Genomic DNA, 72,089 nt, shown 5'->3' with positions numbered 1-72,089 from the left:
TGTTGATGATATGATGAAAAACTGACTAAACCCAAACATTGGAGAAAATATAATTATATTTTGTAATATCTATTAGGGGGGCACCACAAAGCAGTTATACTTAGGGTACTCAAATGGCTAGCAGTGGCCCTGATCCCAGTATTGGAATCAACTTCTCTCAGAAGGTGACAATGTTTACTTCACACAGGAACAAACAGCAGCAACCTTCTCAAAGAAGCAGTAACATCAAGAGGTGATGGCTGAAGGAGGAAAAGTAGAAGAAAAACACTTGAATAGTTTTGTCCAAATTAAAATCTGATGGCATCTAAGGTAATCTGAGTAAAAGTGAAGTTGCTTATCAGAAGCATTTTCAACTTTAGATGTTAGTTAACACACTAGACATGTTAAAAGACTGTAAAAGAATGTATACCACTGAATACATTTTCCAATAAAGATTTAAGCTTTGAATTGGAGAAATATTTACTTCAGATCCTCGAAGTCTCAAACTATCAGACAAGTTTTACATGACCAAGCAGATGGAAACACTTAGAAGTCAGCAGCTTTGTATGTGGATGGGTGAAAGTAGTTGGCATTAAGACCATTCATGACAAAGCTTGCATTGTTTCTGCAAATACATATAGGTGTTTTTATAACATTGCTGCCCGGCATGTTTGGAGTAAACAACCAACAGCTGTTTCACTCTGCCATGGTAGATGCTACTGCATGAACTTAAATTCACTGAATAAATTAACAAGACTTCAACCAACTGAACGAAAGTGATTAAAACTTTACTACTAACTCTGATATGCTTTGCTGCTATGTTTTGCTCTTGATCCTTGCTAAAGCCTCACTTTAAAGCAGGGGTCGCCAGTTCCAGTCCATCAGAGCTACCAACCTGCAGGTTTTAGTGTTTCCCAGGTACAACACACTTGATTCGAATTGAAAGGGTTTTCCAACAACTTGTTGTCATTATTTGCTCCTGCCTGGTAATGAGACATTAATTTGGATCCGCTGGTTTGTAGCTCTCCAGGACCGGAGTTGGTGACCCCTATTTTAAAACCACTCTTTTCATGTCTTTCCATAAAAATCTTTGCTTCACTCCCTTTTTTCACACCTTCAGAACTAACTTCCATCACTTTCACGATTGGAATGATTCGATCAATCAAAAGTGAATTAAATCTATTTTCCAGTGATTGCAAACATGTTAGCCACACATGTTCTGGTAGACAGGCTGATCATGACTTCATGTTATGAACAGTTTGAACTGTCAGAGGCAGATATGAAGTCATTTGAAACCTAGACACCATTTTAAAAACAATATAGTCATTTTGTTGGTGTTGGATCTTTTCTAAGGCAAAGTTCATTTAACCCCTTAACAGTCACCCCCCAAAATGCCAAATGCACCTGAAAAAGACATACCCAAATTAAAGTAGATGCTGTTCTTGAACCCTTTGGAGTATATTCAAAAGCATGGTCTCTTTATAAAGAAAACACTCTAAAGTTTAACCTGAGCTTTCAAATTTATTGTAACTGTAACCATCATAAAGTTATTGAAGTTGGAACACAAGGAAATTTCTTTTTTTTCCCCCTCGTCTGAATTTCTCTTCTACTTTGTCAACATGCTGCTTATGGAGAGATGGAGATATGGACTGGAAAATCAGATGGAGCTATAGCATGAAGCATTTCCTATGATCAGTTAAAATTTGGTGACAATAGCAGCCACAATTATTATTCTATGAGGGCTTTACTGTAAGTATGTTCATGCGCTCCCCAAAGTGGCCATTTGGAGTCTCCAAATGGCCACTTTGGATATTCCAACTTCAATACACTATAACTCCAGAACACTTCAACATACAGTCATCAATGAGACCTCTAATGAAAGGTGGAATCAAGAGGAATCTTGTTGTATATTCATATTTACTATCAGTATTATTGAAATCCACCAGGTGATGGATAAACACACTAAAACCTTATTTTTTCTAATGTGCAATATAATAAAAGAGTCAGAATAAGTGGCGGGCCGCCGACGGTTAAGGGGTTAATCTTGAGTATTTGGCCAAATATTTCTTTTGATCATGCATAGGCTTTTTAAATAAAAAAAAAAAAAAAAAAAAAAAAAAAAAAAAAAAAATATATATATATATATATATATATATATATATATATATATATATATATATATATATATATATATTATGGGGACTGCCTTGTGCTTTTTGTGAGTCACTTCCTCAGAAATTAACACTATGTGTTTACAAGCCGCAATATTTAAGTGGCCACTAGGGGCAGTGTAAGCCGCAGGTGGAAGCTTTGAGGGTCACAGTGGTAAAAATGATTCAATGCTTTGTTTGGTTCAGGGGTCTTACATACCCGGTATGATACTGCTGCTGTGTTTTTATTTATTTATTTATTTATTTTGCCGTAATCGCAAAATTAAGCAAATGTTTACCTCCTCTGTTGTGGCCATGTTTGTTGTTTTGTTTATGGCCTACAAATCTGCATTTTTGTCCAGTCTGAGTTTTCTAATGTGCCCCGTTAGGAACTCTCTGGTAACAACTGTAGTACACAAGCCAGTATGTGAACAATGATGCCGTTGCCTCTGCAAACATAAGGTTAAAAAGTATTGCTATACTTTTTGTTTCCTTCATCAATTCTGTATGAAAATGTTACATTTCTCAATGCTGTCATTAGTAAACAATGTTGTTTGTTTTGCTCAAGACAGCTACTGATAGCATCAACCTCCATTACAACAGAACAGTTAATACCAAGTCTCTTGAGCTACCAGGATATTCCGGGAGACCCAGGAAATGTCACCCCTTCTTTTGGTTTGGTGTACTTTCACTCTGAACTCACTCAAGTTGGCAAAACTACGTGGACAACTTCATGTAGCTATAACAGCTGTCAACTGGTTTTTCGGATCACTTACGAGAAAATATACTGGCTAACTTTTGTAATTGCTTACTAGAAAATGACAGTGTTCACAGTGTACAGTGTTCACAATATGATGGGGATAATCATATTGTTCTCACGTTTTATTATCTCATCATGTAAGTGTATCTTATTTTCTTTTTTTATCTGTCTATTTGTACAAGATATTAAGGGGATTGTGAGACGTTGCAATAAGAAATCCATGAGCAGACTGGGATCCAGGGATAAACTGAGACTCCTGCCATCAAGGACAGACAGCTCTGGGAAAGTTGAGTTGAAGCTACATTGTTCTGTTTTCAACTGGGTCATTTTCCCTGCAAGGAGTTAAGGATCAGGACATAAAAAGTTATCTCTTATGGGACAGGCAGAGCTTGTACATTCAGCTGTGTGTGTGTATGTGACAGATTACGCATTAACTTTATGCAGTTTTGTCATGATGTTTTATTTATTATGTTTATTTTTTCACTGGATGTGTGTCAAATAAAACATTGCTGTCTGCGGAGCTCCAAGAATGTCAATCTGGATGGTGATGGTACATCTTGGATTTCCCACCTTTGTTTCTTGATGAAGTGAAATCATGAGAGGATCAGCTGAACATCTCTGGCTGATGGTAAGTTTGCCTTTAAAAGAGGTTTTAAAACAGGGAGAGCAGATGTTTGATATTCAAGACAAGTTCTTCAGAGTTTAGGACCTGCCATGCTTGCAGCTAGATCCCCTCATGACTGGGACAATAAAGATCAGCTGCTCAGCAGATCTTTGTGAAGTAATGGAAGGATGAATCAAATTACAGGCAGAGTAAAGCCCTTCTGACATATTAGCTTAAAATTAATCTTGCATCACACAGAGAGTCAGCAGCATCCTGGATCTGCTGCAGGCAAGGAATGGAAGTCTGGAAAACACCAACACAAATGTTGCAGCTGTCCAGATGTCCTGGGGGAAAATTCATGAAGTGCTTTTTCTAAGTCCTTCCATATCTGAAAGGGCTTTGATTTAGTTTATCTGTCTTAACTGCAAGAAGCTCTTCTGCACCTCAGACCTGACATGACTCTCTAACACAAAACCACAGTCCACATGAAATGATCAGCTAGAAACTGCACATATTTAGCACAGTTCATTTTGACACCCTAAAACACCAGAAAGGGTCCCGCTGCCTCACCCCTCATTATTCAACCCTAAAACATCTTTCCACCACCATCCGGCTGAACTTGCAGCCTTGTTTCTATTCTAACCATGCAGAACTCCATCTATCTGGAGCATCTATCTGCATCTATCTATCTGGCATGTAATGCTGAAGGAAAATGAGTCTTCATGTGTTTCTGAGTCCACTGCAAACATTTCACTCTGTGCATTTTGGTTAAAGGTGGCCCACATACAGTTTTATGCACAACTGCACCCAATCACAGGGGGGCTCACATCTGGACTTTGACATACCATTCTGCAGCTTTCTTAGATGCAGGATAGTAGAGACCTCACTGACATATCCCCCCTGCTTCGGCCCTTCCTCCTCTTCTTCTGGTTTGATGCTCCATCAGCAGCAACCTCTGTATCACCAGCAGGGATCTCCGTCTCTTCAGTTTCCTTTAAGGGGACAAATATAAAATGAAGGCAACACAGAAAGAGGAACCAATAGAATCTATATCTGTTTGGGGGTTTTGACATTAAAATGTAAAATTACATTCTGACAGTTTTACTACACAATAATTCACTTAATTGTTTTTATTTAGTATTATAAATATGAATCAGATTTTTATAATTCTTACATTCACCTTGATGGTCTTCATTTCCGTTGTGAGTCTGGCTTTAACTGACTCTTGGGAGACTTCACTGACATATCTCAGTTTGAACCTTGGGTCCAGGGAAGTGGTCACACTGAGCAGCTCTCGTGTTAGTGGGGGAACTATATAATTAATTTAGGTACTCCAATTTTGTCCAATCAGAACCCTTTCCAGCCCACCGCTCTAAAGAGGAAATAAGTGAGGATCTGTTTAATGTAAACCATCATTTGGAATTATTATTTTCATGGAAACTTGTAGAAGAATACGTTGATTCCAAATGATTTAATTGCGAATTATGAAACATCATGTAATCATAGCCATTGCCTTGTCATGAGGAGATGAGGTGTCTGGTTGATCTATCTTGGGAGAGGACCTCCCTGGAGACCTGGGCGATTGGCTGCTTGAGAACTCTGGAAACCATGGCCTGCCTAGATCCCCATCTGGTTGGACGTTCAGTCTTTGAAGATTACTCAGGAAGTTTACCTCAAGGTTCTTCTGTACCTCTCTCAGCTCTTTCATGCTTTCTCAAACTATCAGAAAAGGTGCTGACCAACCTTCTTGCAGACTGCCATCATACGCTCAATCCTGTAATAAATAAACATGTATTATCAGGATTATTATTAGAAGTTTAAGATTAAGATACTTAATCTATAAGATACTATATGATATGTATATATATATATATATATATATATATATATATATATATCATAAATCATATGACTCACATTAATTAGATACAAAGATATTAAGTTATTTCCTTTAAGTAATTCTCTCTTACACACACTACCAAATGTTAATAATCCGGATAATATATGTTTATATTACAGGATTAAGTGTACAATGATTTAATATTATATATATATATATCTATATATATATAATATAATATATATATATATATCCTTTCAGGACCCATTACAGTTTGCATGTCGTAAAGGACTTGGGGTTGAAGATGTCATCATATACCTGCTCCAGAGAGCACACTCTCATCTGGACCATTCAGGCAGCACTCTGAGGGTCATGTTCTTTGATTTCTCAAGTGCTTTTAATACCATTCAGCTTTGTTATGTGAGAAGCTCCATAAATTCCAGGTGGATACCTCCACAACCACCAACAGACCATAGTTTGTGAGACTGAAAGATTGTGTGTCTGAAATGGAGGTCAGCAGCACTGGTGCACCACAAGGGACTGTACTCTCACCATTCCTCTTCACACTGTACACCTCAGACTTCCAGTACAACTCTGAGTCCTGTCATCTGCAGAAATACTCTGATGACTCTGTAGTTGTGGGGTGTATCATTGATGGACAAGAAGTAGAGTACAGAGAACTGGTCAGGAAGTATGTTAAACTGTGCAGTGACAATCATCTTATATTAAATACCAGCAAAACAAAAGAGATACTTGTTGACTTCAGGAAGAACAAGAATAAACGAAGTGCTGCTTCCATCCTGCGAGAGGAGGTGGTGGAGAAATACAAGTTGAGTTTCGCTGGACAACAAACTGGACTTGAAATGCAACCCTAATTACATCTATAAGAAAGGTCAGAGCAAACTCAACATCTTCAGGAAGCTGAGATTGTCTGCACCAAGATGTTGCATATCTTCTATCACGGTGTGTTCAGACCAAACACGCTTTGAGTGTCAAGAGCGTCAGGTTTACATGTAAAGTCTACCACCAGGAACGGTGGAGGAGGAGTGACCTCCTCATCGGGCACTGGGGCTGGTGCGGGAGGAGCAACCACCCCGTCATGCTCAGGGAGCAGAGGAGGAGCGTCCCAGGGCTGGGACGCAGGCGGTGTGGACCAGGGCTGGGACGCAGGCAGCGACACTGGAGACATGAGCCATGGAGCTGGCGGCAACACCCATGACGTGGGCTGTGGAGCTGGTGGCTTGATAGCCAGTCTGCTTCCCCAGAACTGTGACAGGACCTCCCTCTCCACCAGCTCAGGAACTGGTCCAGGCCCAAGCAAAATACCCACCAGTTCACCACATGTCATGGTCTCTGGGTGTTTCTGCTTATGGCGCCTGGAGGGTCTTTTCCTCCTCTCTTGCTGGGTCCTGGGTGCTGGGTCATTATGTCATGGTGGCAGTGGGAATGTGGACCCAAATGCAGGAGTCGGGAAGCCAGGATGCAGAAATCAGACGTGATTTTAATTCCACTAACAAAAACAAGGGTAAAACTAACAAACTAAACCAGCAACTCAAGACAAAAACTGAGGGGTATAAATACACAGAACACAACGAGACACGGGTGAAACTAATCAGAAAATCAAACCAGGTGAAACTAATGAACAGGAACCTAAACAAGAACAGAGAACTAAACATAGAAAACTACAAACCAAAACAGGAAACCAGAACTAAGGAGAAACACAAAATAACACATCATGACAGCTGTGTTTGTTTTTTGTCATTTCTGTGCTATAAAACTATTAATCTATAGATCAATTTATGGATCTACATGTAAGTATCAGCCATGTTTTTGTCCTATATTTGCATGACAAACTGACGGCAAGTCATTAAAGTGGAACTATTATGTGTATTTCAGGCAAATTTAATTTTATTTCTGAGCCCAGAAGGGCTGGGATTGATTGAGTTATTGTCACAAATCGCTTTATTTACTTCAGACCGACCCTCTCCGTAGGCTGTCAGATCAGCCTGCGGACAAAACGGGTGGATTGAGACTCTTCCGCATTAAGCCCCGCCTCCCGCAACTGCACTACATCGGGAGCGCGCACCGCAACTGCTTTCGCCGTCATTGTAACATCTCATAAACAGAAGGACTAGGCTAATATAAACTCAATAATAAAAAAAAAATACAATGTGAACACATACCATACAGCCCTACACGTTGGAACCTGAATCAGACCCTGAAAACGAAGTGGAAAACAGCAACCCACAGCAACGAATGCAGCAGGACGTCTCTTTTTGGTAAACTCACCAGCCATCGTTGGAAATAAACTTTATCCGACGTTTTCCACCCGCCTGATGTATTTGTACATGCCCTTGTTAACCAGTAGAATGTAACCAATCACCGAACCATATCCCCCGGGAGTTCACATAGATTTCGAAGTAGAAAAAACTAAAACGACGCGTTTTTCGACGCCATGGAAACCGAACGGAGAGAGTGCTGGAGCTCAAACACAAACTCAAACATGCGTTTAGGTGATAAAAGACAGTGTCGTTCACATGTCTGATGAGGATTCAACACTCTAACACTGTAGAAAGCTCAGAAAACTCAAAATACCATAATAAGACCCCTTTAAGGGCGTACCACCACTTATTTTGTTCCACTTAAAGCACTGCCTTACTCTTACCTTATATTTACAGGTAAGCCTAATATGGATGACTCCAGGTTTCTACACACGCACCACGAACCAGTAAATCAATACAATAAACTCTGTCTACTCATTTTACCACTCGTCTTACCAGATCAAAACATTCATTGATTTACCAAACCGCTTAATCCAATGCAGGGTCGCGGGGAAGTAGAGCCTATCCCAGCTGTCTTTCAGGCCAAGGCAGGGTACACCCTGGACAGCTCGCCAGTCCATCGCAGCAGATTAAAACATTTTAAACCAATTTAAGAAATTCCCCAAACGTTTGCTGCCATTAATCCATAACACACAGCACAGTTACAACATCTAATTGTGACAATGTTAGATGTGGTATTGGTTGGAAAGTGTTAGATGTGGTATTTTGTTGTTCTGTGTTAGATGTGGTGTATTGGTGATCGAGGTAGTATTTTTGTGGTGTATCAGTGTTACATGTGATAATTGTTGTGGTGTATTAATGATGGATGTAGTATTTTTGTGGTGGATACGTGTTTGATATGGTATTTGTTGTACTGTGTTGTGGAGTTTGTTGTGTTGTATCAGTTTTAGATGTGGTATTTGTTGTGGTGTATAGGAGCTAGATGTGGTATTTTTTTGTACCGTTATGTGGGGTATTTTTTGTGTTGTATCAGTGTTAGGTGTGGTGTTTGTTGTGGTTTCTAAATGTTATATGTGGTATTTTGTTGTGGTGTGTGATCTTCAGATGTGGGTTTTTTTTTGTAGTGATGTATTAAGTGTATTTTGGTGTGCTGCATCAGTGTTATATGTGGTGTTTGTTGTGGTGTAATTGTGTTTGATGTGCTGTTTGTTGTAGTGTGTTAGAGGTGTAATTTGTTGTGGTTTATTTCTGTTAGATGCGGTATTAGTTGTAGTGCATTAGATGCGCTGTTTGTTGTGGTGTATGAGAGTTAGATGTGGTTTTTGTTGTGGTTTATGAATATTATATGTGGTATTTTGTTGTGGTGTATGAGTGTTAGATGTGGTTTTTTGTAGTGATGTATTAAGTGTATTTTGGTGTGCTGTATCAGTGTTATATGTGGTGTTTGTTGTGGTGTAATTGTGTTTGATGTGCTGTTTGTTGTAGTATGTTAGAGGTGTAATTTGTTGTGGTTTATTTCTGTTAGATGCGGTATTAGTTGTAGTGCATTAGATGCGCTGTTTGTTGTGGTGTATTTGGTGTTTGATGTGCTGTTTGTTATTATATGTTAGAGGTGTAATTTGTTGTGGTTTATTTCTTTTAGATGCGGTTTTAGTTGTAGTGCATTAGATGCGCTGTTTGTTGTGGTGTATTTCTGATAGAGCTGGTATTAGTTGTGGTAAGTTTGTAATTTACCCTCAGCAGCCCTGCGGTTTGTATCTTGGTGGGAGATTTTTATTGAGGTTTCACTGTGGTGCAACTTTGGTTTTACCCCATTTACCCGTAAAAAGTTTCATGAACCAGTTCTTTGTCTTTCCTCCTTCGCTTTTCTTCTGGTCCTGTTGAGTTTTACCTGTGCATGACAAGTTTTGTTGTAAATCTTTCACTTCCGTTCTCAAACCCAGTTTTTCTTGCTTAATTTCATGCAAGTTGACGAGATTAGTTTTGTGAATTTGTTGCTGTCCTTTTAACTTCTCACTTTGGTTATGCATGAGTTTAAGTAAACCTTGATTCTCTTTGTACTGGTCTGTGATCGCTTTCTGCAACTTTTTCCTCTCACTTTTCTCCTGTTGCAATGCTGTCCTCATATCGCTGTACTCCAAGCTGATGGAGTCTAATTTGATTTTTAGCTTGGCATTGGAGTTTTCCAGAGAAGACACCTTTTGCTGCAGGCGTTCATTCTCTCTCACCTCGTAGTTGTGCTTATTTGCTTGAAACTCTCTCAGATATTCATTGGTCGCATCAAGGTCTTTTTGCAGACGTTCAACTTTCTCTCTCAGGCTGTTCCGTTCCTGAAAATATCTGTTCTTGTCGTTTATTATATTTGGGAAATCTTTCACTTCCTGTCTTAAAGACAGGTTTTCTTGCTGAAGCACCTTGTTCTGCTCAAGAATAGCTTTCTGATTCATTAGCTCTCTCAGTAATTTCTCAGTGTGCACTCGCATGGCTTCTTGCGTAATCTTAAATCTACGAGTCTGTTCTGTGAGCTGTACTTGCAGTTTTCTGTTCTGATTTTGTTCATCATAAAGGATGTCCTTGATCTTGTCATTATCTAAGGTTACAGTCTTCAAGCCTATCCTTAGTATGGAGTTGGAGCTTTCCAGAGAGGAAACCTTATGGCGAAGGTGTTCATTCTCTTTCACCTGGTGGACTGAAACAATTTCCTTTGAGATTATTTTGCCATCCACTTCAATTGCTTTTGGCTCCATCAGAGTTTTGTTGGCCACATCAAGTTCTCTTTGCAGGGCCTCATTTTTGTTTCTAAGGTTGTTGATTTCTCTCTCCTGCTCATCTGTCTTCTTCACCATCAGGTGTTGAGCGCTCTTTAACTCATATTGTAAATTCAGGTTTTTCTGTTGAACTTCCATGAATCTGCCCCTCAGCTCCCTCAGATCTTGTAGCTCGATCAACTTCTCAAGTTGGTTTTGAAGGACCTTCCTTAAATGGTTGTTGGTTATGTCCATCTCTACTAGTTCTATTTCCAGTTGATCCCTATCAGTTTCTGCCTTAGTTAATAACTCCATTATGTTTTCTTGGGTTTGATCAGCACCCGTGGTCTCCATGTCTTGTGAATCACCTAATTCCTTCTTTGAAGGCAGATTTAGTTGTACAGCTCTCAGATCCTTCCGTTTCGCCAACTCCATTTTAATGTCTCCCTTTAAAAGGTCATTTTTACAGGTCAACTCATCAATCTTTTGCTCTAATTTTATCTTCTGCATTTCAGCTTGCTTTAGCTCTTTCATGATGTGGATGTTTTCTGATTGTAGAGTTTTTATGTCCATTTCCTGGTTCGTCTTTAAATAAGGAATGTTTTCGATGTATTTGTCTAGCTCCTCATTCTGCTGGTAAAATGAAACCTTTTGTCGTGTTGCTGGGCTGCAGCCTGGATCTGCACAAAGCAAAATGTTCTTTAATTGTCTTCTTTTAATCAGGTTTTCATTTTTCAATTTATTATCCTGTGAAAATTGATTACCAGACAGTGGCTTCACAGCTTGATTGTCAAGTTCCACACCTTGCTTGCTTACTTGTCTGTTGAAAGCTTTTACTTGAACTTCTGACTTTCTCTGCTGGTAGGAGGAAACATTTTCATTGCCCTCCTGACTCACCATGAATTTTGCCAGCCTTTCGTCAACTACCCTAAGATCACTTTGCAAACATGTAATTACCATTTGCAGGCTGCTGTTCTCTTCTTTTAACAAACTGGCCTGGTTTTCGACATCTTTCAGCTTTTCTTTTAATGACAAAGTTTCTTTCTGAACAGATCCATTGTCAGTTCCCACGTTTTCAGACTCCAGCGCTTGTATAATCTCCCTTAAATGATCATTTGTCTGGTGCAGCTTACTGAACTGTTGCTGTAAATCGACCTTCTCAATTTCTGCCTGTTTCATTTTGTCTTTCATCTGGCTGTTGTGTAATTTTAAACTCTTCAATTCTCCCTCCAAGGTCTCGTTGTGCTTTTGCAGGGAATTTATCTGTTTCTTAAGAGTTTCATTCTCTGCAGTCAGTCCTGGATTTCCTTCTTGTTTTTTCTCTTTTGTGCATTGTTCCAATGCTTCGGGAAGAGTTTGAACAACTTTCCTAAGTTGGTTGTTTTCTTTCATAATGCCGTTATCGATGTTGTCTGTGTTTTTCATCTTTTCACAGAGTGCCTCGTACTCTTTCTTGAGTGTTTGGAAATCACTTGCAGACATTTCTGGATGCTCTGTCAAAATTATAAAATAAGATAAAAAATTCTTTAAACTAATTATCCTTTCTTGGCTGTTCAGTATTCAATACTAAACTAAACTGACCAGCTAAAAATGCTTTATATATGGAGTTCTACTCTGTGATGTCACAGTGCTTTGATACGTCACCCACTATTTGATGTCATGGCAACTTGAATCACAGGGCGAAGCTTTGAGTAAACGCGCTTTGTGATACGTCACATACTATTCGATGTCATGGCAACGTGAATCACAAGGCAACGCTTTGAGGAACTACACTAGTAAACACTACATTTCCCATGAGCACTTTCGTCATGATGTATCTTACAGCCATTGGCTTGCGTGCTTACCGCAGCGTAGTTAGATTGTTTACGTCCGACCGGCTGCCTGAATAGATTGCTGCTGAAAGAGGAGCCAAATTTAAACCAGTTAAGTGACTGATCAAAAGAAAAACACAAATATTGGTTTGACTGAGGGAAGAAAAAGGCCGGTTACATGAAAAAGTACGAAGTGGTCGTGCAGTCCGCCGTTTGTGCGGTGTTCAGGTGAATTATTCATTACAGACTGATAGATTTAGCAACCAGAGTTAATTCATTGCATAGTCTGTGTAACTTTATAAGTTAACAAAATGTGTCAGTGGTTTCTTAGATTTATACACATCAAATGAGACTAATTTATTTTCTACACCATATTATTTAGGCTGCTGATTTTCTATTGTGCTGTTTTGAATGTGAAGAAATTGCGTTTAAAGATGCAGACTCAGCTTTGCTAATGCTTGTTGAAAGGCGCCGTGAACATAGTCTAGCAAGATGTAACCTGTTTATCCTCACTCCCAATGAGTCAACAGCCTGACGAATGGTCACAGTCCCTTGGCGTCAGATACCGACTCATTAGGTACCCGTTTTTCGTCATTTTGTGACGAGGTGGGTAACCCCATAGGCTTGCATGGAACTCCCACAACGTCTAGTGTTGACGCCACAGGGAAGTGGGGGACACTAACGCTGTCTTTGTTGTCATGGTAACGTGACGTTTATTTGTCGCGCCTTTAGCCCCATGCAATAATACCTGACCTTAAAAACGAAAAAATATTCATTTGATTCAATGGGGAGAAAATAACTATCGTCTGGTCCCAGTTATTCTCTACCCTGGATTCCAGATATGTTGGTCATGGGTTTATATGATTTTTTTTCTTGTAATGACTTGTAAAAACTACCTCGCAAGTTGCCTTTGTATGAGCAGAATGAGTAAAAACTACAGTCGCGTATGTGACGTCACACACACTGGTTCCCCGTTTCTCCTTCCAGATCAGCAATCTATCGGCTTAACTCGACATGCCCTGACTTAAAATAGTTTTTATCTCTGTTGATGCTTCTTTCCTGCTCTTGACAAAAGGCAGTATAATGTCGGAGTGAAATCGCCGTGCCTGCTGGTATGCGGTAGTCCACCAAGCGGCTTCGGCCAAAACCTGAAATAATCACAGTTTCTAGTTTTTTTTTTTTTTGTTTTTTTTTAACTTTTTGTAAGCATGGAAAAATTCCATTTAAATCCATAGCCAATATATCTGGAATCCAGGGTCGAGATTTGCTTTGACCAGAAGATATTTTTTTTTCTCCACTGATTCCTATACATATTCCGGTTATTTCCAGGTCCCATGGGGCGTAAGGGCGTGACTGCAGCTCTCCATATCTTCTTTGATGGGATTATGTGAGACGATTGCAATTATACTATTATCATTCAACACAGACAAACCAGGAGAGAAATTTGTTTAAATGAGCAAATAGTTATTCAGTTCGTTTACATTTTATGACAATAAAATTATTATTATTATTATTATCATTATTATTATCATCATTATTATTATTATTATTATTATTTTCATTTGAGAAAGCAGTTATACCGGAAGCGTCGAGACGTTGACATGGTAATAAAACCGAGCGGTCTCTATGTAAGCCTATGCTTTTTCTTCTTCCATCTTCTAATAGCCAAAAACAGAGGCCCTCCTGAATGAATTACCAAAACGTACGTCCATTTATTCCAACTCTCCACCATAGACATCATATATACGTATCTATGATGTCTATGCTCTCCACAACAACGTTAAAAGTCTCCATGGGGACCCGAAGCCACGCCCATCTACTTCCACCCATCTATTTGTGACACTTCTCTTTTCGCTCCAAAATTCTGTGAAGGTAGTTTAGGTTGTGTCATGACGTCTGATACGTGTTTTATTTAATGTGATCAATTACGTGCATGGTTTAAATGTTATGCTGAAGATTAAATTCCCAGTAGTAATTCATCATCGGTCAGCACGAGAGAGAGTTTTGATTTTAACCTTACTGGCTCGTGCGCACCATTGAACATAAGCGAACACAATTCAATGTAATATCTAAGGAATTGTATGGTTGAGCATTTGCAGATGTCTTAATTATTATTTAAAACATGTGAGAAATGATTGGCGTGGGGTCCTTTAGATGTTGACATTTCACTTGTTACTAGATCAGTTTGAATGGTAAATGTTAGTGGTGGTTAACTCTGTTCATTATTAAGTTGTCAAGCAAGGTATTGTCTTTAAATCATTTGTCCACCTATGAGTAGGCTATTTAATACATTTTCAGTATTATAGTCTAATTATATAGAGACCCGAGTGGTTTAAGTACTACTTAAATCATACTTAATGGCGCTTATAGTGACAAAAGTCCGCCAGAAAGATGAAAACCGCCAAGATAATACAAAAGCTCTTTATTTCCGGTCTTCTTCAAAATAAAAGTATGGGGTAAAAGTATCCAACATCACTCTAGGCCCAACCCCACTACTCCCTGAACTTGAGGAGGCTCCTTTGTTTCCTGTCTATTATTTCTGGACAAACTGATCAATTCCAGCATGTCTGAACTAAGTAACTAGCGAAACACACCAAGATTAATCATTTTGTCCAATAATGAAGGACATCAAAGAAAGTAGCCTGCTTAAGTTCAGGAAGTAGTGTAGCTGTGCATAAAGTGCATGGTGTCACAGAGGTGGACAGATCAATAACTTTGGCTGAACAACCTCAGACATTTTAACTTTCTCCCAGGAGACAGAAAATGTTTTTAAAGTTTTTTTTTTTATTTTAGAATTTTTTTTTTTTTATCAACCTTAAGCAGTTAGGATGAAACTTGAATTTCTCTGTTTTAAACCATAGATATTGAATTACCCTCTGAGTTGAACTTTCCTTTGGAATTGATAAAGTATTTTTCATTTAATTCATTTCACTTAATAAACATAATGTAGGTAGGGATAAATAATGAAGATAATGGATGACAATGTAAGTAAGTTTCTCAACTCATTAGTTTTCTCTTAACAGGTGTTTCAGATCAACCATAAACTTTGTTTCACCAAAACCAACAACACAAAGGCACTTTTAAGAGCCACTCTGTCTTGTTAACACGTCTTTGCTGTTTAATGTAAGTGTACTTGTCAGTCTGTTTTGTTCTGTTACCCCTGTGTGTGTGTGTGTGTTTGTGTGTGTCTGTGAGAGAGAAAGAGGGGGGAGAGAGAGAGAGAGGTTGCCTGCATTTTGTCTCATCTGTCCATCTCTTTGTGAGTCCTTCTGTTTCTGATCAGTTGTCACCATGAGTGATTCAGAACTGATGAGCCTGGATCACCTGGTTGATCAGTATGAGCTCAGTCATCACCTCCACAATCTTGGAGACTTACTTGGTGAGGTGGAGGAGGGGGTGGCAGCAGCACCACCACCTGAACCAAAGGTGAGGTGGAAAAAGAGAGACAAGGATGGAAATGTGCTCTCTCAGAGGCCAAGAGCAAGGAGGAATCAGTCAAATCAGGGTCAGTATTTTTTAATCAGGATTTTTTGATGATCTGATTTTATTTGATTTGTTTATTCAGTCATATTATTCCAGAAATCAACAGTCAATACAAGAAACTTATTTTGTCTATCCTTTAACACAAAAGCGAGTGCTCCTCTCCAGACTCTCTCTATCTAAACATTACATGCTGAGCTTGTGCCATTTCAGGCTGATAACCAGGCTACAAATTTGCCTTGGGATGTTTAAAAAATGTTAATGTCATATATTCAGAATATTTTTTTTCTGATACAGCTGGTCACCGTTGCAAGACTGATCCTCCCCTCAGTACTTCTGACACCACCTGTGAGGCGGACTTTGCTCCAGACACTGTTGGTATGTATTTCATTGTCTCTCCAATAGCCCATAGTACAATGTTTGTTCATACTAATATATGTACTGTGTATCTGACACTGAGTGATCATTTAAATTTCATGTTTATATGTTTATATCATATAAATTTGCCAGAATACTTGACATTTCAGTTTTCTTTTCACTGTCACAGCCACTCCTTACGTTATTTGTATTGTAAAAGAAAAAGTATTGTTTTGAGTATTCCATACTATTTTAACAGAAAGTTTTCTACAAGATCTTCAGAACTCACTGAATGATGAGCAGGAAGTATCAACATCACCTCTTTACTCCTCCTCCAACTGGAGCACACGAAAAAGTGTCTTGTCAGAGAGCTGGAGGGCAGAGAGACCCCGTCTTGTGAACGCCATCATTTCACAAGAGTATGTGGCCGCACACATCTGCCAACAGTGTGGGAGCAATCCAGCAGCTGTCCGTTGTGGTGACTGTCGACCACAGCCCTTCCTCTGTGCTAAATGTGATGTTGGTGTGCACACCAGACACACCCTTCACAATAGAGATGCAACGATCGCTGGATTCTTTCAGCCATTGCCTCCAACAGCGATTGTTGTGGATAAGGCTCTGTCCCGTTGTGGTAAGTTGTGGCTTGTGGCAGTATGTATTTCTCATTTTCTCACTGGTTAAGCTCCAGTCAATTAAATCAATAGTCAATGAGTTTGACTATTTAAACAGTTGCTCTCTAAAACTTAATCTTGAATTTATATGGAGTATCCATATCAGTCAGCTCTTTTAGCAACTCTTGAGTACTTTTTTCAGTGATGTACTTCATGGCCATTCAGCTTTTTCCAAAATGTTATTTTCCGTTAGAAAGCTTTAATATCTTAAAAGTGGTTCCAGAAATCTTTGTCTCATTGCAATGTTATATTTCCCATGAAAGTTGTTATCCTTTTCAGAGCGGCTTGTACCTTTGGAGATGCCTGTCAAAATTTGCGGTTGTCCACCAGGGTCACTGAGGGTCAAACCAGGAAAGGCTGTTGCTGTGGTCACAATGAATGGTGATGATGTTAAGAACTTTGATTTTGTCCCATTTGATAAGAAGCTAAAAAAAACATCTATCCCTACATGTTTTGTGTCTGTTTTAATTCAATTCAATTTTATTTATGTAGCATCAAATCACGGCAATGCCATCTCAAGACGCTTTACAGACAGAGAAGAAAACATAATGAAGGCCAATTCATAACAGCCTATATAAGGAAACCACAGATTGAGTTGAGTCCAACTCAATTTCCCATCCTGAGCAAGCACACTGGCAACAGTGGGAAGGAAAAAACTCCCTTTTAACAGGAAGGAAACCTCCGGCAGAACCCGGCTCAGGACAGGCAGCCATCTGCCTCTGCTGTGTGGGGGGAAGAGGACAGAAAGACAACAGACAACAGGAACTGCTACTCCCGGCCAGGGAGACATACATGTTAATGATGCAACACTGTTAGGGGTGGGGTGGGGGGGGGGGGGGGGGGGGATAAAAGCATAACTAAGGGATGCTAACCATCCCTAGCTATAGGACTTATCAAAAAGATAAGTCTTCAGCCTAGTCTTAAAGGTGGGGAGGGTGTCTGCTTCCCTAACACTAACTGGGAGCTTCTTCCATAAGAGAGGGGCCTGATAACCAAAGGCTCTGCTGGACAGTTTTACTGTCCAGCATCCTTAGGTTCTTTGACAGGCACTGTATAAATAAATTAAAGTTATGCTTAAAATTTACTATTATGAAATCAACGAGACTGTTGAGAAATATAAGCTAAGTTTTACTTAACAGTGGATGTGTTTTTCGTTTTTCTAGGACGATATGATCTCAGTATGCCTGAATTGGGTTGTGATGCATGCCAAGCCACTTGGACTGCTGGACTGGACAACCTTATTAAAAACAACTACTGGCCGGCTACTCTTCACTTTGTCACAATATACTCAACAGACGTCTTTTATTCATTTGAAGACATGAAGATGGCAGCCCCAGGATTGTCCTGCCAGGCATTTTTAAGAATGCTGGATCGACGAACTGTCCGCTTTGGCCGTGTGAGCATTAAAGTTATTTATTCAACAGCATTATTTATCTGTTTATATTATTGGTAGAAACACTGTTTTGCTGATTATTAGAGGATGTTTTCCTTGTTTTGAAATAGACAGGGAAGGTCTCAGCAGACAGCTTCCAAAAAACATATTTTGAGTGGGAAGCTGTCCGATATGAAGTGGACAACATCTGCGAAGAGGAGCTCTTCACCTGTCCTGCATGCTCCCCAAATATGCTTGCGGTATCAGTGGATGGAAACCGCAAGCATTACCGTTTTAGGAACGCAGCAAGGTACTCCAAAATGTGTATAATTCATTTGTGTTTGTGGTAATAGGAAAACATAACTTTAATTTTCACCAAGTAACCTTAAACTATATTGTAAATTGGTGTGTATCCCTTTGTTATCTAGATCTAAGGAACAAGCCATCTTTGAAGGCGTCTTCATAGCTAAGGATGAAGATGTGACTAATTTTGTGGACTACATTCACAAAACAACCAAGCATGTAAGACTGCAGACTGTAATTATATGTATTGGACCACCATAAACCTCAACTGAAAAGTCTGTTTAGCTGAATCTGTAGACCATTTGCATCAACCATTTTCCATGCTGTAGGTCTCTGGAAAGGGTGTTTGTGGAGGGGAATGGTCAGCAGCCAGAGAGACTTCCTCAAAATCCTCCAGCAAGATAGATGAGGAAGGACTAGAGCTTGCAGTGTGTCGGCATGGCGTGCTGCTCTGTGCTTTAAATATGTACAGGGGAGAAATTTTTGCCTATCCCCTCTTCCTGCAAGAAAAGCTGGCAAGTAGAAAAGTCACCTGTTTTTGTATGGATGTGACTTGCAAATATTGGACCTACCTCCAAAGAGTAACAAAAAGCTGTCCAGAGTTCCAGCACCTTCTAAACATGAAGCCATTCCTTTCGGTATTTCATGCCAAAGCACATGATTTCAAGTAAATAAATATTACCTTTATCTGAACACCTGCATATGAATGTCAACCGCTTCTCTAAATCATTTTCTTTTTTTTAACCAGGTGAAGTGGAGTGGGGGCATATCAGGAGGGAGCTGGTTCAACACTCGGGGAGGAGGTGGAACAATGTAATGCCTTCCTATCCAGGATTGCAGTGACCACCAAACATATGTCAAAAGCAGGTGAGATGACACATATTGCACTAGTTGGATCATTAAGCATAAAAAGTAAGATTGATAATGGTAACATTATATTTTTTGTGCTTACAGGACGCACAGACATGCTGACTCTCATGGCCATGCGCTGGAATCAGCAGAAGTTTGAGAATTTGGCCGACTCACTTAGCCACCGGTATCAGAAGGTAATGACATCAGTGATATTTCTTTAGATGTTTGCAATATTTGAAGCTGTGCAATGAATATTTCTTATTGTCTGTTTATTGTAGACCACAAAAGCACTGCACAACCAGTTGCAGAACCTTGAGTCCATGAAAGTCCAGTTGGCAGTGACAGAGAGCCAATTGGATGACTGGGTCAGGGACGTAAAGGAGTGGGCAGAAGGTTAGGAAATGATTACTCGTAATGCATTTATTAATGGGTACATACATTCTACTCCTCTGAATTCAAAACACCCCTGGCCTTAAAGTTCAGGCCACAGTGCACATGCAGAAGTTAATTTTGTATTGTGAAATAAATTTTCTATTGATAAATAAGTTGTTGATTATTTCACTAATACAGTGTAGTTGGAAATCATTCACAGCAATTCTGTCCCCATATGAATGTTATTTTAATGTGGTTTGTTTCTTTATTGTTGATATTCTTGACAGCAGGAGTGCTGGAGAGTGCAGCGTGTATTTTTTATTGTCCTTTACCTTATCATCAAGGTTTTTAAGAAATGCTCAAAATTTAGATGGAATTGTAACGATATAACAAGTTAAGGTAAAGGAAATCCATCTATTTCTCCTTCGCTGCAGCTACAACAAGCACCCATGATGCTGATGCCTTGGCTAACAGAATTGAGATGTTGGTTGCAAGTATCCGGCGGCGGTCTCAGCGTCTTTACAAAGATACTGACAGCAACAAAAGTCGTGCCAGGATCCGACGCAAGATCAGGGAGGAGAAGGGGATGCTTACTTCTGTTGTGGAGAAATACAACAGAATGGTTCAAAGCAAAGACACTGTCTGCTTAGAAACCATTCTGTCAGGAGAGACAGTTTGGCCATGGCAGCTACCACACAGTGGTATGTATACTAAAATACTACATGTTACTTCATTTTACAAATATGGCACAGAATAATTCTTAATACACAACAGTGACTCAAGTCTGTTATCTTTGTATTCCAGACACTGTTGACCTAAGGACAAAGAGACGGGCCTTTGACCTCATCATGGCAGTCAAGAGACTTCAGGAAGAGAAGACCATTCTAGTGAAGGAGATGGGCCATCACTGGCAATCTCTGTCAAATCGTGCCAACACCCTGAAAAAGCTGTCCTGCCTGCTTTCTGGTGATGCAATGAAAGGTATTTATTCAAATAATATATTACGTAAACATACACAACATTTATGACCGTGGATAAAGTTACCAAAACAAGATTTATCTTACTGTACTTTTAAGAATCTCTGTGGAGCCTGAATGAAGAGGGCATGAAAGGCCTGGGGAGCATCATCCTCAGGAAGCAGCAGAAGATCAGAGAGAGGAGGATGTGTGCAAGAGACTGCTACCTTCAAGTTCTGGCGGGTGCTGAGGACATCAAATTTCTAAAAGATGCCACATCTGAGGATTATGACAGTGACTCCGAAATATCAGATGTTGAACTATAATAGATAAATTTCACTCTTGTGGACATTGTTGTTAAATAATTGCTGTTAAATGGTGTTTTTCATCCCTCAGACATCACATATGACCAAAGCATCTGTGGAAGAGCACATGGCCAGTTTACACTACTTTATATAGTCTTTGATAGTTAAATGTGATATTTCTCCTTCAGTTGTATATTTCAAAGAATACATGAATAATCGTCTTCTTTAAAATATAATCTTCCTCAATCAGGCCCATTGAACCATGTCATGTCAACCATGTCAATAAAGCACTCCAATGTTGTGTCTGTGCATTCAATCTAGTACTATGATGGCCATATTTCAAGGGAATGACGACTATGTTATGAATCTTGACTCCACAGCTCACAACCCAACAATTTAATAACTTGACCAATAATGTAATAAAATATCCCCGAATGATTTTGTAATAGAATGATTACTGAGTGTGTTTTTTCACAAAGTAACTGATTTTTTGGTAAACTGTTGAGGAAAGAGACAGCCTAATGAAGAAATACTTGAGATCTACAGCAATGTTCACTTTTGATGAACAAAAACAATTAAGAGCATGCACGCAGCGCACGCAGCACAGAGTGAAACCTGCATTACCTAAAAGAAAGTAGTGCTGATCAGGATGCCATATAGTGAAGATGTAATTTGGGGCTACAGAGACATATCGTACATATTCATTCAAAGTTGTCCCCTTTCCATCCTACCTAGACAGACTTTTGAGACTTTGTTCTCCATTCCTAATCAAAAATCACCTTGAGACAGCTTCTTCTTCTATGGTAACTTCTCTGAAACTATTGTCCCAAGTAGATATATATATATATATATATATATAGAGAGAGAGAGAGAGAGAGAGAGAGAGAGAGATAGAAGCTGAGCTGCAAGCAATGAAGAACTTGGTACACCAGTTTCAAACTGATAATCAGCACCTGTGACAAGAATGGACTGCAGCAGCTCAAGCCTCTACATCCTGCTGACAACGGCAGAATGTGGCAAGGTACACAACAGAGGGCCTGGGTGGGATTCAGTCCCCAGACTCCCGGGTGGGAGTCATGCGTCCCAACCAGTCAGCCAAAGGGATATCCCCCTGGCCAAGTAGCCATGGAGCATGATCAATCAGAGGCATAGTGACAGTACGTCACTGTCACATCAACATTTGTGAAACCAAACAAACACAGAATGTCACAGCACAGGAGAGCAACCTCTAGAGAACAAGACTCTGCAGTTCACCTGCACCTCAAAGAAAAGGGACCATCTTTTGTTTACTCCCATGTTCACATTTGAGACAGGGGGGAGAGGAGGTTTGAAAGAGGAGTAAAGGAAGCCTCTATGTCAAGTCAGAAAAACCCTCTATAAACAGAGGTGGACTCAGACATCATCTTTCTACCACTTACAATTCTCAGGAAGTTTCACTCGGTCATATGAGTCCAGTAAGAACATCCATCCATCCATCCATCTTCTGCCGCTTATCCGGGGTCGGGTCGCGGGGGCAGCAGCCTAAGCAGGGAAGCCCAGACTTCCCTCTCCCCAGCCACATTTGCCAACTCTGCGGGGGGGATCCCGAGGCGTTCCCAGGCCAGCCGAGAGATGTAATCCCTCCAGCGTGTCCTGGGTCTTCCCCGGGGTCTCCTCCCAGAGGGACGTGCCTGGAACACGCGTCCAGGAGGCATCCTGACCAGATGCCCGAGCCACCTCAACTGGTTCCTCTCGATGCGAAGGAGCAGTAAGAACAATGGGTCTTTAACCCTGCCCTGCACATTGCGGTCTGTAGCCTCATCTCAGCCGGTTGTTAGACTCACCTGGCACTGGCAGCCAGATCAACACAGGTAAGTCTCAAGACATTTAGAACCAAACACTGAGGCCCTTTACCACACATTAAGCAGATGAAGAACTGATAAACCTTGGATGAGCAAAGAAACAATTTTCTAACCATAACCTATAATCCACAAACTGTGGGCTTTCCTCCAAGCCTTTTGCTATGCCATAGGTTGTCAACAGTATTATAATCTCAGAAGGTGACTGCTTTGACAACTCTTTCTACTGATAAAAACAACAACAAATAAACAAAAAACATACATTTTCTATAGTAGGCTTTCAAAGTGCTCTCTGAAACTATAACTGGGCTGACTTGTGCCCCTGAAATAAAAAAAAAAAATCAATGCTTTGTCATAGAGATGAACCACATATGTTGTTGGCAAGCTCTTGGCCTGGAGAGTGACACATGTCTGTATGAAGGGTCTATGTGGCTCCTGCTTGGAAACTTTGACCTTGGAACCTTGACTTTGGTGCATGTTTGAATGGTCATAATTCAGCAACAAAAGGGGTAAACAGGAGAGCAACTATTATAGAAACCTCAAGACCTCAGCTATGATGCAAATTCAGTAAACAGAAGGGAGCGCTGCCACATATGTAAAAACTAATTTTTCAAACAATTTGAAATCAAATATTGATACTCTAATTAAACAATTGGGTTCATTTGATAATTATATATGAATAATTATATTCATGTATCCAATATAATATCCATTATGTTCCTCTGTGAACTGTATACATATACATATATATATATATATATATATATATATATATATATATATATATATATTGTTAGTATAATATATATATATATATATATATATATATATATATATATATATATATATATATATATATATACCTTGCGATGGACTGGCGAGCTGTCCAGGGTGTACCCTGCCTGTCGCCCAATGCCGGCTGGGATAGGCTCCAGCTTCCCCGCGACCCTGAATTGGAATAAGCGGTTCAGAAAATGAATGAATGAATATATATATATATATATATATATATATATATATATATATATATATATATATATTTATATATACACATATTTACAACTTCTTATTTTATGAAAAAACCCACTATGTATTAAAAACTAAAAACTACAAATCCCTACGGCTCCGTCGTGCGGCTCGATCCAAATAAGTGGGATAGTTGTAGTTCTTTTGTTTAGCAAACGAGGGGTACATAATCATATATCTCATACATATATGAAATATGTAGTACAGCCGAAGTATTATTTACACCACATATATATGATAGATGTGAAAATAAAGCAAATGTAATGTTTCATTTCGGATATTTTAGCTGCTGTCTACTTTTGCGTATTCTGTAAATGGACTTTTGTGTTGTTCGTTTTTCTGGTTTTCAAAATAAAATAACTTTAGCTGTCAGAATGGAGTGATACATAACTATAACAGAGAACGTTTACACTTTCCTATCGTATTGTTGAGTTATCTTCATTTTGTGTGTGTGTGTGTGTGTGTGTGTGCGCGCGCGCACGCGTATATGCATGCGTGCGTGTGTTCGTGTTAAAGGTGGCATTAAAAGAAAACTGACAGGTCAGTAATTTTGGGTTTGGGTTATATAAAGATGTATATTGAAGAATGTATTGTCTACTTATAATCAAAGTTATTTTGTTATGCATTTTAGCAATAACATTGTTTATACTTGTGCCATTTACACTGAAGGATAAATGGCACACTACAACACGTGACAGGATTCGTGTAATACACACTCCTTTGCGTCTCCATTAGGTAAGTCGGAAGGTAGATAATTAAATAACATGTAACCTGCATACAGAAAAAAGCTAAATCTTTATCCCAAACAGATCTTGTCAGGCCAAGGAATTCTTAATTATGAACACCTTCAGAAACACAGCAAGAAATATAGCAAGTTTGTGGGATATAAACATGATTAACATTGACGTTTGCCATTAGCTAAGTCTTGTTTCGCGCCAGGGTTGGAAATTATCACTAACCAAGTACTAGTCCAATATGAATGTTGCGGGTAGATTTCAGACAAAAAAAATGATTTACCATTGAGTAGCTGTTGAATTTTAGCATTTTGTGATATTTACACAATGCATTAATTTCATACTTAAGCTATCACTGATTCTGTCTTGTTTTGTCTTTTCTAATTCAACCATATTTGTCGCATAAATTCCTTCAGGCAACATATGGGAAAAGAATTATTTCCATCTGTGATTTCTCCACTTTGTTATGTAAATATTTTGCGTAGGAGAATAATGTTAAAATATTGGGTGTCTGATTCTGAATAGTTTATTTTTTCTCCACAGTTCCTTCAAATCTGCCATTATGACACCACCAAAATTCAAGCCCTGTCAATGCTGTGATGTTCTCAATCAGGCATTCAGGAAAGCATGTTTTGCCTGTTATGCAAGCCTGTCTGTGACCAAAAAAAGGAAAGAAAAGGAGGCATCGATTGACAGCCAGTGGGCAGAAGGAGTCCTCAAAAACCGGAACTATGGGCGTGTAATTCATTCTGCCCGTATTGCAGTAAGAATGCTCATATTGCATATTTAACATTTACGAAGTCCATTTATTAGAATATTAGTTTGACTTGACCCATCTATCTTATGGCTTATCAAAAATATAAAGGGTCCAGAACTTTGTTCGTCTTCTACCCCTTAATCCAATTCACGGTCGGGGGTGGGGTGCTGGAGCCCATCCCAGCTATTGTCAGGCAAGGGCAGGGTACACCTGTCGCAGGCCAACACAGAGAGACAGACAACCATTCACACTCACATTCATTCCTAGGGGCAATTTAGAGTAACCAATTAACCTAACATGCATGTCTTTGGGTCCAGAACCTAGCCTCTATAATGTCTCCCAATACTTATGTCGTGAGGGGCTGGGCAGCCATAAGTATTTCCTTTTGCAAAAAAAACTGATATTGGCTGGTTTTTGGTGTTGAGGACTGTGAGATCCAGTCTTAACTAATATAAAACTCACATTAGACTCCACCTTCTTTCATATTCATTAACTCTGCTTGTTGCTCAGAATTTTCCATCAGCTTTATAGCTGTTAAATATTGTTTTGTTCGCAATTACATGAAACCTTTGCATTGTAAGGCTATAACACAAATGAAACAGGTTGATGCTCATTTTCATGAAGCGCCCTTATAATAAAGTTGCATTTACAATACTTATGTAAGTAATAATTAAGTAATAATGCAGTGCTGTAACTGACTTAATCAAGACATACCTGATAGGTTGAATGGTTGGTATTGTGGTAGGGGAGGGAAATAACAATAACATAATATTGACAAATAATTATGATCTACTATGTGTACAAATTCTAATAATATGTCAAATATTTGTTGGAATTATGTAATTGTGAGAATAAGCTACAGCTAGATAAAAAATGTAATAACAATTCAGAATTTTTTACTAATGTGTGCCAACTGCTTCTGTTAATTTCAGGTATAGAAACTTGAGGCATTAGGATATAACCCCATTTTATTTATGGGAGAAAAAAGTAAAAGGGGAAAGGGGAAGTGGGACTCAGACGTTATAACCCATCTGCCCCCCACTCCGAACACAAAGATGCTACTGGAGAAGATGCAGAGGGCTTATGAATTCATCTTGACCAAGGGTAAGAGAAAGATCTTTTTGGTTCAGACATTTTTTTTTTCAATACATATAATTTTCTTTGTTAATATATGTAGATTTTTTTAAAGAAAAAAATATATTATGGCTACCTCCACAGAGCAGCGTGACGGACCTCCAAAGGAGCAGCGCATTGTCACCACCAAGGAGCAGCATGCCAGCCCCCCAGAAGAAGAGACTGTTGTCACCCTGACTCTTGTTCCTGTCGCTCCCATGCTTGATACTTCTGACACTGTCGTGCCTCACCTGGATGAAGCCGTACCTCCCATAGACCATGCGTTGCCTCACCTGGACACAGCCGTGCCTCACCTGGACACAGCCGTGCCTCTTACAGCCATTCTTTCTCCAAAGTCTTTGCGTAAGAGGAACAGAGGGACTTACAGTAAGGAGGGGCCGGATGTGAAGACAAAGAGAAAGAGTACGTTTTGTATGGTATCTGTTACTCCACTATGTGTAATTAAAAGCAGGTTATGCTGTAATAGTGATAAGATAAGATAAGTATGTTTACCTTTTAAGAGGTCAGTAGTGGTTTTACTTTTTACTGTTTTATGTTTGTTTTATGTTTGTTTTTAGTTTGGACATGGACCATGAGTCTGTAATAAAGTTTATCTATCTGTCTGTCTGTCTGTCTGTCTATCTATCTATCTATACCTACCTACCTACCTATAGCAATTCAAATAACATTACATTATAATTTAGTGAAATGAAATATTTATTGATCATGAACAGTGGACCTAAATACCTGTCAAATGGTCCAGAAGTCACATTTGACCGGACAGAACTTTGCAGGAAACACTTGATTCCAGTGACTGCCTCAAAACAAAATTTGAGGTCCGGAGCCTCACCATGCTTTACTTGTTTTATTTTTTGTTAGTCTATTTCTGTTAAACCACAATTCAAAATCAGTGTCATGGTTTTAGTAAATGATTTATTTAATATTACTTTTGTCAGTTTAAACTTATTTTAATGGCAGCTGATTGTATTACATCTTTAATGGGAGGGCGCCTGAACTTTCATTCCCCACTGTAATAAGACAAGAGTGGCATAAGACCTAAAAACAGATAAGTTGCAAATAATCCAGAATTAAAAGTAAAACAAAAATATATAAATTATAATAAAAATAAAACTAAGATTGCAAATAAACATCAGATATACAGGTGCGATGTGTACAGTAGTGTATTTGCATCTTACATCATGAATATCATGAAATAAAAAATAAATATATGACTCAGATAGGAATATTATACTTTTGGATATCATTATTGCACAAACGAAACTCTACTGTTTTTGTTTTGTTTTGGGATTTTTTGCTTTAGTATCGGCCTAAATAGGCTATACCTAGTACAGGTCCTCTTCATTTATGTCTGCTGCCCCCCCAGATTTCTATATTTATTACTTGTGTTATTCTCTCTCTTTATCTCTCTCTCTGTCTAACTGGTGAGAGTAGATCAGATTGAGGTTTTTTTCTGTTAAAGGGAAGTTTATCCTTGCCCGTGTCACAGAAGGCTTTCTAATTGTGTTGTTCATCGCTGCACTATATGAAACTGTTTTAATTCGCTGCTATACAAATAAATGTTCTTTGTCTTTTCATCATTCTAGACTGCCGAAAATGTAGTAGGCAGAGGGTCTTCCTGTTTGACTGTATAACGGGGAAAAGAATAAAACAGGTAAGATGTCAAACCTTTAATTTAATTTGTGGTATTTTTCATTTGACTGCTTGCTTGCCACAACTCATTCTGGCATTTCAAAGACAAAGAAACAATATTATATGTAAATAAACAGTTGTAATTATTGTTCATTCCCTTTTTGTCTGTTTGTACAGGGAAAAGCAGAATTTAAAATTCGCTGGTTACCTTGCTCTCTGTGGTAAGATAAAGTTTATATTGCAGTCATGTATAATTTTTCTATTTTCACTTTGAACCTTTCAGAAACAATGGACTTAGTGTGTTAAAAGTTTTTTTTTTTTAGGAAAGTTTCACCCTGACATTGTTGGATCATAACAAAGAGAGCAAAGATAGCATAAAGTAATTAATAGAAAACAGATGTAGTGCCTGGGACAGATAGGATACTACAATTTCCTTACTGCAGCATCTTGGTGTGTTGTTTTTCCTACTTTGTATATTAATGTAAAGCACTTCGGTGGGTCTTGGCTGTAAATGTGCCATATAAATAAATCTGATCGTGACATTAACATTGACATTGCAGAGGGAATAAGAACATTGACATCTAGGGATGTAAATTGATCAGACTACTGATACCAATGCAATAACTGATTCTGCTTATTGGTTGATTGATCTCAATCAATTCCCCTATTCGTGTTCAATTTTATGTGTAGGAAAAAAAGTAGACCTACACAGGTGTTTAGGCTCTCATTGCTGCTGTTTCCTCATCTCCACTTTTTATCTATGACTTTACATATTGATGAAAATAGTGCTCCTGGAAAAGTCACTGTTGTACAAGATGCTAAAGAGGCGTGGTAGGATTTCTGAGGTGAAACAGATGAAGCACCTTCTTTTCTTCACCTCCAAGTTGGTTTCAGTTGTTTCATTGTTGCAGTGTGTGTTGGTCAGTGTGTCTCATCTTGTTTGTTACTGCTGGAGTTTAATGGGCTACTCCACTAATGTTAGTCTATGAGTGACAATATAGAAATTCATTATGTACTTCACATTGATCTTGCAAAGGTCCTTTTAGTCATTAAATAAAAACATACTTGCCACCACTGCCTTTTTTGAAAATTAATTACAAGAAAACTGAAGATAATTATGTTCACAGTTTAGTTCCACCTTTTCCACCAATTGTCAACCGCACATCCCTTGACATCGAAGAGGAATCAATAGGCTCAGAGGCATATGATACCATGGGATCAGACCATTTAGAACCAGTTCTCAACTGGGAAAAATTCTCGACTCATATGCCTATTGACACCAATTTTATAAGATTCATGGGGAAGAGAAGGACAGTGATAATGATGAGGAAGATCAGGCTATTACTTTCTCTACTACAATGTAATTAAAGTATGTAGATTAAATATTTATTGGAAAGAATTAACTTGAAGTTTGCCCTGTGCTCTAATGACACTGTGCGCTAATGATTTGTTACAGTGGCAAAACCTGGGATGATACATGGGAGCCGGCGAGTGAATTCCAGCACTACACTGCCATGGATGACCCATCACTTCTCTCTGGCTCAGCTGACTAGCCTTTATCATTACCAGCAATGCAACAGGAGATGGATATTTGTTGGTTGACTAAATTGATTCATTATAGTTCCATAGTTAAATTTTTGTTGTTTAAAAACTTTACAATGAGGTAGATATGAAGGGCTACCACAGTATGTGTACATGTGATGTGATGACAATGCTCACCTGTGACTTTTTGCCTTGTAAATTTTATTATAATTGGATTATAAATGATCATTTCAAATCACAAGACTACTAGAGCTTTATACAGAAATTGTTTTAATGAGAAAATTAATAACAATAAATCTGAAAAGATATATTTATAAAATTGTCATTACTATAGAAGTCAAAAGTAAAGTTAAGTGATGGTTTATGCTTGGAGTCGATTTAACAGAATTATTTATTCAATAATAACATTTTTGGAACAGTTTAGTTATTGAATCAGTTACTTGAATTTTTCAAGTTTAACTCATGTTTTTGTAATAGTTTTACTTGGTCAGGTCCTAGTAGTTCCTGATTTGTCAATTTTGTCATGTGACGGGGGAATAACGGAAGTTCAGAAAAACTGACGAACCGATTGGTTGCCTATGAAGACGGAGCAAAAACATGGTTGCATACATTTACCAGTTTCTATCCTGCTGACTCGTTTTGTATGCGGGATCTTGCAACCACCAGCAGCCGGCGTATTACATTAAAATAGCCTACTTTTTGGTTTAAATCCATGAAATCCAGGGCAAAGGATGACTATTTCTCGTGTCTATGGGGCAAAAATTGATGGGCGTGGCTTCGGCTCCCCAAGCAGACTTAACGTTATTGTGTGTAAAATTGGAATGAATGAACACATATTTTGATAATTCATTCTGCACAGCCTCCGTGTTTGGCTTTTATAACAAAGTGTTGGCGTACATAGCAAGAGATCACTTGGATGCATTACCATGGCAACGTCAGAACTCTTCCAGCTTGAGCAACTGCTGCAGTGTTAGCGTACCCAGTCTTTCTAATATAGTCGTTCTTAGAAAATTAAATAAACATTTGGTCATTTCAACAAATTTATCCCCTGGTTTGTCTATGGTAAATAACAGTATAAATATTATAGTTACATACATAGACATTAATGTCTATGGTCTCACATAAGCCCATTAAAGAAGATATGAGGAGCCACAGTCACGCCCATCTACTTCCGCACCATGGGACATGGAAATAATGAATAAATCAGTAGAGGAAAAAAATTATCTTTTGGTCAAAGCCAATCTCTGCCCTGGATTCCAGATATATTGGCTATGGATTTAAATGGAATTTTTCCATGCTTACAAAAAGTTTTTAAAAAAATTAAAAAAAAAACCTAGAAACTGTGATTATTTCAGGTTTTGGCCGAAGCCGCTTGGTGGACTACCGCATACCAGCAGGCACGGCGATTTCACTCCGACATTATACTGCCTTTTGTCAAGAGCAGGAAAGAAGCATCAACAGAGATAAAAACTATTTTAAGTCAGGGCATGTCGAGTTAAGCCGATAAATTGCTGATCTGGAAGGAGAAACGGGGAACCAGTGTGTGTGACGTCACATACGCGACTGTAGTTTTTACTCATTCTGCTCATACAAAGGCAACTTGCGAGGTAGTTTTTACAAGTCATTACAAGAAAAAAAATCATATAAACCCATGACCAACATATCTGGAATCCAGGGTAGAGAATAACTGGGACCAGACGATAGTTATTTTCTCCCCATTGAATCAAATGAATATTTTTTCGTTTTTAAGGTCAGGTATTATTGCATGGGGCTAAAGGCGCGACAAATAAACGTCACGTTACCATGACAACAAAGACAGCGTTAGTGTCCCCCACTTCCCTGTGGCGTCAACACTAGACGTTGTGGGAGTTCCATGCAAGCCTATGGGGTTACCCACCTCGTCACAAAATGACGAAAAACGGGTACCTAATGAGTCGGTATCTGACGCCAAGGGACTGTGACCATTCGTCAGGCTGTTGACTCATTGGGAGTGAGGATAAACAGGTTACATCTTGCTAGACTATGTTCACGGCGCCTTTCAACAAGCATTAGCAAAGCTGAGTCTGCATCTTTAAACGCAATTTCTTCACATTCAAAACAGCAGAATAGAAAATCAGCAGCCTAAATAATATGGTGTAGAAAATAAATTAGTCTCATTGCATTGTGTATAAATCTAAGAAACCACTGATACATTTTGTTAACTTATAAAGTTACACAGACTATGCAATGAATTAACTCTGGTTGCTAAATCTATCAGTCTGTAATGAATAATTCACCTGAACACCGCACAAACGGCGGACTGCACGACCACTTCATACTTTTTCATGTAACCGGCTTTTTTCTTCCCTCAGTCAAACCAATATTTGTGTTTTTCTTTTGATCAGTCACTTAACTGGTTTAAATTTGGCTCCTCTTTCAGCAGCAATCTATTCAGGCAGCCGGTCGGACGTAAACAATCTAACTACGCTGCGGTAAGCACGCAAGCCAATGGCTGTAAAATACGTCATGACGAAAGTGCTCATGGGAAATGTAGTGTTTACTAGTGTAGTTCCTCAAAGCGTCGCCTTGTGATTCACGTTGCCATGACATCGAATAGTATGTGACGTATCACAAAGCGCGTTTACTCAAAGCTTCGCCCTGTGATTCAAGTTGCCATGACATCAAATAGTGGGTGACGTATCAAAGCACTGTGACATCACAGAGTAGAACTCCATATATAAAGCATTTTTAGCTGCTCAGTTTAGTTTAGTATTGAATACTGAACAGCCAAGAAAGGATAATTAGTTTAAAGAATTTTTTATCTTATTTTATAATTTTGACAGAGCATCCAGAAATGTCTGCAAGTGATTTCCAAACACTCAAGAAAAAGTACGAGGCACTCTGTGAAAAGATGAAAAACACAGACAACATCCATAACGGCATTATGAAAGAAAACAACCAACTTAGGAAAGTTGTTCAAACTCTTCCCGAAGCATTGGAACAATGCACAAAAGAGAAAAAACAAGGAGGAAATCCAGGACTGACTGCAGAGAATGAAACTCTTAAGAAACAGATAAATTCCCTGCAAAAGCACAACGAGACCTTGGAGGGAGAATTGAAGAGTTTAAAATTACACAACAGCCAGATGAAAGACAAAATGAAACAGGCAGAAATTGAGAAGGTCGATTTACAGCAACAGTTCAGTAAGCTGCACCAGACAAATGATCATTTAAGGGAGATTATACAAGCGCTGGAGTCTGAAAACGTGGGAACTGACAATGGATCTGTTCAGAAAGAAACTTTGTCATTAAAAGAAAAGCTGAAAGATGTCGAAAACCAGGCCAGTTTGTTAAAAGAAGAGAACAGCAGCCTGCAAATGGTAATTACATGTTTGCAAAGTGATCTTAGGGTAGTTGACGAAAGGCTGGCAAAATTCATGGTGAGTCAGGAGGGCAATGAAAATGTTTCCTCCTACCAGCAGAGAAAGTCAGAAGTTCAAGTAAAAGCTTTCAACAGACAAGTAAGCAAGCAAGGTGTGGAACTTGACAATCAAGCTGTGAAGCCACTGTCTGGTAATCAATTTTCACAGGATAATAAATTGAAAAATGAAAACCTGATTAAAAGAAGACAATTAAAGAACATTTTGCTTTGTGCAGATCCAGGCTGCAGCCCAGCAACACGACAAAAGGTTTCATTTTACCAGCAGAATGAGGAGCTAGACAAATACATCGAAAACATTCCTTATTTAAAGACGAACCAGGAAATGGACATAAAAACTCTACAATCAGAAAACATCCACATCATGAAAGAGCTAAAGCAAGCTGAAATGCAGAAGATAAAATTAGAGCAAAAGATTGATGAGTTGACCTGTAAAAATGACCTTTTAAAGGGAGACATTAAAATGGAGTTGGCGAAACGGAAGGATCTGAGAGCTGTACAACTAAATCTGCCTTCAAAGAAGGAATTAGGTGATTCACAAGACATGGAGACCACGGGTGCTGATCAAACCCAAGAAAACATAATGGAGTTATTAACTAAGGCAGAAACTGAGAAGGATCAACTGGAAATAGAACTAGTAGAGATGGACATAACCAACAACCATTTAAGGAAGGTCCTTCAAAATCAACTTGAGAAGTTGATCGAGTTACAAGATCTGAGGGAGCTGAGGGGCAGATTCATGGAAGTTCAACAGAAAAACCTGAATTTACAATATGAGTTAAAGAGCGCTCAACACCTGATGGTGAAGAAGACAGATGAGCAGGAGAGAGAAATCAACAACCTTAGAAACAAAAATGAGGCCCTGCAAAGAGAACTTGATGTGGCCAACAAAACTCTGATGGAGCCAAAAGCAATTGAAGTGGATGGCAAAATAATCTCAAAGGAAATTGTTTCAGTCCACCAGGTGAAAGAGAATGAACACCTCCGCCATAAGGTTTCCTCTCTGGAAAGCTCCAACTCCATACTAAGGATAGGCTTGAAGACTGTAACCTTAGATAATGACAAGATCAAGGACATCCTTTATGATGAACAAAATCAGAACAGAAAACTGCAAGTACAGCTCACAGAACAGACTCGTAGATTTAAGATTACGCAAGAAGCCATGCGAGTGCACACTGAGAAATTACTGAGAGAGCTAATGAATCAGAAAGCTATTCTTGAGCAGAACAAGGTGCTTCAGCAAGAAAACCTGTCTTTAAGACAGGAAGTGAAAGATTTCCCAAATATAATAAACGACAAGAACAGATATTTTCAGGAACGGAACAGCCTGAGAGAGAAAGTTGAACGTCTGCAAAAAGACCTTGATGCGACCAATGAATATCTGAGAGAGTTTCAAGCAAATAAGCACAACTACGAGGTGAGAGAGAATGAACGCCTGCAGCAAAAGGTGTCTTCTCTGGAAAACTCCAATGCCAAGCTAAAGATCAAATTAGACTCCATCAGCTTGGAGTACAGCGATATGAGGACAGCATTGCAACAGGAGAAAAGTGAGAGGAAAAAGTTGCAGAAAGCGATCACAGACCAGTGCAAAGAGAATCAAGGTTTACTTAAACTCATGCATAACCAAAGTGAGAAGTTAAAAGGACAGCAACAAATTCACAAAACTAATCTCGTCAACTTGCATGAAATTAAGCAAGAAAAACTGGGTTTGAGAACGGAAGTGAAAGATTTACAACAAAACTTGTCATGCACAGGTAAAACTCAACAGGACCAGAAGAAAAGCGAAGGAGGAAAGACAAAGAACTGGTTCATGAAACTTTTTACGGGTAAATGGGGTAAAACCAAAGTTGCACCACAGTGAAACCTCAATGAAAATCTCCCACCAAGATACAAACCGCAGGGCTGCTGAGGGTAAATTACAAACTTACCACAACTAATACCAGCTCTCTCAGAAATACACCACAACAAACAGCGCATCTAATGCACTACAACTAATACCGCATCTAACAGAAATAAACCACAACAAATTACACCTCTAACATACTACAACAACAAAAAAACACATCTTAACACTGATACACCACAACAAAATACCACATATAATATTCATAAACCACAAAAAACACCACATCTAACACTGATACACTACAACAAAATACCACATCTCTTACAGAACAAAAACCACATCTAACACTCATACACCACAACAAACAGCGCATCTAATGCACTACAATTAATACAGCATCTAACAGAAATAAACCACAACAAATTACACCTCTAACATACTACAACAAACAGCACATCAAACACAATTACACCACAACAAACACCACATATAACACTGATACAGCACACCAAAATACACTTAATACATCACTACAAAAAACCACACCTAACACTGATACACCACAACAAAATACCACATATAATATTCATAAACCACAACAAACACCACATATAACACTTATACACTACAACAAAATACCACATCTCTTACAGGACAACAAAAACCACATCTAACACTCATACACCACAACAAACAGCGCATCTAATGCACTACAACTAATACCGCATCTAACAGAAATAAACCACAACACTAACATACTACAACAAACAGCACATCAAACACATTTACACCACAACAAACACCACATATAACACTGATACAGCACACCAAAATACACTTAATACATCACTACAAAAAACCACATCTAACACTGATACACCACAACAAAATACCACACATAATATTCATAAACCACAACAAAAACCACATCTAACTCTCATACACCACAACAAAATACCACATATAATATTCATAAACCACAACAAACACCACATATAACACTTATACACTACAACAAAATACCACATCTCTTACAGGACAACAAAAACCACATCTAACACTCATACACCACAACAAACAGCGCATCTAATGCACTACAATTAATACCGCATCTAACAGAAATAAACCACAACAAATTACACCTCTAACATACTACAACAACCAGCACATCAAACACAATTACACCACAACAAACACCACATATAACACTGATACAGCACACCAAAATACACTTAATACATCACTACAAAAAACCACATCTAACACTGATACACCACAACAAAATACCACATATGATATTCATAAACCACAACAAACACCACATCTAACACTTATACACTACAACAAAATACCACATCTCTTACAGGACAACAAAAACCACATCTAACACTCATACACCACAACAAACAGCGCATCTAATACACTACAACCAATACCGCATCTAACAGAAATAAACCACAACAAATTACACCTCTAACATACTACAACAAACAGCACATCAAACACAATTACACCACAACAAACACCACATATAACACTGATACAACACACCAAAATACACTTAATACATCACTACAAAAAACCACATCTAACACTGATACACCACAACAAAATACCACATATAATATTCATAAACCACAACAAAAACCACATCTAACACTCATACACCACAACAAAATACCACATATAATATTCATAAACCACAACAAACACCACATATAACACTTATACACTACAACAAAATACCACATCTCTTACAGGACAACAAAAACCACATCTAACACTCATACACCACAACAAACAGCGCATCTAATACACTACAACCAATACCGCATCTAACAGAAATAAACCACAACAAATTACACCTCTAACATACTACAACAAACAGCACATCAAACACAATTACACCACAACAAACACCACATATAACACTGATACAACACACCAAAATACACTTAATACATCACTACAAAAAACCACATCTAACACTGATACACCACAACAAAATACCACATATAATATTCATAAACCACAACAAAAACCACATCTAACACTCATACACCACAACAAAATACCACATATAATATTCATAAACCACAACAAACACCACATATAACACTTATACACTACAACAAAATACCACATCTCTTACAGGACAACAAAAACCACATCTAACACTCATACACCACAACAAACAGCGCATCTAATGCACTACAACTAATACCGCATCTAACAGAAATAAACCACAACAAATTACACCTCTAACATACTACAACAAACAGCACATCAAACACAATTACACCACAACAAACACCACATATAACACTGATACAGCACACCAAAATACACTTAATACATCACTACAAAAAACCACATCTAACACACACCACAACAAAATACCACATATAATATTCATAAACCACAACAAAAACCACATCTAACTCTCATACACCACAACAAAATACCACATATAATATTCATAAACCACAAAAAACACCACATCTAACACTGATACACTACAACAAAATACCACATCTCTTACAGGACAACAAAAACCACATCTAACACATACACCACAACAAACAGCGCATCTAATGCACTACAACTAATACCGCATCTAACAGAAATAAACCACAACAAATTACACCTCTAACATACTACAACAAACAGCACATCAAACACAATTACACCACAACAAACACCACATATAACACTGATACAGCACACCAAAATACACTTAATACATCACTACAAAAAACTACATCTGACACTCATACACCACAACAAAATACCACATCTCTCACAGGACAACAAAAAACACATCTAACACTCATACACCACAACAAACAGCGCATCTAATGCACTACAACTAATACCGCATCTAACAGAAATAAACCACAACAAATTACACCTCTAACATACTACAACAAACAGCACATCAAACACAATTACACCACAACAAACACCACATATAACACTGATGCAGCACACCAAAATACACTTAATACATCACTACAAAAAACCACATCTAACACTGATACACCACAACAAAATACCACATATGATATTCATAAACCACAACAAACACCACATCTAACACTTATACACTACAACAAAATACCACATCTCTTACAGGACAACAAAAACCACATCTAACACTCATACACCACAACAAACAGCGCATCTAATACACTACAACCAATACCGCATCTAACAGAAATAAACCACAACAAATTACACCTCTAACATACTACAACAAACAGCACATCAAACACAATTACACCACAACAAACACCACATATAACACTGATACAACACACCAAAATACACTTAATACATCACTACAAAAAACCACATCTAACACTGATACACCACAACAAAATACCACATATAATATTCATAAACCACAACAAAAACCACATCTAACACTCATACACCACAACAAAATACCACATATAATATTCATAAACCACAAAAAACACCACATCTAACACTGATACACTACAACAAAATACCACATCTCTTACAGGACAACAAAAACCACATCTTCTTACAGGACAACAAAAACCACATCTAACACTCATACACCACAACAAACAGCGCATCTAATGCACTACAACTAATACCGCATCTAACAGAAATAAACCACAACAAATTACACCTCTAACATACTACAACAAAGAGCACATCAAACACAATTACACCACAACAAACACCACATATAACACTGATACAGCACACCAAAATACACTTAATACATCACTACAAAAAACCACATCTAACACTGATACACCACAACAAAATACCACATATGATATTCATAAACCACAACAAACACCACATCTAACACTCATACACCACAACAAAATACCACATCTCTTACAGGACAACAAAAACCACATCTAACACTCATACACCACAACAAACAGCGCATCTAATACACTACAACCAATACCGCATCTAACAGAAATAAACCACAACAAATTACACCTCTAACATACTACAACAAACAGCACATCAAACACAATTACACCACAACAAACACCACATATAACACTGATACAGCACACCAAAATACACTTAATACATCACTACAAAAAACCACATCTAACACTGATACACCACAACAAAATACCACATATAATATTCATAAACCACAACAAAAACCACATCTAACACTCATACACCACAACAAAATACCACATATAATATTCATAAACCACAACAAACACCACATATAACACTTATACACTACAACAAAATACCACATCTCTCACAGGACAACAAAAACCACATCTAACACTCATACACCACAACAAACAGCGCATCTAATGCACTACAACTAATACCGCATCTAACAGAAATAAACCACAACAAATTACACCTCTAACATACTACAACAAAGAGCACATCAAACACAATTACACCACAACAAACACCACATATAACACTGATGCAGCACACCAAAATACACTTAATACATCACTACAAAAAACCACATCTAACACTCATACACCACAACAAAATACCACATATAATATTCATAAACCACAACAAAAACCACATCTAACTCTCATACACCACAACAAAATACCACATATAATATTCATAAACCACAACAAACACCACATATAACACTTATACACTACAACAAAATACCACATCTCTTACAGGACAACAAAAACCACATCTAACACTCATACACCACAACAAACAGCGCATCTAATGCACTACAAGTAATACCGCGTCTAACAGAAATAAACCACAACAAATTACACCTCTAACATACTACAACAAACAGCACATCAAACACAATTACACCACAACAAACACCACATATAACACTGATACAGCACACCAAAATACACTTAATACATCACTACAAAAAACCACATCTAACACTGATACACCACAACAAAATACCACATATAATATTCATAAAGCACAACAAACACCACATCTAACACTTATACACTACAACAAAATACCACATCTCTTACAGGACAACAAAAACCACATCTAACACTGATACACCACAACAAAATACCACATATAATATTCATAAACCACAACAAACACCACATATAACACTTATACACTACAACAAAATACCACATATAATATTCATAAACCACAACAAACACCACATATAACACTTATACACTACAACAAAATACCACATATAATATTCATAAACCACAACAAACACCACATATAACACTTATACACTACAACAAAATACCACATCTCTTACAGGACAACAAAAACCACATCTAACACTCATACACCACAACAAACAGCGCATCTAATGCACTACAACTAATACCGCATCTAACAGAAATAAACCACAACACTAACATACTACAACAAACAGCACATCAAACACATTTACACCACAACAAACACCACATATAACACTGATGCAGCACACCAAAATACACTTAATACATCACTACAAAAAACCACATCTAACACTCATACACCACAACAAAATACCACATATAATATTCATAAACCACAACAAAAACCACATTTAACACTCATACACCACAACAAAGTACCACATCTCTTACAGGACAACAAAAACCACATCTAACACTCATACACCACAACAAACAGCGCATCTAATGCACTACAACTAATACCGCATCTAACAGAAATAAACCACAACAAATTACACCTCTAACATACTACAACAAACAGCACATCAAACACAATTACACCACAACAAACACCACATATAACACTGATGCAGCACACCAAAATACACTTAATACATCACTACAAAAAACCACATCTAACACTGATACACTACAACAAAATACAACATATAGTATTCATAAACCACAACAAACACCACATCTAAGACTACAACAAAATACCACATCTCTTACAGGACAACAAAAACCACATCTAACACTGATACACCACAACAAAATACCACATATAATATTCATAAACCACAACAAACACCAAATATAACACTTATACACTACAACAAAATACCACATCTCTTACAGGACAACAAAAACCACATCTAACACTCATACACCACAACACACAGCGCATCTAATGCACTACAACTAATACCGCATCTAACAGAATTAAACCACAACACTAACATACTACGACAAACAGCACATCAAACACATTTACACCACAACAAACACCACATATAACACTTATACACTACAACAAAATACCATATCTCTTACAGGACAACAAAAACCACATCTAACACTCATACACCACAACAAACAGCGCATCTAATGCACTACAACTAATACCGCATCTAACAGAAATAAACCACAACACTAACATACTACAACAAACAGCACATCAAACACCACATATAACACTGATGCAGCACACCAAAATACACTTAATACATCACTACAAAAAACCACATCTAACACTCATACACCACAACAAACAGCGCATCTAATGCACTACAACTACTACCGCATCTAACAGAAATAAACCACAACAAATTACACCTCTAACATACTACAACAAACAGCACATCAAACACAATTACACCACAACAAACACCACATATAACACTGATACAGCACACCAAAATACACTTAATACATCACTACAAAAAACCACATCTAACACACACCACAACAAAATACCACATATAATATTCATAAACCACAACAAAAACCACATCTAACACTCATACACCACAACAAAATACCACATATAATATTCATAAACCACAACAAAAACCACATCTAACTCTCATACACCACAACAAAATACCACATATAATATTCATAAACCACAAAAAACACCACATCTAACACTGATACACTACAACAAAATACCACATCTCTTACAGGACAACAAAAACCACATCTAACACATACACCACAACAAACAGCGCATCTAATGCACTACAACTACTACCGCATCTAACAGAAATAAACCACAACAAATTACACCTCTAACATACTACAACAAACAGCACATCAAACACAATTACACCACAACAAACACCACATATAACACTGATACAGCACACCAAAATACACTTAATACATCACTACAAAAAACTACATCTGACACTCATACACCACAACAAAATACCACATCTCTCACAGGACAACAAAAACCACATCTAACACTCATACACCACAACAAACAGCGCATCTAATGCACTACAACTAATACCGCATCTAACAGAAATAAACCACAACAAATTACACCTCTAACATACTACAACAAACAGCACATCAAACACAATTACACCACAACAAACACCACATATAACACTGATGCAGCACACCAAAATACACTTAATACATCACTACAAAAAACCACATCTAACACTGATACACCACAACAAAATACCACATATGATATTCATAAACCACAACAAACACCACATCTAACACTTATACACTACAACAAAATACCACATCTCTTACAGGACAACAAAAACCACATCTAACACTCATACACCACAACAAACAGCGCATCTAATACACTACAACCAATACCGCATCTAACAGAAATAAACCACAACAAATTACACCTCTAACATACTACAACAAACAGCACATCAAACACAATTACACCACAACAAACACCACATATAACACTGATACAACACACCAAAATACACTTAATACATCACTACAAAAAACCACATCTAACACTGATACACCACAACAAAATACCACATATAATATTCATAAACCACAACAAAAACCACATCTAACACTCATACACCACAACAAAATACCACATATAATATTCATAAACCACAACAAAAACCACATCTAACTCTCATACACCACAACAAAATACCACATATAATATTCATAAACCACAACAAACACCACATATAACACTTATACACTACAACAAAATACCACATCTCTTACAGGACAACAAAAACCACATCTAACACATACACCACAACAAACAGCGCATCTAATGCACTACAACTACTACCGCATCTAACAGAAATAAACCACAACAAATTACACCTCTAACATACTACAACAAACAGCACATCAAACACAATTACACCACAACAAACACCACATATAACACTGATACAGCACACCAAAATACACTTAATACATCACTACAAAAAACTACATCTGACACTCATACACCACAACAAAATACCACATCTCTCACAGGACAACAAAAAACACATCTAACACTCATACACCACAACAAACAGCGCATCTAATGCACTACAACTAATACCGCATCTAACAGAAATAAACCACAACAAATTACACCTCTAACATACTACAACAAACAGCACATCAAACACAATTACACCACAACAAACACCACATATAACACTGATGCAGCACACCAAAATACACTTAATACATCACTACAAAAAACCACATCTAACACTGATACACCACAACAAAATACCACATATGATATTCATAAACCACAACAAACACCACATCTAACACTTATACACTACAACAAAATACCACATCTCTTACAGGACAACAAAAACCACATCTAACACTCATACACCACAACAAACAGCGCATCTAATACACTACAACCAATACCGCATCTAACAGAAATAAACCACAACAAATTACACCTCTAACATACTACAACAAACAGCACATCAAACACAATTACACCACAACAAACACCACATATAACACTGATACAACACACCAAAATACACTTAATACATCACTACAAAAAACCACATCTAACACTGATACACCACAACAAAATACCACATATAATATTCATAAACCACAACAAAAACCACATCTAACACTCATACACCACAACAAAATACCACATATAATATTCATAAACCACAACAAACACCACATATAACACTTATACACTACAACAAAATACCACATCTCTTACAGGACAACAAAAACCACATCTAACACTCATACACCACAACAAACAGCGCATCTAATGCACTACAACTAATACCGCATCTAACAGAAATAAACCACAACAAATTACACCTCTAACATACTACAACAAACAGCACATCAAACACAATTACACCACAACAAACACCACATATAACACTGATACAGCACACCAAAATACACTTAATACATCACTACAAAAAACCACATCTAACACACACCACAACAAAATACCACATATAATATTCATAAACCACAACAAAAACCACATCTAACTCTCATACACCACAACAAAATACCACATATAATATTCATAAACCACAAAAAAACCCACATCTAACACTGATACACTACAACAAAATACCACATCTCTTACAGGACAACAAAAACCACATCTAACACATACACCACAACAAACAGCGCATCTAATGCACTACAACTAATACCGCATCTAACAGAAATAAACCACAACAAATTACACCTCTAACATACTACAACAAACAGCACATCAAACACAATTACACCACAACAAACACCACATATAACACTGATGCAGCACACCAAAATACACTTAATACATCACTACAAAAAACCACATCTAACACTGATACACCACAACAAAATACCACATATGATATTCATAAACCACAACAAACACCACATCTAACACTTATACACTACAACAAAATACCACATCTCTTACAGGACAACAAAAACCACATCTAACACTCATACACCACAACAAACAGCGCATCTAATACACTACAACCAATACCGCATCTAACAGAAATAAACCACAACAAATTACACCTCTAACATACTACAACAAACAGCACATCAAACACAATTACACCACAACAAACACCACATATAACACTGATACAACACACCAAAATACACTTAATACATCACTACAAAAAACCACATCTAACACTGATACACCACAACAAAATACCACATATAATATTCATAAACCACAACAAAAACCACATCTAACACTCATACACCACAACAAAATACCACATATAATATTCATAAACCACAACAAACACCACATATAACACTTATACACTACAACAAAATACCACATCTCTTACAGGACAACAAAAACCACATCTAACACTCATACACCACAACAAACAGCGCATCTAATACACTACAACCAATACCGCATCTAACAGAAATAAACCACAACAAATTACACCTCTAACATACTACAACAAACAGCACATCAAACACAATTACACCACAACAAACACCACATATAACACTGATACAACACACCAAAATACACTTAATACATCACTACAAAAAACCACATCTAACACTGATACACCACAACAAAATACCACATATAATATTCATAAACCACAACAAAAACCACATCTAACACTCATACACCACAACAAAATACCACATATAATATTCATAAACCACAACAAACACCACATATAACACTTATACACTACAACAAAATACCACATCTCTTACAGGACAACAAAAACCACATCTAACACTCATACACCACAACAAACAGCGCATCTAATGCACTACAACTAATACCGCATCTAACAGAAATAAACCACAACAAATTACACCTCTAACATACTACAACAAACAGCACATCAAACACAATTACACCACAACAAACACCACATATAACACTGATACAGCACACCAAAATACACTTAATACATCACTACAAAAAACCACATCTAACACACACCACAACAAAATACCACATATAATATTCATAAACCACAACAAAAACCACATCTAACTCTCATACACCACAACAAAATACCACATATAATATTCATAAACCACAAAAAAACCCACATCTAACACTGATACACTACAACAAAATACCACATCTCTTACAGGACAACAAAAACCACATCTAACACATACACCACAACAAACAGCGCATCTAATGCACTACAACTAATACCGCATCTAACAGAAATAAACCACAACAAATTACACCTCTAACATACTACAACAAACAGCACATCAAACACAATTACACCACAACAAACACCACATATAACACTGATGCAGCACACCAAAATACACTTAATACATCACTACAAAAAACCACATCTAACACTGATACACCACAACAAAATACCACATATGATATTCATAAACCACAACAAACACCACATCTAACACTTATACACTACAACAAAATACCACATCTCTTACAGGACAACAAAAACCACATCTAACACTCATACACCACAACAAACAGCGCATCTAATACACTACAACCAATACCGCATCTAACAGAAATAAACCACAACAAATTACACCTCTAACATACTACAACAAACAGCACATCAAACACAATTACACCACAACAAACACCACATATAACACTGATACAACACACCAAAATACACTTAATACATCACTACAAAAAACCACATCTAACACTGATACACCACAACAAAATACCACATATAATATTCATAAACCACAACAAAAACCACATCTAACACTCATACACCACAACAAAATACCACATATAATATTCATAAACCACAACAAACACCACATATAACACTTATACACTACAACAAAATACCACATCTCTTACAGGACAACAAAAACCACATCTAACACTCATACACCACAACAAACAGCGCATCTAATGCACTACAACTAATACCGTATCTAACAGAAATAAACCACAACAAATTACACCTCTAACATACTACAACAAACAGCACATCAAACACAATTACACCACAACAAACACCACATATAACACTGATACAGCACACCAAAATACACTTAATACATCACTACAAAAAACCACATCTAACACACACCACAACAAAATACCACATATAATATTCATAAACCACAACAAAAACCACATCTAACTCTCATACACCACAACAAAATACCACATATAATATTCATAAACCACAAAAAACACCACATCTAACACTGATACACTACAACAAAATACCACATCTCTTACAGGACAACAAAAACCACATCTAACACATACACCACAACAAACAGCGCATCTAATGCACTACAACTAATACCGCATCTAACAGAAATAAACCACAACAAATTACACCTCTAACATACTACAACAAACAGCACATCAAACACAATTACACCACAACAAACACCACATATAACACTGATGCAGCACACCAAAATACACTTAATACATCACTACAAAAAACCACATCTAACACTGATACACCACAACAAAATACCACATATGATATTCATAAACCACAACAAACACCACATCTAACACTTATACACTACAACAAAATACCACATCTCTTACAGGACAACAAAAACCACATCTAACACTCATACACCACAACAAACAGCGCATCTAATACACTACAACCAATACCGCATCTAACAGAAATAAACCACAACAAATTACACCTCTAACATACTACAACAAACAGCACATCAAACACAATTACACCACAACAAACACCACATATAACACTGATACAACACACCAAAATACACTTAATACATCACTACAAAAAACCACATCTAACACTGATACACCACAACAAAATACCACATATAATATTCATAAACCACAACAAAAACCACATCTAACACTCATACACCACAACAAAATACCACATATAATATTCATAAACCACAACAAACACCACATATAACACTTATACACTACAACAAAATACCACATCTCTTACAGGACAACAAAAACCACATCTAACACTCATACACCACAACAAACAGCGCATCTAATACACTACAACCAATACCGCATCTAACAGAAATAAACCACAACAAATTACACCTCTAACATACTACAACAAACAGCACATCAAACACAATTACACCACAACAAACACCACATATAACACTGATACAACACACCAAAATACACTTAATACATCACTACAAAAAACCACATCTAACACTGATACACCACAACAAAATACCACATATAATATTCATAAACCACAACAAAAACCACATCTAACACTCATACACCACAACAAAATACCACATATAATATTCATAAACCACAACAAACACCACATATAACACTTATACACTACAACAAAATACCACATCTCTTACAGGACAACAAAAACCACATCTAACACTCATACACCACAACAAACAGCGCATCTAATGCACTACAACTAATACCGCATCTAACAGAAATAAACCACAACAAATTACACCTCTAACATACTACAACAAACAGCACATCAAACACAATTACACCACAACAAACACCACATATAACACTGATACAGCACACCAAAATACACTTAATACATCACTACAAAAAACCACATCTAACACACACCATAACAAAATACCACATATAATATTCATAAACCACAACAAAAACCACATCTAACTCTCATACACCACAACAAAATACCACATATAATATTCATAAACCACAAAAAACACCACATCTAACACTGATACACTACAACAAAATACCACATCTCTTACAGGACAACAAAAACCACATCTAACACATACACCACAACAAACAGCGCATCTAATGCACTACAACTAATACCGCATCTAACAGAAATAAACCACAACAAATTACACCTCTAACATACTACAACAAACAGCACATCAAACACAATTACACCACAACAAACACCACATATAACACTGATACAGCACACCAAAATACACTTAATACATCACTACAAAAAACTACATCTGACACTCATACACCACAACAAAATACCACATCTCTCACAGGACAACAAAAAACACATCTAACACTCATACACCACAACAAACAGCGCATCTAATGCACTACAACTAATACCGCATCTAACAGAAATAAACCACAACAAATTACACCTCTAACATACTACAACAAAGAGCACATCAAACACAATTACACCACAACAAACACCACATATAACACTGATGCAGCACACCAAAATACACTTAATACATCACTACAAAAAACCACATCTAACACTGATACACCACAACAAAATACCACATATGATATTCATAAACCACAACAAACACCACATCTAACACTTATACACTACAACAAAATACCACATCTCTTACAGGACAACAAAAACCACATCTAACACTCATACACCACAACAAACAGCGCATCTAATACACTACAACCAATACCGCATCTAACAGAAATAAACCACAACAAATTACACCTCTAACATACTACAACAAACAGCACATCAAACACAATTACACCACAACAAACACCACATATAACACTGATACAACACACCAAAATACACTTAATACATCACTACAAAAAACCACATCTAACACTGATACACCACAACAAAATACCACATATAATATTCATAAACCACAACAAAAACCACATCTAACACTCATACACCACAACAAAATACCACATATAATATTCATAAACCACAAAAAACACCACATCTAACACTGATACACTACAACAAAATACCACATCTCTTACAGGACAACAAAAACCACATCTTCTTACAGGACAACAAAAACCACATCTAACACTCATACACCACAACAAACAGCGCATCTAATACACTACAACCAATACCGCATCTAACAGAAATAAACCACAACAAATTACACCTCTAACATACTACAACAAACAGCACATCAAACACAATTACACCACAACAAACACCACATATAACACTGATACAGCACACCAAAATACACTTAATACATCACTACAAAAAACCACATCTAACACTGATACACCACAACAAAATACCACATATGATATTCATAAACCACAACAAACACCACATCTAACACTTATACACTACAACAAAATACCACATCTCTTACAGGACAACAAAAACCACATCTAACACTCATACACCACAACAAACAGCGCATCTAATGCACTACAACTAATACCGCATCTAACAGAAATAAACCACAACAAATTACACCTCTAACATACTACAACAAACAGCACATCAAACACAATTACACCACAACAAACACCACATATAACACTGATACAGCACACCAAAATACACTTAATACATCACTACAAAAAACCACATCTAACACTGATACACCACAACAAAATACCACATATAATATTCATAAACCACAACAAAAACCACATCTAACACTCATACACCACAACAAAATACCACATATAATATTCATAAACCACAACAAACACCACATATAACACTTATACACTACAACAAAATACCACATCTCTCACAGGACAACAAAAACCACATCTAACACTCATACACCACAACAAACAGCGCATCTAATGCACTACAACTAATACCGCATCTAACAGAAATAAACCACAACAAATTACACCTCTAACATACTACAACAAAGAGCACATCAAACACAATTACACCACAACAAACACCACATATAACACTGATGCAGCACACCAAAATACACTTAATACATCACTACAAAAAACCACATCTAACACTCATACACCACAACAAAATACCACATATAATATTCATAAACCACAACAAAAACCACATCTAACTCTCATACACCACAACAAAATACCACATATAATATTCATAAACCACAACAAACACCACATATAACACTTATACACTACAACAAAATACCACATCTCTTACAGGACAACAAAAACCACATCTAACACTCATACACCACAACAAACAGCGCATCTAATGCACTACAAGTAATACCGCGTCTAACAGAAATAAACCACAACAAATTACACCTCTAACATACTACAACAAACAGCACATCAAACACAATTACACCACAACAAACACCACATATAACACTGATACAGCACACCAAAATACACTTAATACATCACTACAAAAAACCACATCTAACACTGATACACCACAACAAAATACCACATATAATATTCATAAAGCACAACAAACACCACATCTAACACTTATACACTACAACAAAATACCACATCTCTTACAGGACAACAAAAACCACATCTAACACTGATACACCACAACAAAATACCACATATAATATTCATAAACCACAACAAACACCACATATAACACTTATACACTACAACAAAATACCACATCTCTTACAGGACAACAAAAACCACATCTAACACTCATACACCACAACAAACAGCGCATCTAATGCACTACAACTAATACCGCATCTAACAGAAATAAACCACAACAAATTACACCTCTAACGTACTACAACAAACAGCACATCAAACACAATTACACCACAACAAACACCACATATAACACTGATGCAGCACACCAAAATACACTTAATACATCACTACAAAAAAAACCCACATCTGAAGATCACACACCACAACAAAATACCACATATAACATTCATAAACCACAACAAACACCACACCTAACACTGATACAACACAAAAAAGACCCCACATAACGGTACAAAAAAATACCACATCTAGCTCTGATACACCACAACAAATACCACATCTAAAACTGATACACCACAACAAAGTCCACAACACAGTACAACAAATACCATATCAAACACGTATCCACCACAAAAATACTACATCCATCATTAATACACCACAACAATTATCACATCTAACACTGATACACCACAAAAATACTACCTCGATCACCAATACACCACATCTAACACAGAACAACAAAATACCACATCTAACACTTTCCAACCAATACCACATCTAACATTGTCACAATTAGATGTTGTAACTGTGCTGTGTGTTATGGATTAATGGCAGCAAACGTTTGGGGAATTTCTTAAATTGGTTTAAAATGTTTTAATCTGCTGCGATGGACTGGCGAGCTGTCCAGGGTGTACCCTGCCTTGGCCTGAAAGACAGCTGGGATAGGCTCTACTTCCCCGCGACCCTGCATTGGATTAAGCGGTTTGGTAAATCAATGAATGTTTTGATCTGGTAAGACGAGTGGTAAAATGAGTAGACAGAGTTTATTGTATTGATTTACTGGTTCGTGGTGCGTGTGTAGAAACCTGGAGTCATCCATATTAGGCTTACCTGTAAATATAAGGTAAGAGTAAGGCAGTGCTTTAAGTGGAACAAAATAAGTGGTGGTACGCCCTTAAAGGGGTCTTATTATGGTATTTTGAGTTTTCTGAGCTTTCTACAGTGTTACAGTGTTGAATCCTCATCAGACATGTGAACGACACTGTCTTTTATCACCTAAACGCATGTTTGAGTTTGTGTTTGAGCTCCAGCACTCTCTCCGTTCGGTTTCCATGGCGTCGAAAAATGCGTCGTTTTAGTTTTTTCTACTTCGAAATCTATGTGAACTCCCGGGGGATATGGTTCGGTGATTGGTTACATTCTACTGGTTAACAAGGGCATGTACAAATACATCAGGCGGGTGGAAAACGTCGGATAAAGTTTATTTCCAACGATGGCTGGTGAGTTTACCAAAAAGAGACGTCCTGCTGCATTCGTTGCTGTGGGTTGCTGTTTTCCACTTCGTTTTCAGGGTCTGATTCAGGTTCCAACGTGTAGGGCTGTATGCTATGTGTTGACATTGTATTTTTTTTTTTTTTTATTGAGTTTATATTAGCCTAGTCCTTCTGTTTATGAGATGTTACAATGACGGCGAAAGCAGTTGCGGTGCGCGCTCCCGATGTAGTGCAGTGGCGGGAGGCGGGGCTTAATGCGGAAGAGTCTCAGTCCACTCGTTTTGTCCGCAGGCTGATCTGACATCCTACGGAGAGGGTCGGTCTGAAGTAAATAAAGCCATTTGTGACAATAACTCAATCAATCCCAGCCCTTCTGGGCTCAGAAAATAAAAATAAATTTGCCTGAAATACACATAATAGTTCCACTTTAATGACTTGCTGTCAGTTTGTCATGCAAATATAGGACAAAAACATGGCTGATACTTACATGTAGATCCATAAATTGATCTATAGATTAATAGTTTTATAGCACAGAAATGACAAAAAACAAACACAGCTGTCATGATGTGTTATTTTGTGTTTCTCCTTAGTTCTGGTTTCCTGTTTTGGTTTGTAGTTTTCTATGTTTAGTTCTCTGTTCTTGTTTAGGTTCCTGTTCATTAGTTTCACCTGGTTTGATTTTCTGATTAGTTTCACCCGTGTCTCGTTGTGTTCTGTGTATTTATACCCCTCAGTTTTTGTCTTGAGTTGCTGGTTTAGTTTGTTAGTTTTACCCTTGTTTTTGTTAGTGGAATTAAAATCACGTCTGATTTCTGCATCCTGGCTTCCCGACTCCTGCATTTGGGTCCACATTCCCACTGCCACCATGACATAATGACCCAGCACCCAGGACCCAGCAAGAGAGGAGGAAAAGACCCTCCAGGCGCCATAAGCAGAAACACCCAGAGACCATGACATGTGGTGAACTGGTGGGTATTTTGCTTGGGCCTGGACCAGTTCCTGAGCTGGTGGAGAGGGAGGTCCTGTCACAGTTCTGGGGAAGCAGACTGGCTATCAAGCCACCAGCTCCACAGCCCACGTCATGGGCGTTGCCGGCAGCTCCATGGCTCATGTCTCCAGTGTCGCTGCCTGCGTCCCAGCCCTGGTCCACACCGCCTGCGTCCCAGCCCTGGGACGCTCCTCCTCTGCTCCCTGAGCATGACGGGGTGGTTGCTCCTCCTGCACCAGCCCCAGTGCCCGATGAGGAGGTCACTCCTCCTCCACCGTTCCTGCTGGTAGACTTTACATGTAAACCTGACGCTCTTGACACTCAAAGCGTGTTTGGTCTGAACACACCGTGATAGAAGATATGCAACATCTTGGTGCAGACAATCTCAGCTTCCTGAAGATGTTGAGTTTGCTCTGACCTTTCTTATAGATGTAATTAGGGTTGCATTTCAAGTCCAGTTTGTTGTCCAGCGAAACTCAACTTGTATTTCTCCACCACCTCCTCTCGCAGGATGGAAGCAGCACTTCGTTTATTCTTGTTCTTCCTGAAGTCAACAAGTATCTCTTTTGTTTTGCTGGTATTTAATATAAGATGATTGTCACTGCACAGTTTAACATACTTCCTGACCAGTTCTCTGTACTCTACTTCTTGTCCATCAATGATACACCCCACAACTACAGAGTCATCAGAGTATTTCTGCAGATGACAGGACTCAGAGTTGTACTGGAAGTCTGAGGTGTACAGTGTGAAGAGGAATGGTGAGAGTACAGTCCCTTGTGGTGCACCAGTGCTGCTGACCTCCATTTCAGACACACAATCTTTCAGTCTCACAAACTATGGTCTGTTGGTGGTTGTGGAGGTATCCACCTGGAATTTATGGAGCTTCTCACATAACAAAGCTGAATGGTATTAAAAGCACTTGAGAAATCAAAGAACATGACCCTCAGAGTGCTGCCTGAATGGTCCAGATGAGAGTGTGCTCTCTGGAGCAGGTATATGATGACATCTTCAACCCCAAGTCCTTTACGATATGCAAACTGTAATGGGTCCTGAAAGGTGTTTACGTAGTTGTTGAGGTGAGCCAGTAAGAGTCTCTCCCAGACTTTCATGATGTGAGATGTCAGGGCAACTGGTCTGTAGTCACTTTGTTCAGCTGGTTGTGTTTTTTTAGGCACTGGAACAAGGCATGTTTTCCAAGACACTGGGACTCTGTTTTGTTGCAGACTGGTGTTGAAAAGACTCTATAGAATCGGACATAGTTGTTTTGAGCAGGTCTTGAGAACTCTGGGACTGACACCATCTGGAACTGCAGCCTTGTTCTGGTTCAGCTTCTCAAGTTGCTTCTTAACCTGATTGCAGGAGACAAACAAGGTGAAGGTTTCAGGATGTCCTGATGTGGAGGGAGATGAAGCAGGGTTTGTTATTGGGGAAGCTTCTCACTGTTGGGACAATGATGTTGGGACGAGGCTGTCCACATAGAAGTTTATGTAATCTGTCACACACTCAGTCATGGCGTTGATGTCGTCTCCATAAGGTTCACATAGGATGTTCCAGTCTGTTGCCTCAAAGCCTCCTCTAAGAGCATCTTCAGCTTCAGCAGACCAGATTTTGATAGTCTTTGTGATGACTGGTTGCTGCTGAACGATGGGTATATACGTGCAGGTGAGAAGAACAAGATTATGGTCAGATCTTCCTCAAGGAGGCAGGGCAGAACAACTCTATCCATTATTCATATTTGCATAAAATATGTCCAACATCTTAATTTGTCTGGTGGAGCAGCTGACAAACTGCTGGAATGTTGGAAGAGTTGCTGAGTGGGAGACATTATTGAAGTCTCCCTAGATTGCCATAAATGAGTTTGGATGCTGTGTTTGTAGCCAAGCAACGATGGAGCTGATGACGTCACAGGCTGTCTCTGGTACGGTACCAGGTATTCTATAAACCGATACCAGATAAACACAGGTAAACTCTCTGGGTAAATAATATGGACTGAAGCTCACAGTTAACAGTTTAATGTCCCTTGTGCATAACTTCTCCTGCCACAAGCGGAGGAATTCAAGTATTTCAGGGTCTTGCTCATGAGTGAGGGAATGATGGAATGTGGGATTGACAGGTGGATTGGTATGGAATCTACAGTATGTGGAGTCTGTATTAGTCTGTTGGGGTCCTCTAGAAGGAGACCCCAGGGATGACCTAGGATACACTGGAAGTCTTATATTTTTTGGAAAGGCCTCAGGATCCCCCAGAATGAGCTGGCGAATGTGGCAGATGAGAAGCAAGTCTAGGCTTCCCTGCTTAGGCAGCTGCCCCTGTGACCCGATCCCAAATAATCAGCAGAAAATGGATGGATGGACGCTTATAATGCAAATTAGACAATGGTGACAAAGATGTCATTAAGCAATTTTTGCAACAGCCTATTGTTACTTTTCTAAGAAGCTAATAACTGTGCAGTTTTGCTGCAGAAAAGGGGTCAGTTTACAAGGTTTAATTAAATACAACAGTATTTATCACCTGCAAATGATTTCTGAGTAAGAGTACACCAGTGTACTCTTCAAGAGATAACAATGCATTTTGTTGGTGTCTGAAAAAAAGAGTTGATTCTGAAAGGAAATATAAGCTTGCTGCTTGGCTTGGAAAAGAATGACGTTTTTAAAACATGGTGGTTTTTAAATTCTCTGTATACCTCATTGATGCTGACTCTGATTTTGAGTCATACTTTCATGTTTGGATGCATTTCTAGGAAGGTAGTTGATGCCTGGAGCTTAGTTTTTTTGTTTTTTTGCTGGTTTAAGGGAAGCATCCATGCAGCAGAACAGCCAATTCAAGTGACTTCTGTCTGAAAAAGACCCTTGATAAGCCAGACTCTCATTTGTCAGAGGCTGAATTTTCTTAAGCCTGGAAAAGAGAGTGAGCCACGAAGCCATGAAGAGTGGTAGAAGTTCTGAAATCTCTCTAATAACAATATTCTCGAGGATGATTTAAACAAAGTCACAATTTAAAAGAAAGTGTAGACAATATGTTGTCAGCGTGCATTCTTAGTGCTCTCAGTGAAAATTTCACTGAAACAGCATCAACCACTCACCTCGCCCCCTGCTTTTCCCAAGCTCTCAACTCCTTGGCATGTCTGCTGTGTTGCTCCCAACAGGGGCTGCAAAAACAGCATTAGCATACGTGGGAGGGGATTTTTTACCATTACTCAGAATCAGATAGCATACAGTTAACCGTGACATAATTTTGTAGATCCTCACTTATTTCCTCTTTAGAGCGGTGGGCTGGAAAGGGTTCTGATTGGACAAAATTGGAGTACCTAAATTAATTATATAGTTCCCCCACTAACACGAGAGCTGCTCAGTGTGACCACTTCCCTGGACCCAAGGTTCAAACTGAGATATGTCAGTGAAGTCTCCCAAGAGTCAGTTAAAGCCAGACTCACAACGGAAATGAAGACCATCAAGGTGAATTATTGTGTAGTAAAACTGTCAGAATGTAATTTTACATTTTAATGTCAAAACCCCCAAACAGATATAGATTCTATTGGTTCCTCTTTCTGTGTTGCCTTCATTTTATATTTGTCCCCTTAAAGGAAACTGAAGAGACGGAGATCCCTGCTGGTGATACAGAGGTTGCTGCTGATGGAGCATCAAACCAGAAGAAGTGAAATGTTTGCAGTGGACTCAGAAACACATGAAGACTCATTTTCCTTCAGCATTACATGCCGATTAATACCGTGTTACACTGGATGCTCCAGATAGATGGAGTTCTGCATGGTTAGAATAGAAACAAGGCTGCAAGTTCAGCCGGATGGTGGTGGAAAGATGTTTTAGGGTTGAATAATGAGGGGTGAGGCAGCGGGACCCTTTCTGGTGTTTTATGGTGTCAAAATGAACTGTGCTAAATATGTGCAGTTTCTAGCTGATCATTTCATGTGGACTGTGGTTTTGTGTTAGAGAGTCATGTCAGGTCTGAGGTGCAGAAGAGCTTCTTGCAGTTAAGACAGATAAACTAAATCAAAGCCCTTTCAGATATGGAAGGACTTAGAAAAAGCACTTCATGAATTTTCCCCCAGGACATCTGGACAGCTGCAACATTTGTGTTGGTGTTTTCCAGACTTCCATTCCTTGCCTGCAGCAGATCCAGGATGCTGCTGACTCTCTGTGTGATGCAAGATTCATTTTAAGCTAATATGTCAGAAGGACTTTACTCTGCCTGTAATTTGATTCATCCTTCCATTACTTCACAAAGATCTGCTGAGCAGCTGATCTTTATTGTCCCAGTCATGAGGGGATCTAGCTGCAAGCATGGCAGGTCCTAAACTCTGAAGAACTTGTCTTGAATATCAAACATCTGCTCTCCCTGTTTTAAAACCTCTTTTAAAGGCAAATTTACCATCAGCCAGAGATGTTCAGCTGATCCTCTCATGATTTCACTTCATCAAGAAACAAAGGTGGGAATTCCAAGATGTACCATCACCATCCAGATTGACATTCTTGGAGCTCTGCAGACAGCAATGTTTTATTTGACACACATCCAGTGAAAAAATAAACATAATAAATAAAACATCATGACAAAACTGCATAAAGTTAATGCGTAATCTGTCACATACACACACACACACAGCTGAATGTACAAGCTCTGCCTGTCCCATAAGAGATAACCTTTTATGCCCTGATCCTTAACTCCTTGCAGGGAAAATGACCCAGTTGAAAACAGAACAATGTAGCTTCAACTCAACTTTCCCAGAGCTGTCTGTCCTTGATGGCAGGAGTCTCAGTTTATCCCTGGATCCCAGTCTGCTCATGGATTTCTTATTGCAACGTCTCACAATCCCCTTAATATCTTGTACAAATAGACAGATAAAAAAAGAAAATAAGATACACTTACATGATGAGATAATAAAACGTGAGAACAATATGATTATCCCCATCATATTGTGAACACTGTACACTGTGAACACTGTCATTTTCTAGTAAGCAATTACAAAAGTTAGCCAGTATATTTTCTCGTAAGTGATCCGAAAAACCAACACATCCTCACTCCCAATGAGTCAACAGCCTGACGAATGGTCACAGTCCCTTGGTGTCAGATACCGACTCATTAGGTACCCGTTTTTCGTCATTTTGTGACGGAGTGAGGATGTGTTGGCCTGACAGAGGTGGAATTACCCAAACCAACCACCAACCAAGAAGATCAAAAGTAAGAGGAAGAAGAAAAGTGGGCACAGTGATTGGTCAGGAAAGAAAATTTTTGCCTCATGCAGCCCAGGATGGGGGATTGGATCAAAGTCAAGATTAGAGACATTTTGTTGATTTTCCTTATCTAGGCTGTTTATTATAAACTGGCTCATATTTATGTGTTTATTAAGTCCTCTGAGACGACATTGTTGTGTCGTGGCGCTGTACAAGCAAAGCTGAATTGAATTGAAAACAGCTCACGGACCGTAAACAAAGGAGAAAAAATACATTTGTGCAGTTTTTTAGATTCTGTTTCATTTTGGTGTTCAAATGTTACAAAGTTTTCACAGGAATCTGTCCAGTATGAGCAGCAAGAGAAGCAGCCAGCAACTTGTCTTACATCACTTCCTCTATGAGGCCAACTGGATGGTTTGTCTGCTTTCACACAACAAGCGATCCACACCAGGGTTCACATGCAAGTGAACAGATTCCAATCAATTTGTTTCTTTGGTCTAAGAAAGAGTGAGGTGTCACTCGACTCCAAACAAACCTTCCTTTCATTGGAGGCAGACCAGGGTTCCTTTACAGCAGCCTGAACACACCAGTGTGAACGTGTGCTAATAAACCAATATGAGCAAATGTGCCACAAATCGGATTCCATACCAATACTATATAATACTGGATAAACACGTCACAGGTTTTGGTAAGTGCAGGCCAACAGAAGTCTGAGGGAAAAGCCTTTGTGCCTTTGTGTTCGTCTACTCATGGACTGTTTCATGTTCATGATAAAGATGTTCTGTGTTACTTTGTGATCTCAAATCAGCTGGATTCTGCACCTGAACGTACATTATCTTACTCAAGTGTGGTGAGGACACTGCCACTTTAACAAGTTGCTTCTGGGTTGTTTACATCGTGTTGTTTCAATGGAATGTTTTTAAATTCAGAATTAATAATTGGGAAAAAAAAAATCCAAATTAACAGTATTCTCCCATGAGTTTACGTGGAAATAACAATTCTGAATGGAGGTTTACATCGAAACATGTCCTTATTCATTCTGCTGGATTGGCAAGTGTTCTGATTGGACAGAGGGCAGACATGACGTATTGGCACGAACTGGAAATAAAGAAAGTTCACTTTCTGCTTCTCGTCTTAAGAAGTACCAGTTTTGCCATTATTTTTATTATAATTTTGAAGTACCAGCTCAACATGAAGCATGCTACTGCACTTTTTTTCAGTCGCTGAGGAGAAGGAAGATAGACTACCGAAGACAGGAGTCAAAACAAAGCGCAGAATATGTGCGTCATCGGGGCGGGACAAGGTAAGAAGTATGCGCAGAATGATCAGAATTAACCATAGACTGTATCTAAAAAAATGAACGGAGTCTCCGTGACGTCACCCGTAGGTTTCTGAAGAGCTGAATTGAAGGTCGGTGGGTGGTTCCTACCATCACCATCTTGGCAGGGGCATGCATGTCGTCTCATCCAGAAAATACAAATATGGGCAAAGAGGTGGAGCTGAGAGGGGGGCTGTGAGCGTCATGGTGGGTGATGGACATCGAGTGAACTCCGAGCTTTCTGTAGCTTAGAGCTAACCAAGCTAACCTGGAGATAACAAGAGCTAACCAGCTAACGGAGGTAAGCGGGCTAAAGTGTTCTTCTGACTTGAAGCGGGAGATCGGGTACCTGTCAATCAAAAGGACACGCCCCGAATATCCAAGTTTCGAGATTAAATTACTTTTAAACGGGCGACTTAGAAAAAATTCACTCCGCCCACAGTTGTCATGAAGGTAAACCTGACCTTTTAAACCTAAAATGGATTTTTGAACCAGGCTGTAAACATGTTTATTTCTGCTGTGAAGTTGGTCTTTTTAACATGGGATTCTATGGAGATTTGCTCTGCTTTGCAGCCCCTAGTGGATGAAAGGGGAACTGCAGTCTTCTGCATTTCTGCATAGATTTTACTTTTAACTGCTGGAGGTTGCCACTTGGAATTAACTGAGAGCAGAACATGACATAGCAAGGAATAAGTTCTGATTTAAAATGTGAATAAACCAGCCAATTAAGTTTAATTCTTAATTGACCTTTGCATTGGGAATTGGATGTTTACATGGTCATTTTTCATCAGTTTAAAGTGGAATTAACTTTTATTTGGAATTAAAGAGGAATTAAAACTCCCGTGTAAACACAGTCAGTGTTTTTGTGATGCCAGCATGAGAAACTCGCTTATTTAATTTCCATATTATAATCAATGAAATGAACCCGTATAGGCTGTGAAGAGGTACAAACATAATGCCTATTATATTATGTGTTTACATATTGTTAAACACAAAATATGCCACTGTGTTTTTGGAGTAGTTCATTGGAGAAGTTGTCTACAGTTTGACCAGCTCTGCCTTGAACAGCAGCCTTGTGGTCTTCCTGTGTGGTTTTATTATTCCTCCTGATGCTGAAAGGATCACGTTCAGGTCAGAGAGTTTCTACATCTGATCCTTTCAACCTAAGCCACCCCCGACTTTCAGAGACTTCTATGGGCACGCGTCCCTGAGGGTGGGGTGGGGGCCGCTGGCCTCTTGTTGTCATTGTGCTCCATGCAGCCAATCAGGAGGTGAGCGTGTGCCGACTCTGTGATATAAAAGCTGGCCGACTCTTCAAAGCAGCACTTCTCTGGACTCTCTGAGCGCTTGAGCTGTAAATGATGATTTCTCCTGGAAAGTCTCTGAAGGAAGCTCTGCTCTTCGCTCAGAGTGAAGATCGACTCACTGTCGGGGTCTACGAGAGCGCAAAAATCATGACTGAGTAAGTAATCTGCATCACTAGACTTGTGACTTTGGCTTTCTGGATGAACATTGAAGACAGTTGTTTTAACAGCGGCTTTGCTTTGTTTGTCTGCAGAGACCCGGACAGCGTGTCTTTCTGCGTCCTGGCCATGGATGAGGAGTTCGAGTGCGACATCGCCCTCCAGATCCACTTCACCCTCATCCAGTCCTTCTGCTTCGACAACGACATCAGCATTGTGAGAGTGAGCGACATGCAGCGCCTGGCTGGCATCGTTGGAGACAAGACGGAGCAGCTTGAAGACGCGCACTGCGTCCTCATCACGGTGCGTAGAGTTTAGACAAGGAGGCAGAGTCATTTCAAAGTACTTCAATGCAAAGATTCGTGGTGTTTTTATGTGATTGTAACTGGTTTCCTCTCCTTGTTGGAACAGAACCCAGCTGAAGGGTCTTGGGAGGACCCCGCTCTGGAGAAGCTGCACCTGTTCTGCGAGGAGAGCCGGCGTCTGAACGACTGGGTTCCTGAGATCAGCCTCCCTGGCCGTTGATCTGGGACTCGCTCAGATGCTTTGAAGCTTCTTAACCTGGAAATAATCATCCTGATGGTCAGGATGACCCTGTTTCTGCTCATCCCTGGATACTCCTGAGGAGGATTCCCGTCCAGGCAGCACGGCGCCGGCCCGAGGTGGGCCCCCACGCACCGTGGACCCCGTCGCCTCTCGTCCCGTCCATGCCAAGATGACTCTCATTCTTTATGTGAACGAGGTCGGGCATGCCACGAGAGCGACACATCGACCCTCATTCTTTGTGCGGATGAGGTTTGGAGAGGAAGGAGAAGCGAGTTCTGCGTCCTGTGGTCCCACAGAGCAAATGTCGCACGTTGAAGCACGCGCAGCAGGAGAAGAAGCGGTGCTGAGGAGGAGGCCGACTTAGAAAGGGACTTTCTGAGGAGGTTCTCTTTGCTGAGCAACATGACAGCAGTTGCAGTCAGCGGAAATGTTTCCCACTTTCCAGAATTGTCTTAATTCTCTAAAGGTTTCACTTTAGAAATTTAACAATGACAAAAAAAATATTCTAGAAACTTATAAAAAATGTTTCAAAATGTCATTTTTAAAGGTTTCACTTTAGAAATTTAACAATGACAAAAGAAAGAAATGAAGCCTGAATTGAAAGGATGAAAAAACATAAAACAGTAAATAGAAACATTTCGTAAGAGAAAACAGAAAGTGTAGAAAACTAATATTCAGACTAATAATACTTAAACTGTATTAGGCTGTAGCAGAACGTATTGTTGAAAAAGAAATTGTATTTTCTGAAACTTTATAGATTAATTTCTTTGTGTTTTCTGCATAATTACATTTTTCTGGAAACTAAAAGTGACCAATAAAACATCTGCAGTCATTTTTCTTCACTGGTTGTTGTTTGACTTCTTCACCTAAAATATCTAAAACAAAAAGACTTAATGAGCCCAACTTCCTGATTTCAAGCTGTTTTTCGTGTTTCTATTGACACACACACACACACACACACACACACACACAGACACATCTATCTATCTATCTATCTATCTATCTATCTATCTATATTTATTTATATATATATATATATATATATATATATATATATATATATATATATATATATATGCATAATAAAAGCTCATTTTCTGTCTCCCTCTCTCTATTTATATATTCTCTACATTTTTATACATGATAAAAAAAGAAAATTTTCTGTAAATGTGCATGTGTATGAGTTGCTAAAATAAACTTGCACGATAAAGCCTCATTTTCTATCTATTAAACAAAACTCCTGTCCTGCAGGTTTTAGAAGTTTCTACTCGCTATGGGATGTGATGAAAAATAAAAATAAGAATAAAATAAATGTATTTAAGTAATTACAGCTTTTGTAATGAATTAATATCAATTAATCACATTTTAATTAGATAACAATATTTGCCCCAAAAAGCAACTTTAAAAAAAAAATATATATATATATATTTATCAATAGACTTTAAAGACACACTACAAAACTTTTGCCATTTTCCCTTCACTCGCCCCCATCTACCCCTGTCGCTAACTCGGCATCCATCTTGCATCCTATCTGACCTGTTATCTCTCTGCAGCCAGAAGAAGATCATACGGTGACTCTTGTTTTGTCTCTTTCTCTCTTTTAATCTTCTTGCGTTTCTTTGCTGAATCAGAGACGTTGTGTGTTCAAAACAGCCAGTTCCTTATTGTACTGTTAAATGAAACGTCGCATTGGTCCCAGTTCAGAAAGTTGTGTGGTTTTTCAGCAGCGGGACGCTCGCCAGGGAAAGCTCCAGAAATGCCCTTCACGAATTTTGGTGTGCCATCAAAACGGGACATAAACGTATATTTTAAAAGTTAAAAAGTTACAGAGAGGGTCTTTAAGTGATGATTAAATCAAATAATAGCCAAATAGAGTCATATTGTAAACTCCTGGCTCTGTTTATGTCTGGAAAAATACATTTTAATTCTTTTCAATAGTAATTAGAAAATAAAAATGAAAACATCTCTGGCCAGAAAACTGAACAGGGTTAAAGTGTCATTTTAAATACTAAACTAGCAGCTGCAGCTGTTCTGTAATAAAGAGTCTACAACATCTTACAGGTATTTTAACTTTGTAAATGTTTTCCTCCACACTCTTCATGAATCTGTGACAGTAAAGCAGACTGTGTTGAGGCTGCAGTCTGGTCCTGCAGCAGAGGCCATCACCTCCTGCCCTGACTGCACCTTGAAGCTGAATCCTGCAGGATAACCGAGCTTCTAGTTTCTTCTTCTGGATGGGGAAGGGCTTACGCAGCAGCTGCTGCCAACAGAGACTAAACTACACCTTCTTTTAATGTTACTCACAAAAGTCAGTGAACATGTTGATGCTCGCTCTGTTGTTGAATAGACTCACTGAAGGGTCTGAAAAACGACTAAATACAACACATATACTGCTAAGTTGAACCATGTGCCATCAGTGTAAACCAGGGATCCCCAACCCTGGTCCTCGAGGATTGGTGTCCTGCAGGTTTTCCAGGTGTTCCTGCTACAACACACCTGACTCAGACTCAGACAAGCTCTGCACATGTCTGCTAAATACACATTGATTTGAATCAGGTGTGTTGCAGCAGGCACACTTGGAAAACCTGCAGGACACCGGTCCTTCAGGACCAGGATCAGGGATCCCTGGTGTAATCAGTGTACCAGGAAATTGTAAAGTTCCATGATTAAATACGTTGCCTTTTTTTAAAACGTGTTTATTTTTCTGTGATTAAGTAATCATAATTAACATGATAATGTCTCATCCCTAGTTTCTACACTTCAAAATTAATTGGTTTCCAAAAATGTAATTTTGTTTTCAAATTTTAAAAATGTGTTTTTTGAAATTTCAATTTCTTTTTGCACTTCCCAGCCACCGTACAGCAGGACCTGGAAAAACTAGTCCTACTGGTTTTCCTAAAAAACCTTTGAAACACCTGGAGCTAATTCAAAACTCTGCTGCTTGAGTCCTCACCAAGGCCAACAATGTGGACCACATCAGTCCAGTTCTGAGGTCTTTATACCTCAGAAATGGAACCTCAGAAATACTCTCTGTAAAACACTGAATCACCTTGTTGGATTGTGCAAAACAAATAAACTTTTTTTGCCTTTACTTTGGATGATCTTGTTTTTTATGACTTTAATCGCGGCTGTTCCCAGATACTTCATTGATCAGGACAAAAAAAATTTCTATTTGACTTAATTCAAGTTTTTATTAGTGTTTTTTCATCATTTTATGCTGTTTAGTCCTTGGATCTAGTGATTTTATGACTTTATCATCCTGTTACATGTAAACAGTTTGAACTGAAATATTGTCACCCATATAAACAGCCGACGAGATGATGATGTATGAATTTTGCATGTTAATGTAGAGCTACACACCGTTTCTGCTCCATTAGATACGTAAATGGGGACATCCATTTCAAATGTTGTCATACATCGCCGTCTTTATACTTCCACATTTTTTTTTACTTTGCCATGGCTGTTAAGTCAGTTCATCCATTAGTGGGCAGTGCTGGGTTCTCAGTTCACTTCTGCATTTTAACCAGACTGTATATAAAAGATGGATGGAGCCTCGTAGGTTTCTGAAGAGCTGGACATTGGGTGGTTCCTACTGTCGTCATCTTGGCAGCGTCATGCGTGGTGTCTCTCTAGGAAAATGTTAAAATGGGTAAAGAAGTAGAGCTGGGAGGGGGGCTGTAAGCATTGGGGGTGGATGATTGACGCCTATCAAAACCCGTTTATAAGTAATTTCATCTCAAAATTTGGCATAATTAAGGATGTGTCCTTTTGATTGATAGGTACCCAATATCCTGCTGAAAGAAGGAGGAATGTAGAACAACCGCGGTTCTTGGCCGGTGACTTCGCTTTAGCCTGCTAACCTCCGTTGTATTTTCCGTTGGAGAAGACACACATGACAGATGGCAATGGTAGGAACCGCCCAATGAGCTTCAATTCAGCTTTTCGGAAAACTGCGGGCGATATCTGTATTCTGCATCCGGCACAAATGGGCTTTTAGAAGAAGCTGCATTCACTTGCAATGGGAATACCTTGGTGGTTTTACCAGATAAAAGTCAAGTTACATTAAAAATTGCTGTTGGTTATTCTTACGGTGGCACCGGGGGACCTGTTAGATATTTCGGTGTGCTGTGTTTCGATGTTAAGTCACCCCTCTGGCTTTGCCTTGGCAGATGAGAGTAAAAGCTGAAGGACAGTGAAGAAGACTGAAGTTTGTCAATTCTGTATGAAAGGAACAGTCAAACATTTTCATGTCTGTTTGTATGTGATTTCTGTTTTTTTTTAAGCAAATCTCTTTACCATGACAACCATTTTTTACCTCACGTGATTCTGGTTTTTCCTGCCTCTCCACTCGTTTCACACTGAATATGACACCCTGTTCCTCTCCGTGAACTCGCTGCTCCTCCTGTAACTTAAATCTTTGCACTTCAAAGTGAATCCGACTATTTTAAACAGGAAGATTTTCTTTCTGTGTCTTCAAAGGCATCAGCTCAGTGTGAAATTTTGCATGTAAATGGAAGAAGGTTGAAGTGTGTCATGCCTGGGCGTTTCCTGTGACTGTGTCTCCGGTTGTCATTCCAGGGTGGACGGATCCCCCAGATATCGTTTTCTTGCACAGTGTCAAGCCAGATAGTCTGGGGAAAGGTAGGGTTGTGTGTTAGGGCTGCACGTGTGTGTGCACTATCAGTTTTTATGTTGCTAAGAACTTAGAAATGCATCTGTATTTGACATCAAGTAGACATCAAATCAAATCATACAGTGATGAAGAGTTTCGTCCTCAAAACAGGATTGAGAGGATGTAAGTTTTTCAATTAAGTTGAATTGACATTTTTTCCATTTTTGGAATTTATATTTTTAGTACACATTCATCCGATCTAACAAGAGTGTAATCTGGGTTCAGACTTACACCACAATACTGTTTATTGAGTTAAATATAGAATTAAATAATAAAAAAAAAAACTTTGAAAGCACACAAACATCTGTTCAGCGCTTAAATACCTTTTGAAGAATATGCTGTTGGCTGACAAGTGGCTTCATCACAGGCCAAAAAAGAAGTGTCCAACCATGAATGGATACCAAAATCATCCAGTGACAGCTCCTCTTCATCACATTGTTCACACTCTGACATCATGAGACCAAAACGACTCAGAACACATGAGAAGTCATTGAGACATTACTACTTTATATCGCTGTTTTCCCTTCATTAAAGTTGGGTTTCAGTGAATTGTGTCAGATGAAGGCATCACATTATTCTGTATAAACATCCTTCATACCTCATGGAACGTCACTGTGTATTTCTTTTTGTGAATTTAATCCCTGATTTTTTGTGAGAAATTTAAGTACATCATCTTGTTTTTGCTGAAAACCACTATGGCTCAAGTAAAAGTTCAGCTCGGAATATAAGATATTGATAGCTTGTTCTTTGATGAGTTCTTTGTTTAAGAAGAAAAGTCGAGGCAGCTTAATGGCGATGATCCTTTGCTCCTGGCACACGTTTGGTTTTTCTTCTCTTTCTGTCATTTGTCATTCAGAAGCTCGGAGCGGCTTCACGTGCTTGGCCTGAAAGTGAAAAGTCGCTGTGACCTGCATGCTGCCTGTCACTCTGAGCTATTGTGGCTTCAACAGCTGCTGCAGCCTCATTGGAAACTCACAACATCTCTTCCTGCTCGATACAACAAACCAAACTCAAACCAGTTAGAAGTAAACTTGTTGACATGAATCCATCTATAATCAGAATTTTCTGTCTTCGAAAACTCTTTGTGTCAAAAACAGACCAAGCAGGACACGCTGAAACACAATCACCCCTTTAAATTTCCACGGCAACCATTCCAGCAATCACTCCATCTGCTGTCCAATTTAATGACAAGGAGAAAGGGTTTAAAGGGAGGAGGAGGAGGAGGAGGAGGAGGCCCTGTGCCTGGCACATGCCTGCTGCCATTCAGAACCAAATCCTGTCGAACAACATCCCCCACCAGTCAGCAGACACATCTCAACCCACAACACACACAGCAGGTCGGAGCAGCATCCATGTACTGCTGCATCGCTGCATTCAACTCAGCTCAGCAAGAAACACACTAAAAAAAAAACCTACTTTAAAAGGAGAGTCCAACATTTTACACGTGTGATTCGGATGATGCAACCAAAGTCAAGTCTGGAGCGCGGATGTTGTTAGCGCAGCTTAGAATAGCGACAGCCAGAGTTGGGGCGAAGCACCTGTCTTGAACCTGGAAGCACAAAGCTTAAAAATAACCCCTCCGGTGCTCTCTCTGAACCCTGAACAACCTCAGCTGCCCTCTGCATCAACCCTGAGCATTAAGAGCTCTGCGGCTGCAGCCTCATGCTGCTTCTCAAGTGTCCTTTAAACATGAAAGCCTCCCTCTCTGCCCCAAAGCCTTTTCAGTGCTGGAGAACAGCAGCAGATGGCAATGACTGGCTCAGTGTGTGTGTGTGTGTGTGTGTGTGTGTGCAGGTCATTCATTCCTGCTGAAGGCCAAACCATGTTATTTATATTTACTTTACAGATAAAGTTAAAGAAAAAGTCTCGTTTTGTCTCCAGTTTGGAGCGGCAGGACTCTGCTGCCTTGTCTGATAACTATGCTAATCCACGTTTTATCCATGCTAATATCTTCCTCCATCATTACCATATGTCTGCTGCTGCTGTGGTGCTGCAGGCCAGAGGGGCCTCAGGGTCAAACTACACACTTGTGTGTGTGTGTGTGTGTGTGTGTGTGTGTGTGTCCCTCAGTCAGTCATATGTGCACACGCCCACACAGTCCCTCAGTCATCAGCTGTTGATGCTAATTTCTGGTTTGGATCCTCATCAGACCTGCTTCTGCTCACAATGAGTCTAATCACTAATTATATTAGCAGACCTGAACCCCCCCCCCCCCCCCCCCCCCCCAACACCCCCTCCAGGCTCCATGTAGGGAGTTTAGTCATCTGCATAATTTGTAATCATATTTCACCAACCGAAGGATGGTAAAGGAAAGAAAACCAGTAAACCGGTGACATTGTGATTGGTGGAAAAGGCTGTTGATTGGCTACAGAGCAGTCAATGCACCCATGTGACCCATGTCCACCACTGAGTGGGCGGAGAACTGGACCATGGGGCCATGGCAAATGTGGCCGGATCTCATGCAGCGTTTCTCCATCCGGGTTCTTGTCCTGAAAGTTTGACATGTTTTCATACTTTAAAGACGTATTATGTAACGTCCGAAAAACCACCTAATGAGTACATAAAAGCTTTATAGCAATATTTGAAACTTTTTTTTTTTTTTAAATATCGGCGTTTTTTTATTGTGATATTTAATTTTTTTTGCAAATATCTAGGCGTGATTAAAACGCTGCTGGTATGATGCTTTTGGAAACACGCTGCTGGGAAACTTGGCTTCTATCTGATCACTACATAAAATCTTTGGGTCAAATTAGCATCTTCATCAACAGGTGAAACTTGGAGTATCTGGGAGGACAAAATTCCTTTCAAAACAGTTCATGTTCAGTGTTTGTTCAACTGTATCTGTATCAACTTTTGAGATTTGTCAGTGATGTAAAGAGGAGAAAACTTTCCTGACAGCTACTGACTTCAGAAGGAAGAACACGGAAAATTTCCCATCTCAGATAAATCCGAACATTTCTCCCTTCATCCAGTCTTCTTTAGTTCTGAGGCTTTTGCCACACCAGACTATCCTCGTTTCAATTACTAAATAAAAGCAATATTTCAAAACATTTCGACAATGCACACCTGCGATTTGCAGGCGTTTCTACTGAATGGTGTTTGGTCCGTAAGCCATAATTCTGGTAAAACCTCGACTCCACTTTGAGGAGGATGGAGATACGTAGCAGATATTCCAGCTACTGCTGTTGCTGCTGTCTTCATCCAAAGACAAAAGCAGTTCATGACAGTTCGGCAGAGGTGTATACAGTAGAAGTAGAAAGCAGAAGTCCTGTCCAGCAGATCTTTCCAACCAGTCACTAAACCAGGTGAATTTATCGGCTCAGCTCCACTGTGAGGTAGATGAGTCTGTTGGTGAAAACACCTGTTCTAAATGCATCGGTTGATCTAAAAACATGGCAGGACTTCTACTTTATTTTTACTTCTGCTTTTACATTTTACACCTCTGCAGTTCAGAGGTAAAGTCAGACGGTATGGGAGTGAACACGATCAGGGAATTTCTGGGAGAAGATCGTTACTGATGAATTATGGGTTCAAATTTCACTTGAAATGAACGAGACCCCCAAGCCACTACGTTCAAATGCCGAAAACGTGTTTTCCATGATACTTTAGTCAAAGCTTTTTAGTGATATTTCAAAGGTTTTTTGCTATTTTTAGGTTTTGCCCAATTCTGTTGGGAATGAAACTGCAGCTTTTGATGTTTAGCCATGTAGACATGCTGAAGACAACTTGCTGCAGTTCAAACTGTGCATCAGAATGAGGAGAGTGAGGAAGAAAGGGGATTTAGGTGACTGTGAATGCGGCAGCTTGTTGGTCTGAGTGACAGGTATAAAACTATGCAATCCATCAAGAAACTGACAAAGCTCATCGTTTTTAACACCCATACAAAGGAATGGCTAAAAGAAGTCTGAGAACATTGAATGCAATTTTAGACCCTGTTGTCTGCACACGTCCGAGCACACACACACACACGCATGCATGCATACCGGTGCACACATTCACACACACCTTAAACTTAGCCAGGTAGAGGAGTTGCAAATTAGTTAGAAACATGTTTGCATGGAATTTACTTTGTATTATTTTATGAAGCCATGTTTTGTTCTCTTGTCTCGGTAACATAAACTTGCAAATAGTAAAAACTAAATAAATGAATATATCAGAAACTCCTGTCAGCTGAGAAAACAGGAAACTGAGGCTACGATTCACACAGACTCAACACAACTAAACAATATAAGAAGAAGAAACGTTGCTGGTCTGATGAGTCTCCAGTTCAGCTCCACTAGGGTCAGAATTGGGTTGAAACAACATGAAAACATGGATCCATTTGACCTTGTGTCAATGCTTAAGGCCGCTGCTGCTGAAATGGTGTGGAAGGTGTTTTCTTGTCCCACTTTGGTGCCAACATGACCTGGTTTAACCAGCACTGCCTACCTGAGTCCTGCTGCTGACCATGTCCATCCCTTTCTGAGCACAGTGTAGCATCTTCTGATGGAAACTTCCAGCAGGATGATGCACCATGTCACAAAGCTCACATCACCATGACGATGAGTTCACTGTCCTCCAGTACATTCACATCTACAGCAGCTTTGGGATGCAGAGGAACAGGAGATTCTCATAATGCCTGATGCTTCATGTCAACATGGAGCAAAGTCTCTGAGGAATGTTTTTAACACATTGTGGACTAAATGAATTAAGGCTGTTCTGAAGGAAAAAGGAGGTCCAACCAGGTACTAGTAAGGTGGATCTAATAAAGTGGCCAGTGAGTGTGAGTGTGTGCATCTGTGAAGAGGAGTTGCAGCTATGAATTTTTAGCACAGAGCTTTAGTCTTTGGAAGCTGATGCAACTTCTGAACTTCCTTTCTGAACTTCCAAAGAGAAAACCGATACAGACCACTCCTTCTGACATAATGTAGTCTAGAGACCAGATCTGAAACAGTTTAACAACATTAGTCTGCAACTGATCAGATGGTTGCATGCACTGGTTCTGCACACCCTCACCCAAACAAAACTCTCACAAAAGCTACAGCCAACTCCTCTACACCCTCATCAATGGGCACAAAGAGCAGAAAAGCGACAGGAGGGGCCGACACAAAGGTGGACCCTCACTCCTCTTTTGTGCCCAATAAAAGGCGAGGTCCAGGAGCAGCTGCTGTTGGCTGCACAGGACATTTGAGACAGTCCCTTTCACCAAAACACAAAGTCTGGAGCTGAGAGTGTACAGGCTGCAGGGGAGGGGGGAGGAGGAGGAGGAGGGGGACGTGGTTGTATACAAAACGAAAGGCACACTTTGCCAGATCAGCATGGAGTTGGCTCCCTATTCATCCTGCAGATCAGCAGCAGCAGCAGCTGCGCTGGTTGGGGGGGTGTGGTGCTCTTAAAATGGAGGAAGCCTTTAAAGTTGATGCGAGGCAGATCAGTCACAGCACAAAGGAGTCCCAGAGGTGCACCATATGGATGCAGGCTCATCATCTGTTCAGGAATCAGACAGAGGAAAAAAAAAGTGCAGCGTTAACCAATGGCAGCTGGAGCGCTACCCTCTGCTCTGCTCAGCAACGAGGAGACCTGCTTTCTGATTGGCTGCTGATGTTTGTGAGACAACAACTTTTTGCCTCAATTAACCAGATACTGTAGGTGTTTTAGCACTTTGGGGTAATCTGTGACTTGAACTGATGAGCGTTGATGAAAGAGTAAAATAAACCAGTTTTAATGTCTCTTTCTTTGCTTTTCTGTCAAGTAACTGTTTTCAGCAATTTTCTGTCAATAAAAAAAAACTTATTTGATTTCGCAGCCGATATACTATAAATTTAGTTGGATTTAAAATAAGTGAAACATAATATGCAATGTGCATCAAGCCAGGTTGTGGC

At 38.8% G+C, this 72,089-nt stretch overlaps 1 protein-coding gene across 1 annotated transcript; it reads left to right on the top strand.

Moving 5' to 3' along the window:
* Positions 1–60,908: 60,908 nt before the first annotated feature.
* LOC306768256 (growth arrest and DNA damage-inducible protein GADD45 gamma-like) lies at positions 60,909–61,874 on the top strand (the record flags this gene model as incomplete). Its single annotated transcript, XM_079256529.1, has 3 exons — positions 60,909–61,009; positions 61,106–61,313; positions 61,422–61,874. 3 exons carry the CDS (start codon positions 60,909–60,911, stop codon positions 61,533–61,535), a joined length of 423 nt encoding a protein of 140 aa, XP_079112655.1. The 3' UTR covers positions 61,536–61,874.
* Between the last annotated feature and the right edge of the window lie 10,215 nt (positions 61,875–72,089).

Source organism: Telmatherina bonti (genome assembly GCF_933228915.1).
Source record: "Telmatherina bonti genome assembly, chromosome: 17".
In the NCBI taxonomy this organism is placed as follows: domain Eukaryota; kingdom Metazoa; phylum Chordata; class Actinopteri; order Atheriniformes; family Telmatherinidae; genus Telmatherina; species Telmatherina bonti.
The sequence above is the reverse complement of the archived record's forward strand: the minus strand, read 5'-3'. Positions and strand labels throughout refer to the sequence as shown.